The 72,089-nt window shown below is 36.5% G+C and overlaps 3 protein-coding genes and 3 pseudogenes across 5 annotated transcripts; 2 read left to right on the forward strand and 4 right to left on the reverse strand.

Annotated features, from left to right (window-relative positions):
- Window positions 1-7,620: 7,620 nt before the first annotated feature.
- Window positions 7,621-8,586, reverse strand: LOC122424400 (olfactory receptor 5M10-like). The gene has a single exon (XM_043442142.1). It carries the CDS (start codon window positions 8,584-8,586, stop codon window positions 7,621-7,623), a length of 966 nt encoding a protein of 321 aa, XP_043298077.1.
- A 10,728-nt stretch (window positions 8,587-19,314) lies between these two features.
- Window positions 19,315-21,544, reverse strand: LOC122424915 (olfactory receptor 1030-like). 3 transcript variants are annotated; one of them, XM_043443177.1, is made up of 2 exons: window positions 21,533-21,544; window positions 19,315-20,241 (listed from the first exon to the last, which is right to left on the reverse strand). In XM_043443177.1, the coding sequence occupies exons 1-2, from the start codon at window positions 21,542-21,544 to the stop codon at window positions 19,315-19,317; spliced, it is 939 nt and encodes a 312-aa protein (XP_043299112.1). The 3 variants fall into 3 exon arrangements, with proteins under 3 accessions (XP_043299112.1, XP_043299110.1, XP_043299111.1); XM_043443175.1 differs by lacking the exon at window positions 21,533-21,544 and adding an exon at window positions 21,137-21,151; XM_043443176.1 differs by lacking the exon at window positions 21,533-21,544 and having other exon boundaries at window positions 19,315-20,253.
- A 10,624-nt stretch (window positions 21,545-32,168) lies between these two features.
- Window positions 32,169-33,108, reverse strand: LOC122424970 (annotated as a pseudogene).
- A 12,965-nt stretch (window positions 33,109-46,073) lies between these two features.
- On the forward strand, window positions 46,074-48,295 carry LOC122424401 (annotated as a pseudogene).
- Window positions 48,296-53,907: 5,612 nt separating this feature from the next.
- LOC122424823 (olfactory receptor 5M10-like) lies at window positions 53,908-54,912 on the reverse strand. The gene has a single exon (XM_043443033.1). It carries the CDS (start codon window positions 54,857-54,859, stop codon window positions 53,924-53,926), a length of 936 nt encoding a protein of 311 aa, XP_043298968.1. The 5' UTR covers window positions 54,860-54,912; the 3' UTR covers window positions 53,908-53,923.
- Window positions 54,913-71,254: 16,342 nt separating this feature from the next.
- Window positions 71,255-72,089, forward strand: part of LOC122424996 — a 988-nt pseudogene continuing 153 nt past the window's right edge.

Genomic DNA, 72,089 nt, shown 5'->3' on the forward strand with positions numbered 1-72,089 from the left:
TGTTCAATAGCAGGAAATAACCAGGTATGTCATTGTGATAATGACTCTTATTAAAAGCTACAATACAGGGATGGATACAGATCACGTTTAAAGCACTTTGTAAATGAAGAACCACCCCTGCTTTCTCGCCCGTTTACACTACTTCCTTATCCTGCTGAGATATTTGAATTTATTGACCAGGGTGGTAAAATGCAAGTGAAAGTGAAAGTCACTCAGTCATGTCCAACTCTTTGTGACCCAATGAACTATACAGTCCATGGAATTCTCCTGGCCAGAGTTCTGGAGAAGGTAGCTTTTCCCTTCTCCAGGGGATCATTCCCAACCCAGGGATCAAACCCAGGTCTCCCACATTGCAGGCAGATTATTTACCAGTTGAGCCACAAGGGAAGCCCATGCTGAAGTCATTTAAATCAATGAGATCACAATCATTTGGTTTCCTTTTATAAGCTCCTAGGCTTATTGTCATAACAAGCAAACATTATTTTGTTTCTGGATTGTTTCTTTAATCTCAATATTTATTAAATCATCAATCAAGACCCCCAAATAATTAACATCTCCATTCCATTTTTACTGTGTGGAAATGAGGCAATGCAAGCAGTCAATGTGTTAGATCATTTACCTGAATTCTTCATGGTTATGACATTTCTTCACAAAAACAGAGAACCACATCCTACATGATGGGGCAAGGAAAACTCAGAGAGAAGTGGGCAGAAATGGCTCTGGAGTCTAACAAGCTTTGATCTCTGGACAATCACCCTCATGCTGAGACTCTGTCATGTGGTCTTTGATCTATTTTTTTTCCTATTATTTCACTCCAAGGTACATTTATAAATATTTGTACTATGAGAATAATAGAAGAGTTTAAACCTGCTTATTTTTTTCATCTGTATGTTAATGAAGGTGGTAATTTTCACTTAATGAGGTCTCACACTTACCTTTCTGAGGTAAGTGTCCAAAACAATTAGTCCAATACTTAGAAATGACTCCTGAATCTGAGAGTCACATTTTAGCATTTGTCAAGCTGAACTGTATCTTACATTTAATGTGTGCTCATGGCATCCTCTTTTGTGGGGCAAACATAGCATATCACTTGCATCAGGTGAAAGTTGGTGGCAATTAGAGGGGGCAATATGGGAGAAAGTGGACTTCACTGGTCGCCCAGACAGTTAAGAAATGCCTGCCATGCAGGAGACATGGGTTCAGTCCCTGGTTCGGGAAGACTCCTGAGTAGGGAATGGCTACCCACTCCAGGATTCTTACCTCGGGAAGTCCATGGACAGCGGAGCCTGGTGAGCTATGGTCCATGCAAAGATTTGCACACGACTGAGTGACAAGCACATTCACTCTTTTTTTCACTTTCATAGTAGAAAGTACTCAATAACAGTACTTACTTAGCTGATGGTCTAGGTAGCACTAATACTTTTTTACCCACATTACAGAGAAAGAGAAGAAAACCAACTTTAAAAAAAACTTTGCCTAAATTATAACATAATAATGATTTTCATACAACTTTCAATGAAGAATGTTTCTCACATTGTACTCATTCTAAATATGTACTGTTATTTTTTATGCAAACTCAGATTCTTTTATTGACTGACTTTAGAATTGTTTATAAAAGCATTTGCTAATTTATAAGAATAGATTTCAGGCCATAATTTTATTTTTATTGATTAAAGTATCTGTTTCTAATTTCCAAAATATATTTTAACAATACCAAGTCCTACCTGTGAGAGGAGAGTGATTTCCTAGGGACATCACTGATGTGAAGAACCTGAGAAGTTTATACCAGAATGTCACAGATGGACCAGCTCCTTAAGGTTCAATTATTTTTCATAGAAAACCATTTAGGCTACAAACAAACATGAGCGTTTTACTTTTTTAAAAATCTTAAGTTCATCGAAGACGTGACTTCTTGCCACACCCCAAGATCATCAGGGAATCAAATCTCCTGAAATGGTAAAGCAATGGGACTCATTGTTTGTTTTAACTTAAGCCTAAATGTCTTGATATTTTGAGCTGATTGGGGGATATATTAAGTTCTCCATATTTTGTAGATATTAAGTTATACTAAATTAGATACGCATACTGGTCCAATAAACATTGACTTTATATTATTAGATTATGTCAAGCAATAAGCAAGTTTTATTCCTAACATCATTTCTAGTTTCTATCCCATCCCTAATACTTAAAATCTAAAAGTTGTTTCTGACATTCACAGATCTTCAGCAGTTTATTTTATTGTGTTTAAATTTTCAACATGCGAGATAGAAGAGTGCATGATGTAGGAAAACCACTGGACAATCAGTCAACTTTAGTTAGTTGGGCTACTTATATCCTGATTCTAAACCTTGTTCTTTGTATTATAAAATAATAAATATTTAGCAAAGAGAATATGGTGGCTATACCGATAACTTAAATGCATGGTGATTCTTCTTTTGTCAGCCTAGCCCATCTAGACCTAATGTCTTTTTTCTCTACATTTTTTTTGCCCACCTGAAGTTTAATCATTAGATTCCATCATTAGAGCTCCTTTGGTTTCGAATTTCTGAGTTTGGCCAGTAGGAGAAACCAGGAGCATAACAGAGGTGAGAGTATAATCAAAAAGTATCCAAATTTCTTTCTCATTTCCCCCCAGTTTCACAATGAAGTGCTAAGGTGGCTGCATTCTTCCGAGGAAAATTCCTGCTGAGGTGTGTGTTGAGATGCGGCCTGGGATGTTCTTCCTGGATCTAGTTTCACCGGATTCCTGACAGTGGCCTTTGTGTTGGCTGCTTCAGGTCTGGGATTTATTTACCTTCTGAACTTAGCCTCGAGGTGTTTCAGCTACTTAGACTGATTTCTTTAACCCTGCCTGTGTTCTCTTTATTAAGTTAAATTCTTTCCATTAAATTCTCTTCTGTTAATGAGTATAATTTTGTTTTGCCTCCACAGAGTTTGACCTCCATTCACCATGCTGTCTACCTCTCTGCTCTACCCTTGACTAACATACTCTGCTTTCAGTACTTACTTATATTTCTAGTGTCATTGCTAGAATTCAAATCTTTGTGAGCAGAGGTGTCATTTCCACAGCTAGCACAGTCCCTGGAGATAACAGTTATGAACCAATATGTCCTAAATACTTCAAGGAGTGTGCAATGTGTATTTATTGAGGACTGTAAACAGCTCTTAGTTTTCCCTCTCTCCGGTAAACCTGCATTTCATTGAATGCATAATCTTAGCCCTCAAACTGAAAGTCTACAGAGAGAGGATTTGGGATAATGACAAACTTGTTTAAAGGTCACAGGAAAGAAAACACGATGGGAGTAATTAGTTATAGATAACAGGCACTGAGGAATCAATATGTACCAGCCTTAGGGTTAACAGCTACACAAGCATTAGCTCAGTTAAACTTACAAATGGTGTAGGTTCTTAGTATGAGTACCTTCATTTTACAGATAAGAGACTGAAACAAGTAGAGGTTAATTAACTTTCCCTGGAACCTACAGTTAATACATTGTGAGGCTGGGATCAAACAGATTATTAGTCTATGATAACGTATTGCTTGGAAAAGAAATGTGGCACGTTCACACAATGCTGCACATTCTCTGGGTATAAAGGCATTCACTTATCGATTAATCCGTTCATTCATCCATCCACATAGTTGTCAAATATTCAGAGAAAATCTTCTGTTTGCCACTGTGTGGTCAATGGAGAAAGTGTAAGAAAAAGATAAAGGTGGTTTTTGTCTGTCAATTGCTTCTGTTTCATGGTAGGAGGCATGAGGCATAGAAACTCTACAGTCAGATTCTAAATAATTTAGATTGAATGAAAATTATGTTGGAAAGTGGAAGGGAGTAGATCTTTCACTACTCAAAGAACTATAATGCAAAGGTCATAGTGATTATTAACTCAAGTGATATTTATTCAGAATATCTCTATTCTGACTTTAAATTAGTGAGCAAAGCTAGACAAGGATCTAAGACCTTGCCCTCATAACCCTGAGAATACTGGGGATAATATAATCATGAGTCAGTCACAGTGATAATATTAAAAATGCAGTTTTAAAATTTCTATGAAGTAAAGTTATATGATATTGTGAGAATATATCCTAAGAGGATATGACTTTAAGAGATCAGCAAAGAGGCACTGAAAATACAAAAGCATAAATATAACTAAATCCCAACAAACACTGAAACTGAATATTAGAAAATGAAAAAGTATCTTACCCACAGAGAAATAACAAATAATATGGTAATATATTCATCTGCATAACCAAACAAGAAGAAGCCAGAATATAAGATATTTTAAATACTGAAAGCAAGTATCTGTTTTTCTACATTCACACCCAAATAAATTCTCCTTTGAGAATGGACAAGTGATATCAGATAAGTGGATAGAGAGGGACTCTCACTGAAAGAAGTGCTTAAGGATATATATCACACAGGAGAAAACTAAACCAGAAATGAAGAGTGGGTGCCATATAACAGTGAGAGAAAAATCGATAAGTGTCATGAAAATTAAAGGAACACAAACACTGAATCACCATTTAATATAATTATAACTGTAATCATATACAATATAGATAATATTTAAAGTTCATTAATATTTATTAATTTACTATTAATGATTTATTCTATATCTGCAAATGACAGTTTATAAGTTAGAAGCAGGATGAATTCATAATTAAAATATTGTATGTTCCTTTTATTATTTAATAGCAAAGTAGATGTACTGATTAATGAAGACTAAGTTAAGACAAGTATGCATACGCAATTTAAGGGAACTTATTAATAATAAAAAATAGAATATGTCATAGTCAAACAAGGATTAAAAAGGAAGGAAAGTTACAAAATATGATTTAATTCACAGTAAGTAAAGAGGAGAAAAAGCATAAAGAAGTTTGTGAAAAACACAAAGTTGTCAGAAATATTCAAAAGTGTCAATATCCACAATAAAATAAGAAATAGTGATCAAAAGGACTCCAAGCCTGAAAATAAAAAAGGCAAAATAAACATAGTAGAGATAACCAACTAAAAACAAACAAATAAAACAGCCAAGTAAATGTGAATATCAGACAAGTCACACTTTTAGACTTTATACATCATAGAAGGGATAGAAAGTATAAATGATAAAAGAATAATACTAGTTCAGTACTTGATAAGACCTAATAATATAGTCTCAATAGTTTTAAAAACTACAAAAGAAAATAAGCAAATTCACATCATCTTTCTCCATTTCCATGTATGAAGATGCAAACATCTGTAAGGACACTGAAGATCTGATAAAAGAAAAGTCACTAGACAGATTTGACAGGACCCTGCTCTGCTCAGTTCCCATCTCTTCTAAGCATGTTTCAGCGTCATGGTCTTTCCCCCAGATACGCCTCAGGAGGAGAGGCCAGAGATGAGCACCAGTGTCCATGACGTGCAGAGGTGCAGGATCTGAGTTTCTAAAACAGTGAAATAAAAGAACCTGCTCTTATAGCACAGGGAAGGCTGTTCAATATTCTATAATAATCTAAATGGGAAAACAATTTGAAAAATATAGATACATTATAGGTATGACTAAGTCACTTTTCTGTACACCTGAAACTAACACAATATTGTTAATCAACTACGCTCGAAGATAAAATAAACATTTCAAAAATGAAAAATGTGGCATTGTGTGTTATATTAATTGTTAGTTATCCTTACACTGGTAGCCTTTGTGTTGGCTTATATTTTGGATGTGTACTGAAAATAATTCATAGCAACAACAACAAAGTGAAACCTCAGAACTAGTTTTATAATAGGGATGTAAATAGCTTAAAACACTTAAAAGAAATAATAAAAATATTCTCTAGGATATTTGGGATTTACATCAACAATCTTATGAATGGGGATTCTATTGGACCAGTACTAATACCTAAAGATATATCTTGGAGCAATAACCTGAGATTCTTAAAGATCTTCATTTCTATATAATTTGAATAAAAAATACAAAATAAACAGCCCAACAAACAAGTTCACATGTTTGGTGACTATGTGTAATGTAGATAGAATACTCTGTCTTTTGCTAAGTTTATAGAGCATTGACACTGCTGTTTGGTCTTGTGTCTTAATATATGTGTGGTGCTATTTTAATATACTGACAAAACTAACAATTTGATAACATTCTTCTTTTTTTTTTGATAACATTCTTCTAAGTCTCATAGGTGATTTATAAAAGGAAAAGAATAGTCAATAGCCAAAATGATTTGTTAATTTAAAGTGCTCACTGATTGATCAGCGAATACAGATATGTTACATACCTGTGACCAAAATGTCTATGCTATTTGGCAAATAATTTATCTTGAACTGATCTTCTTACTGCTTTTTAAACATTTCCTCTGCCAGTAGATCTTCCCAATCCAGTTCTGAAACCTGTATTTTGTGAGTCGCCTGCACTGCAAGCAGATCCTTTACCATTGAGCCACTAGAGAAGCCTCTTTAACAGTTCTAAAAATTGTAAATCACTATGCTGAACACCAGGCTTCCCTAAAGAATCTACTCACAATGCAGGAGACCTGGGTTCGATCCCTGAGTTTGGAAGATCCCCTAGAAAGGGGCATGTGAACCACTTGAGTATTCTTGCCTGGAGAATCCCCATGGACAGAGGAACCTGGCAGGCTACAGTTCATGGGATCACAAAGAGTCAGACACGACTGAGTGACTTTCAAATGTTGTATACCTGAAACTTAAAATTACAAATCAGTTCTAAATCAGTTAAAAAAAAAAAAGAACAACTCGATTGACCTAACAGAACCAAGTTCTGCTCAACTCTCCTCTCTTCTGAAGAGTTTTCCAGCATCGTGAGCTTCCCCAACCTATATGTCCCAGGGGGAGACGCCAAAGGTTGAGCAGTCAGGCCTATGACATGGAGATTTGTGCAAATTTGAAACAAAGTGTCCTTGTGTGAAAACTTAATGATGATTAGGTATACTTTGAAAAGTGCTCTTTATATTACTCACTATTTTTGTCTGTGAGGTGTTAACAGTGCATACAAAAAAAAAAAAGTGAAAGCCAATATAAGTTAACGCCGGAGGTATACTGGTAAAAAAAAAAATCGAAAGAAATATTAAAAAAAAAAATCTAAAGGAAATTTGGCATTTCTGTCAAACATTTAATCAATGAGGATTCTGTTAGACCAGTACTAATATTTAAATATAGTTCTTAGAGTAATAATTTAAGATACCCAAAAATCTTCTTGGATATATAATGTGAACAAAGGAAAAAACCAACCAAATAAGCAAAAAACTTTCCTCCTTACACGATTGACAAGTTTTGGAAAATAATTTGGAAAACTTTAAACCCCTCAAATCAAACAAGTTGGCATTGTCTTAGCATCATTGGTAATTCTGTCTTTTATAACTTTCTACCTTTATGAATACTGTGCACAGAATTATCTGTCCTTTACTAATACAAAAAAAACAATGCTGTTTGTTCTTGTCATTGAATTTCCATGTGGTATACATTTTAATTACAGTGAAATGACACAAGCTAATGATCTGACAGATTCTTCCACATTTCATAAGTGAATTGCAAAGGGAAAAAAATAAGTCAATGACAAAAAGTGACTCATTAATTTAAAATTCTCTCTAATCGGTCAGAGAATACAAATATATTACAGACCTCTGGCCAAATGTGTACCTAATTTGACAGAAAATTTCTCTTGAATAACTCTCCTTACTGCGTTTTTAACATCTTTGTTCCGAAGGCTGTAGATCAAAGGGTTTAGCATAGGACTCAGAAAGAAATAAAAAGCAGCTGCAATTTTGCCCTGTTCTACAGATGCCTCAGAAGGTGGTCTCAGATACATCCAGAACAGTGTCCCATAAAACATAGCGACAACTGTCAGATGAGACCCACAGGTGGAGAAGGCCTTGTGCCTCCCTTCTGGAGAACGCACTTGTAGAATGGCTGTAAAGATGACAATGTAAGAGATGAGGATGATGGTGAGAGAAAAGATGAGGTTGGAACCAGCCACCACAAACATGGCAGTTTCATTGGCATAAGTATCTGAGCAGGCTAAGACTAAGAGCGGTGGGTCTGCACAGTAAAAGTGGTTGATTTCATTGGGTCCACAGAAGGTGAGGTGGAGCATCAGGATGGTCTGTGCAAGACCGTTTGCAAAGCCATAAATATAAGATGTAGCAACGAGAGAGAGGCAGACACCTCGGGACATTTTGGTGCCATATAACAAGGGTTTGCAGATGGCCATGTAGCGGTCATAAGCCATTGCTGTGAGCATATAGCTATCTGTGAGCCCCAAGGAAATGAAAAAGTCAAACTGTGTAAAGCAACCAAGGAAGGAAATGGTTTTTCTCTTGGATAGGAGATTGACCAGCATCTGAGGCGTGACATTGGTAGCATAACAGAGATCTACAAAGGAGAGGTGGCTGAGGAAGAAGTACATTGGAGTCTGAAGCTTTGAGTCAGTTCTGATTAATAAAATCATGCTCATATTGCCAATGACTGTGATCAGGTAGATGACTAGGAAGACCACAAAAAGGACAGGCTGCAAGTCAGCTCGATCTGTCAGTCCCAGGAGAATAAACTCAGTCACTTCCGTGTAGTTTGCCTTTAACATTGTGTTTGCTCAGCTTCCAATGAAGTCTAAAGTAAATGAAGTAAAAATGCATTTGTTTTTTATCATTTTCCATTAGCAACATCATTTCATAAATGCTTAGTTCTTTTAAACTTCTAAATACATGTGGCATAAAGAAGTTATATAGGGGACTTTCCAGGTGATCCAGTGGTTAAAACTTCATTTTGCAAGGCAGGGAACAAAGGTTTGACCCCCTTTTAGGGAGCTATGATTCCACATGTCTAGTGGCCAAACAAACAAACAAAACATAAAGCAGAAGCAATACTATAAGAAATTCAGTAGTCTTTAAAAATGTTCCTCATCAAATTTGTCTTTAAATATCCAGAAATAACCTAGTAATCATGTACTAGATGCTTCAGTATTTAATTTAAAATAGAGCACATTTACATAGTTTCAAATGTTTTTCTGCAAGTCTTTTCACAGTTGAGAAACTTAGATCTTTTCTACAAATCATTATCATGAATTGGTCACTTACACTCCCTTTAAATATTGCTTTTCTTTAAAACTATGATTCTTTTTTTCAGAATAATTTTGATGTAGTATCTAAAGTGTCAGCAATTGAAATTCATTGTTTTTCCCCCACAAGTGGATGATTTAGGGAAATGGAACAGATAGATCTTTATAGAACCAGTGTCTATCTACCTGCCACTCTAATCTGAAGGTTATTTTCTAGGTAGTCCCTCATCCTGTGTTGCATGTTCATTTTATCCACCCTTGCCTACCTCAGGTGACCCTCACGTGACCAAATCTTACTTCAGTAAGATATCCCAGGCTATCCTTAGCTTTGTATATTTCAGCCAATTATTTAGGGCAATAATTGGCTTATGGGACTCAAAATTAAACCAGTGTTTTTGTATAAATAACAGGGAAAAATACAGTACCTAAACAATATGTGATTATTTTTATATATATACACATTTATCAGTGGTATTAAATATTAAGAGAACGAATAAATTAGGTAAAATTATGTGTTAAAAATGTCCCTTTGAGGAGAAGACAGTCTTTTAAAAAGTGATTGACAGACCCTCCCCAAACCGTAATAATTTTGTTGTAACTTTACCTCATTTTAACTCTTTCAGAAAATAAGAATAAACTGTATGATAGGGGTTCAATTTGAGTTCTGTAAAGGTCACACTGTTAATAATAATCATATTATCTATAAAACTGAGACAGTATGTAAGAAATCATAAAGTGTTTTTCTCAACTTTCGTACATGATAAAGGAGACCATCGCCTTGGAAGAAAATCTATGACGATCCTAGACTGCATATTGAAAAACAGAGACATTACTTTGCTGACAAAGGTCTGTCTAGTCCAAGCTGTGGTTTTTCCAGTAGTCATGTGTGGATGTAAGAATTAGACCATAAAGAAAGCTGAGCACCTAAGAACTGATGCTTTTGAACTGTGGTGTTGGAGAAGACTCTTGAGAGTCCCTTGGACTGCAAGGAGATCCAACCAGTCCATCCTAAAGGAAATCAGTCATGAACATTCATTGGAAAGACTCATGCTGAAGCTGAAAATCCAATACGTTGGCCACCTGATGTGAATAACTGACTTAGCAAGGAAAACTTAGAGAGAAGTGGACGGAAGTGGCTCTGGGCACTATAAAGCTTGGTATTCTTGACAGACACTCTCAGCCTGAGGCTCTGTCTTGTGGCCTTTGATCTGTTTCTTTTTCCATTGTGAAACCACTCCATGGTATATTTTTAAATACTTGTACTGTGAGAAAAATAGAATTTAGCTCAGCTGGTAAAGAATATGCCTGCAATGCAGGAGACCCCATTCTGATTGCAGGGTCCAGAAGATCCCCTGGAGAAGGGATAGGCTACCCACTGCAGTATTCATGGGCTTCCCTGGTGGCTCAGATGGTAAAGAATCTGCCTACAATGCAGAAGACCTGGGTTTGATCCCTGGATTGGGAAGATCCTTGGGGGAGGCCATGGCAACCCACTCCAGTATTCCTGCCTGTAGAATCCCATGGTCAGAGAAGTCTGGCGAGCTACCGTTGATGGGGTTCCAAAAAGTCAAACATGACTGAGTGACTAAGCACACAGCCCAGCAAACTGTTCAATACCTAGTCCTACCTGTCAAAGAAGAGTGATTTCCCAGTGACAGCATGGATATGAAGCAGCTGAGGAATTTATACCAAAATTGTCACAGAGGGATCAGCACCCTAGGGTTCAATTATTTTTCACAGAAAGTCATCTAGACTATAAATCACCATGAGTGATTTACTCTTTTAAAATCTTAAGCCCATTGAGGACATGATTCTTGGCTCTCCCCAGTATCTTCAGGGAATCAAATCTGAAATGGTATACTAATGGGACCCATTGTTTTTTTTTTTTTTTTTTTTTTAACTTATGCCTAAATGTCTTGATATTTTGAGACTTAACTTGGGGAAGTTAAGTTTTCATGCAGATAGAAGACTGAATGATATAGGAAAACCATCAGATGGTCAGATAACTTTTGCTGCATTTGAACTACTTATTTACTGATTCTGAACATTGCTCTTTATATTTTAAATTGTTGTAGTAATAAATACCTAGCAAAGGGAACACCATGGATATACAGATAATATAAATGTGCTGATGCTTCCTTTGTCAGTCTAGACCATCTATACAGCTTGTCTTTTTCTTTTCTTTTTTTTTTTTTTTTTGCCTACCTGGAGCTTAATCCTTAAATTCCATCAATAGAGCTCTTCAAGTGTCTAGTTTCCATATGAGTTAGGCCAGCGAGAGAAACCAGGAGCATAACAGAGATGAGAGGAAGAGAAAAGTATCCAAATTTCATTTTCATTTTCTCCCAGTTTCACAATGAAGTGTTAAGGCGGCTGCATCTTTTCAAGGAAAATCCCTGCTGAGGTGTGTGCTGAAAAGGTGGCCTGGCACGTTCTTCCTGGATCTAGTGACACTAGAACCCTGACAGAGGCCCTTGTGTTGACTACTTCAGGACTTGTATGAAAATCGCCTTATGAACTTAGCCTCCAGATGCTTCACATTCTTGGACTGATTTATTTAACTCTGCCAGTATTCTCCTCATTAAATTAAATTCTTTCCATTAAATTCTCTTCAGTTAAAACATGTGAGTAGGATTTTGTTTGACATCCCTGAGCTCAGACCAGAGTGTTACACAATAATTTCTCAATAAATGTTGTGACTAAAGTGAAATTTCTGGCTTTAACCATTGCTGGATACTAAAGGGGCCATTGAATCACCATCCTTCTGGGTCATGGATCACTTGCAGACTCCACACAGGAGTCAGAGATTAAAATTACTAGCATTGTGCTGTGCTTATTCACTCAACAGATCTGACTCTTTGTGACATCATGGACTGTAGCCTGCCAGGCGCCTCTGTCTATGGGGATTCTCCAGGCAAGAATGCTGGAGTGGGTTGCCATGGCCTCCTTCAGGGGATCTTACCAACCCAGGGATTGTACCCAGGCCTTTGCATTGCAGGTAGAGTCTTTACTGTCTGAGTCACCAGGGAAGCCCGAGAACACTGGAGTGGGTAGCCTATCACTTCCGCAGGGGAACTTCCTGACCCAGGAATTGAACCAGGGTCCCCTGCATTGCAGGTGGATTCTTTACAAGCTAAAACACCAGCATTGTTGCAGATAAAACTGGATATGAGAATGCAGCTTAGACATGCTTCTCTTCCCCTTTTTCGAGAATTAGAGTCACCCAGGCACAGCAGAATAGTCAGAGAACTGTTGCCCCCTCCTCCCCTTTGCCATGACCAAGTAGCACGTCTGATTGAGATGGACATGGGTATCAACCACACGGAGCAGAAAAGGACATTTCTATCGATGATGAGGCACCTGCAGTGATCTTTTTCATCATGTCATGTATTTCCATTCACCAACCAGTGTAGGCAAGTGGGAATCTATAGAGAGGATCTGAAGTGTCCTTCAAAATCAGCACTGCTTTTACACTTGCCTCTGGATATCTTTGAAATAAAGATCCTGCTCAGTAGACTACCAAAAGCACAATCACTTTAGAGGATGCACACACATAACGCACACCAGTCACGAGAACTAACATGTGATTCGACATGTGAACAACACATTCACATCTTTGAAAATGCACAGCTTGAAGGTTCATATGTAAAGGACTTATTGTATATGAATACAGTTTTGCTGTTTGTGATGACATGGATTCACTTGGAGGGCATTAAACTACTGAAATAATGCAGAAAGAGAAAACACACAAATGTTGTATGATATCACATGTATGTGGAATATCAAATACATAACAAACTTGTGAATTAAGCAAAAAAGAAGCAAACTCAAAGATATAGAAACCAAGCTATGGCTGCCAGTGGAGAGAGGGAAATGGGGAAAGGCAGTATAGGGTTGGGGAAAATCGAGTTATTATGAGAATATGTAAAATCATGTGTATGAAACTCTTAAAAATTTTAAAGCACTGCAGAATTTAAAAAATCTTTCACTAAATAAAAAAGTGTAATATAAAACACATAAAATGTATATATATATATATATATATATATGTATGTATGTGTGTATGTGATGCAAAGACACCATATCACCATATATGATCTTACTTTGGAAACTGTAGGCATGTGTGTGTGCACACAGTTAACACAGAGCACTGCAGAAAACCATGTGTGAGTTGCTCCCTCAAACACAAAGGTTTTACTTCATTGAGGCTGTGACTCATTTCTGTCTATGAGTTTCCAGTCAAGATGCCACAACCTTTGCTGGAAAATAGGAGTTAGCACCGAGTTACAGGTGTTCTGAAAGGAGTGTGTAGGAGAAAATGCTCTGAAACAGCATATTCATTTGTATGACAGCATCAAGATGGCTTAGGAAATTTTTCATGATCTTTAACACACAAGAAACTCAGGAGAGAAAATAAGTGGTGATTACTAAAACAGAGAAAAATGGAAGGAACATGATCAAGACTTGGGAATTTCAAATGTATAAAGATGTGGCAGGAAACTGAACTAGAGAAGATCATTTGAAGAAGGATTTATTTATTACATATCACTTGATGTTTGCCTGTGGGACCAAAAGTGGTCTTGACTCATAAGCTCAATGACTTATGTGAGATCCAGACGTAACACCTACTGAAGTAGAATAGAGCTACTGATAAATGGAAAGACAAAAAAGAAAAAAAGTCCATTGAGAGAATTTGGGTACACAGAAAATAACAGTTGACCTGGCTGCCTGGTAAGGCTGGAGGGAAGATGAGAATCTTCTGAACAAGGTACTTATAGGTTAACTGGTTCATAGCCAAGAAGAGCCTCTATCTGTTGGAAAAAGTATATACAAAAGGATTAGCTCAAGGACAGTTCAGTTCAGTTCAGTCGCTCAGTCATGTCTGACTCTTTGCAACCCCATGAATTGCAGCACACCAGGCCTCCCTGTCCATCACCAACTCCTGGAGTTTACTCAAACTCATTTCCAATGAGATGGTGATGCCATCCAGCCATTTCATCCTCTGTTGTCCCCTTCTCCTCCTGGCCCCAATCCCTCTCAGCATCAGGGTCTTTTCCAATGAGTCAACTCTTCGCATGAGGTGGCCAAAGTACTGGGGTTTCAGCCTCAGCATCAGTCCTTCCAATGAACACCCAGGACTGATCTCCTTTAGGATGGACTGGTTGGATCTCCTTGCAGTCCAAGGGACTCTCAAGAGTCTTCTCCAACACCACAGATCAAAAGCATCAATTTTTCAGCACTCAGCCTTCTTCACAGTCCAACTCTCACTTCCATACATGATCACTGGAAAAACCATAGCCTTGACCAGATGGACCTTTGTTGGCAAAGTAATATCTCTGCTTTTTAATATGCTATCTAGGTTGGTCGTAACTTTCCTTCCAAGGAGTAAGCGTCTTTTAATTTCATGGCTGCAGTCACCATCTGCAGTGATTTTGGAGCCCAGAAAAATGAAGTATGACACTATTTCCACTGTTTCCCCATCTATTTGCCATGAAGTGATGGGACCAGATGCCATGATCTTAGTTTTCTGAATGTTGAGCTTTAAGCCAACTTTTTCACTCTCCTCTTTCACTTTCATCAAGAGTCTCTTTAGTTCCTCTTCACTTTTGTCATAAGGGTGGTGTCATCTGCATGTCTGAGGTTATTGATATTTCTCCTGGCAATCTTAATTCCAGCTTGTGCTTCTTCCAGCCCAGCGTTTCTCATGCTGTACTCTGCATATGAGTTAAATAAGCAGGGTGACAATATACAGCCTTGACGTACTCCTTTTCACCTATTTGGAACCAGTCTGTTGCTTCCTGACCTGCATATAGGTTTCACAAGAGGCAGGTCAGGTGGTCTGGTATGCCCATCTCTTTCAGAATTTTCCACAGTTTATTGTGATCCACACGGTCAAAATCTTTGGCATAGTCAATAAAGCAGAAATAGTTGTTTTTCTGGAACTCTCTTGCTTTTTTGATGATCAAGGACAGTAGAAAGCTACAAATTGTTAAACCTGAAAGTAGGACTTTGTACACTACAGATAAGATCCAGTACAATAGCAAATATACTGTATCCTTGTCAGAAATGATCAAACATTGCAAGACAATGAGATGAGAGCATTGCATCTAATATAAGGGTTTCTGAGACCAGAACACTGTTAACATATTAGTTGTATGTACACAAACATGCCATTCCTGCAAGACAGAGGACAATCTACTTGTATAGATGAATTTTGTAGGATATTTAATTACAAGTCAATGAGAAAATATTTTGTTTCAGAAAAAAGCAGTAAAGGTAAAATTTTAGCATGAATTCACTGTAAGATGGTTTTCACATCCTCTGTTTTATTTGTTTGCTTTGCTTAATATCTCATGAAAACCTTCAAAAGGCTATTAAAATCATGGATCCTCAATGAAAATAAGGCACCCCCACACAATCTTAACAAGAAATAAAAAAATCAATATGCAAGTGGTTCTTAGGTGTCCACCTCTAATGATAAGATCTCTTGTACTATGATCAGGTCCATCATATGCCTGAGGACAAGTCCTTATATTAGTGTGTGGGGAGCAGAATGTTTGCCTTTCTTGGTTCTTCTGCACCACTGACGGCTCTGTAAAATATTATTCAGAAAGAACAATAGAAATTTCAATAACTTTGTTGCCCAGGAAATTAGTTGAATTTCAAACTGACACTGAAGACAAAAAGGAATGTCTGTACATAACTTGATAAAACAGTGTGTAAATTGTAGGCATTAGATTGAGACTTTACTAAAGTTTCTTTTGACTAAAAAGAGAAAGTGGAAGCACAGAGACTTACTTCTGGTTTGGATGTGCACTTGTTTTCTCTAACTCTGATTAAGATAGTTCATTGATCCTCTCTAAGCCGAGAAATGTAACCACATTTCTAGCAGGATATGGGAGGTAGGGACCCACTTTTAAAGCAAATCTCAGAAGAACTTAGTGGTAGCCAGGAGTGTGACATTGGGAATCAGCCCCCCTCAAAATTCATTGGAACACCTGGGATCAGAGAGAAAATCACATGTCTTAGTTTTATTCTCCATAATTTCAAATCACTGTTTGCCTTAAAAACTATATGTGGGAACACAAAAAATATCAAATTGAAAGTTTGATGGCTGCTTGTTTTATGTTTTCCCTTTCTTTTATAATGAAGCGACGTCCTCTCCAAAATTCAGAGCTCTTATCAATATCCTTCATGATGAACGTGGATGTCTTGAACAGGTCAGGCATTAACAGGAGTTTGAAACTGGCAAAGTGATTGGCAGACATCATTTATATAGGTAGGCTGACTCCTCAAAACAATCCAAAGAGGCAGTTGACTCACACTTGAAGTTTCATCTAAACAGATAGAGGTTCTTTTAATGGAAAATTGAGTCACTAACTGACCTTGTGCTACATGGCTAGTATGTGTTAGGGTAGGGTTTGAGCTCCTGCCTTCACAAACCCAGTTGCCTACAGTTTCAGTCACAGGTAGTTTCCCACCTCAACCTGAAGACCAGTTTCCACAGTTAGCGCAACACTAAAACAGAAAAGAAGAAAACTAAGGATGATAATATTTTACCCACAGAGAAAAACAATCCGAGAGTGCATCTATCTCTATAATCAAACTAAAAGAAGCCGGAAAATAAAATATTTTTTAAATACTGAAAACAAGTATTTGTCTTGGTATATTCATATCCAAATAAATGCTCCATTCCAAATGGACAAGCGATATTCTTAGATAAGTGGATTGAAGGGAGTCTTACTAACAGAACTAATTAAGGGTTTATAACACTCAGAAGAAAACTAAGCTATAAATGAAGAGTGACAGCAAAGTGAATTGTTACAGAAACATGGATAAATGTCACTAAAGTTAAAGGAACATGGATATGGAATCAATATTTAATATAAATATACTTGAAATCATATGCTACATAGGTAATGTGTAAACTTTATTATTAAATAATTTATTATTAGTGATGAATTCTATGCCTGTAATGAAAGTTTGTTAGTTAGAAGCAGGGTATATTTGTAATTAAAATATTCTAAACCCCTTTTATTATTTAACAGTAAAGTAGATGTACTGATTAATGACTAAGTTAAGACAAGTATGAATATAAAATTTAAGGAAATTTATTGAAAATAGATGATAGAATGTGTCATAGTCAAACAAGGAGTAAAAAGAAAAGAAATTTAGAAAATATGATTTAATTCACAGTGGGTAAAATCAAAAAGCTTTGACCAATCTAGACAGCATATTAAAAAGCATAGATATTACTTTGCCAACAAAGGGCCTTCTAGTCAAAGCTATGGTTTTTCCAGTAGTATGGATGTGAGAGTTGGACTATAATGAAAGCTGAGCGCTGAAGAATTGATGCTTTTGAACTGTGGTGTTGAAGAAGATTCTCGAGAGTCCCTTGGACTGCAAGGAGATCCAACCAGTCCATCCTCAAGGAGGTCAGTCCTGGGTGTTCATTGGAAGGACTGATGCTGAAGCTGAAACTCCAATACTTTGGCCACCTGATGTGAAGAACTGACTCACTGGAAAAGACCCTGATGCTGGGAAAGATTGAAGATGGGAGGAGAAGGGGACGACAGAGGATGAGATGGTTGGATGGCATCACTGATTCAATGGACACAAGTTTGAGCAAGCTCTAGGAGTTGGTAATGAACAGGGAAGCCTGGCATGCTGCAGTCCATGGGGTCGCAGAGAGTCGGACATGACTTGAGCGACTGAACTGAACTGAACTGACTGAACTGGAAACAATAAACATACTGCTAAAGAGCTATGATTATCAGAAACAACTTCTAGTTTTTAAGTATCAGAGATGGGATATAAACTATATATGATATGAGGAATAATACTAACTTATTACTTGACATAATTTAATAATATAAACTCCATGTTTAGAGAACTATGAAAAGAAAAAAATCCACAAACATCTCTCTCATGTCTTATGTGTGAAACAATAAAACTTGTGTGAAGATACTGAAGATCTGAAAAAAGCAGAGAAGTCAACTAACTTGGCCGAATAGAGCCGTATTCTGTTCAACTGCCATCTCTTCTGAGAGTTTTCCAGAACCCATAAGATTCCCCCACTTGTATGCCTCAGGAGGAGATGCCAAAGGTTGAGCAGTAATGTCCATGACATGGAGATGTGTGAAAATCCTAAACAAAAGTGTCATTGTGTGAATACTTAGTGATGATTTCTTATGCCTTGACAAGTGCTCTTTATATTATTTTGTGTTTATGGTTGTGAGCTGGTAAAAGACCATAATAAAAAATAATGAATGAAAGTAAAATATCAGTTTTAAAAGCAGAACACATATTGATAAAACAAATCAAAAGATTTTTTTTTTCAAAATCTAAAGGCAATTTGGATTTTCTGCCAAATGATTTAATAATGAGGATTACGATGGACCAGTACTAACATCTAAACAAGTTTCTTAGAGTAATAACTTAAGATACCCAACGATCTTCACTGACACACAAGGTAAACAAAGGAAAAAAAATCAAGCAAACAAAGAAAAAAACCTTTCTTCCTGATATGGCTGACAAGTTTTTGAAAATATTTCAGAAACTATAAACCCTCCAAATCAAACAAATTTTATTGTCTTAGCACCACTTGGTAAATCTGTCTTCTATAACTTTGAGTACTGTGAATAGAATTTTCCGTCCTTAGTAATTTCACAGAGCAATAACAATGCTGTCTGGTCTTGTCATTAAATTCCTATGTGACATTTACTTTAAATACACTAAAATAAAATGATCTGACACATTCCTCCAAGTCTCATAAGCGAATACAAAAGAAAATAAAGGCCAATAGGAAGAGTGATTTATTAATTGAAAATTATCTCTGATTAGTTAGAGAATATCAATATATTATATACCTCTGGTGAAATGTGTATCTGATTTGACAAACAATTTCTCTTGAAACACTTGCTTATTGCTCTTTTTACATCTTTGGAAGGCTGTAGGTTTGTATATTAAGACTTATATTAAAACTCTGTACACTTATGAGTAAAGTGGATTGAATAAACTGTCCTTTATTAACTTTATACAGCAATAACAATGCTGTCTGGTCTTGTGTTTTAATTTATATGCAGCATTTTTTTTAATACACTGAGTCACACTAATAATAGGCTAACATTCCTCCAAGTTTTATAGGTGAATTAAAAAAAAAATTCATAGTCAAAATGATTTTTTAATTTAAATAACTCACTAACTGATCAGACAATATGGATATGTTACATACCTGTGATCAAAATGCGCACTCTATTTGGCAAAAAATTTCCTTTGTATCATTCTCCTTACTGAGTTTTTAACATCTTTGTTCCGAAGGCTGTAGATCAAAGGATTTAGCATAGGACTCACAAAGATATAAAAAACAGCTACAATTTTGCCCTGTTCTACAGATGTCTCAGAAGGGGGCCTCAGGTACATGCAGAACAGTGTCCCATAAAAGACAGTGACAGCTGTCAGATGGGACCCACAGGTAGAGAAGGCCTTTCGTCTCCCTTCTGCAGAGCGGATACGCAGAATGGCCGTAAAGATGAAAATGTAGGAGATGAGGATGATGGTGAGAGAACATGTGAGGTTGAAACCAGCCCCCACAAACATGGCAGTCTCATTGAAATTAGTATCTGAGCAAGCCAGGACTAAGAGAGGTGGGTCCGCACAGTAAAAGTGGTTGATTTCATTGGGTCCACAGAAGGTGAGACGGAGCATCAGGATGGTCTGGGTAAGACCATTTGCAAAACCATAAATGTAAGGAGCAGCAACAAGAGAGATGCAGACACCTCGGGACATTTTGCTGGCATATAACAAGGGTTTGCATATGGCCATGTAGCGATCATAAGCCATCACTGTGAGCATATAATAATCTGCAATCACCAGGGCAATGAAAAAGTGGAACTGTATAAAGCAGCCAAGGAAGGAAATGGTTTTTCTCTTGGATAAGAAGTGAACCAGCATCTGAGGAGTGACATTGGTGGCATAACAGAGATCTACAAAGGAGAGGTGGCTGAGGAAGAAGTACATTGGAGTCTGAAGATTTGTGTCAGTTCTGATTAACAAAATCATGCCCACATTTCCAATGACTGTGATCAGGTAGATGACTAGGAAGACCACAAAGAGGACAGGCTGCAAGTCAGCTCGATCTGTCAGTCCCAGGAGAATAAACTCAGTCACTTCTGTGTAGTTCTCCTTTAACATTGTGTTTGCTTAGCTTCCAATGAAGTCTAAATTAAAGGAAATAAAAATGAATTTATCCTTTGTCTTTTTTCCATTACCCACATCATCACCTTATGCCTACTCCTCTCAAACTTGTAAACACATGTGGCACAAAGTAGTAACCTAGGGGATTTCCCTGGAGACCCAGAGGTTAAAACTTCACCTTCCAGTACAGTGGGCAAGGATTTAATCCCCAGTTAGGGAGCTAAAATCCAACATGCCTCGTGGTCAAAATACCAAAACATAAAACAGAAGAAATATTGTAAGAAATTCAGTAAAGACTTCAAAGATGGTAATTTGCGAGGGAGAGATTTGGGGAAATAATGTATGTCAGACTTTATTTTTGGGGGCTCCAAAATCACTGCAGATGGTCACTGAAGCAATGAAACTAAAAGATGCTTACTCCTTGGAAGGAAAGTTATGACCAACCTAGATAGCATATTAAAAAGCAGAGACATTACTTTGCCAACAAAGGTCCATCTGGTCAAGGCTATGGTTCTTCCAGTAGTCATGTATGGATGTGAGATCTGGACTGTGAAGAAAGCTGAGCACTGAAAAATCAATGCTTTTGAACTGTGGTGTTGGAGAAGACTCTTGAGAGTGAGTTCCTTGGACTGCAAGGAGATCCAACCAGTCCATCCTAAAGGAGATCAGTCCTGTGTGTTCATTGGAAGGACTGATGCTGAAGCTGAAACTCCAGTGCTTTGGCCACCTCATGCGAAGAGTTGACTCATTGGAAAAGACCCTGATGCTGAGAGGGATTGGGGCCAGGAGGAGAAGGGGACGACAGAGGATGAGATGGCTGGATGGCATCACCGACTCGATGGACATGAGTCTGAGTAAACTCTGGGAGCTGGTGATGGACAGGGAGGCCTTGCATGCTGCGATTCATGGGGTCGCAAAGAGTCGGACAGGACTGAGTGACTGAACTGAACTGAACTGAATGTATTAAAAATTTCCTCTTGGGGAGGAGACAGTTTTTTCAGAATGATTGACAGAATCATCCCCAAATCATTATGACTTTCTTGTAACTCTAGTTCATTTTCACTCTTGCAGAAAGTAATATAAATCTGTGATAGGAATTCAATTTAAGTTCTTTAAAACATTTAAAAGGTCCCATTGATAATAGTAATCATATTACCTGTAAAACTGAAACAGCATACAAGAAATGATAAAGTGCATTTCTCAACTTTTGTGCATTATAAGGAGACTATGAAGGTGATGCTGGAAAAATCTACAGTTTCCTTTAGTAGCACATAACTAGGTATGTCATTGTCATAATGACTCTTATTAATAGCTACAAGGCCAGGGATGGATATGGATCATATTTAAAACACTTTGTAAATGAAGCACTCCTGCTTTATTGCCCATTTGCACTATTTCATTGCTCTTGATATATCTGAACTATTTGACCAGGATGATAAAATACAAGTTGTTATCTAAATCAATGAAATAGCAACCATTTGGTATTTCTTCTATAATTTCCTAAGATTATGGTTATTCTCATAATAAGGAAACATTCTTTTGGTTCTGATTGTGTCTTCAAAGTGTGTATTTAATAGATCATCCCCCAAATAATTAGCATGTCCATTCCATTTTTACTGTGAGGAAATAAGACAGTAAAAGCAATGAATAATCCAGATCATTTACCTGAATACTTTATGGTAATAATCTTCTTTTAACAGAGACAAATCACAACATCATACACGATTGGGCAAGGAAAACTCAGAGAGAAGTGGGCAGAAATGACTCTTGAGGCCAACAAGCTTTGTCCTCTCGACAATCACCCTCAACCTGAGGGTCTGTCCTCTGGCCTTTGACCCATTTCTTTTTCCATTTTGATACTACTCAACAGTATATTTATAAATATTTGTACTATGAGAGAAATAGCACAGTTTAAACCTGTTCAGTTTCTTCACCTAATGTTAATGAGGGTAGCAATTTTCACCAAATGAGAACATGCACTAACCTCCCCATGAGGTATGTGTCCAAAACAACTAGTCTACTACTTAGAAATGACTCTTGAATCTGAGAGTCACATTTTTCATACTGAATTGTGTTTTATATTTGATGTGTGTGTTTATGACATCGTTTTGGGGGGAAATATTATATCAGCTTCATCAGGTGAAAGCTGGTGACAGTTAGAAGGTCAATATAGCAGAAAGCCAGCTTTGCTGGTGCCTCAGACTGTTAAGAAACACCCACAATGCAGGAGACATAGATTCAATGCCTGGGTCGAAGATCTTCTGGAGAAGGAAGTGACTACCACTCTAGTATTCTTGTTTTGGAAAATCCCGTGGACAGAGGAGCCTGGTGGGTTACAGTCCATGGGGTAGCAAGTAGTTGTATATGACTGAGTGACTTTCACTTTCATTGCAGAAAGTACTCAATAAGCTAACTACTTAGCTGATGATTTAGATAATACTGCTATTCTTTTACCCCAGTATAGAGAAAAATAAGAAAAAGAGCTTTTTAAAAAGAACTTTGCCCAATTTATAAAATAAAATGATTTCATGAAACTTTTAATGAAGACTACTTCTCTCATTGTATTTATTCTAAATATGTACTGTTCTTTTCTATGTAAACTCAGAAATTTTATTAAAACTTATTTAAAAGGTGTTAAAAGAAGACATTTGCTAATTTATGAGAATAGCTTTCAAGCCAAATATTTTTATTTTTATTGATTAAAATATGTATTTCTAGATTTCAAAATATATGTTAACAATGCCTAGTCCTACCTGTGAAAGAAGAGTGATTCCCCAGTGACAGCATGGTTGTGAAGATCCAGAGGGGTTTATACCAGAATCATCAAGGAGGGGCCACTCCCCAGGGCTCAATTATTGCTCACAGAAAGTTTTTTAGCCTGTAACTAACCACGAGTGTTTTACTCTTTCTAAAATATTAAGACTATTGAGGACATGGCTTCTTGCCACTCTCCAATATCATCAGGGAATCAAATCTCCTGAAATTATAAAGCAATGGGACTCATTCTTTGTTTTAACTTATGCCTAAATGTCTTGATATTTTAAGACTTTACTTGGAGGACATAAAAGTTCTCCTGATTACAACATGCAATATAGAAGAGTGTGTGATATATGAAAGCCATTGGAAGATCAGACAACCTTGTTGCATTTGGGATACTTATTTCCTGATTAGGAGCATTGTTCTTTACATTTTAAATAGTTATAATAATACTTAGAAAAGTCAATACTGTGGGTATACAGATAATATAAATGTGCCAGTGATTCTTCACTTGTCAGCCTACCCCATCTAGACCTATTGTCTTTTTTCTCTACATTTTTGTCCCATGGAGTTTAACCCTTAGATTCCATCGATAGAGCTCCTCTAGTGTCTTGTTTCCATCTGAGTTTGGCCAATGGGAAAAACCAGGAACATAACAGAGGTGAGAGGAAAAGTGTCCACATTTCTCTTTCAATTTCTCCCAGTTTCACAATGAAGTGCTAAGGTGGCTGCATCCTTCCAAGGAAATTGCTTTTGCTGAGATGTGTGTTGAGCAGGTGGCCTGGCATGCCCATCCTAGTTCTCGTTTCACTGGACTACCCAGCAGTCCTTGTGTTGGCTGCTTCAGGTCGGTATGAAAACTGCCTTCTGAACATAGCTTCCAGTTGCTTCAACTTCTTGGGTTGATTTCTTTAATATTGCCAGTGTTCTCTTCATTATTTGAATTCTTCCCATTAAATTCTCTTCAGTTAAACCATCTGAATAGAAAGGTGCTTTGTCTCATGTCCCTGACTCTGACCAGAGTTCACACAATATTTACTCAATAAATGTTGCAATGGAAGATATATTTTAGTTGCACCATTGTTGGGTGCTAAAAGGGCCTTTGAATCACCATCCTTCTGGGTCATGGATCACTCGACGGCTACACACAGGAGCCAGAGATTAACATTACTAGCATTATTGAAGATAAAACTGAATTTGATATGTGACTTAGATATGCTATTCTTCCCCTTTCTTGAGAACTGGAATGACTCAGACACAACAGAGCAATGAGATAACCAGTGCATCCTCCTCCCCTTTCCAGAGCCATAATCAAGCAGCCTATCTGATTGAGATGGGACATTGGTATCAATTACAAAAAGAAAAGGATGTTTTCTATTGATGATGAGGTACCTGTAATGATCTTTAAAGTCATGTATGCCATCAGGGTAAGTACATAGCAGTATATGGAAAGGATCTGAACTGTCCCTCAAAATCACCACTGCTACACTTACTTCAAGACATCTTTGGCGTGAGGTAAAGATATTGCACCACCGCACTCTATACAGTACTGTACAGGGGAGTACAAAAAAGTGCAACCAGTTGTTAGAGGATTCACGCACATAATATATGCCAGGTGTGAACTAACTTACGTGATTTGCCATAGGAACACACATTCACATCTTTGAAAGTTTTCAACTTGATTGTTCATTTTTAAAGGACTTACTGTACGTGAATGCAGTTTTGCTGTTTGCAGGAACATAAATGGATTTGGAGGATGTTATGCTACTGAAATAAGGTAGATAGAGGGAAAAAAAGACAAATATTGCATCACATACATGTAGAATATATTTTAAAAAAGTAAAACAAACTCGTGAATTAAAAAAAAAAGAAGCAAACTCACAGATATAGAGACCAAACCAGTGGTTACCAGCAGGGACAAGAAAGCAGGGGAAGGCTATATACATTAGAGGAAATAGTAGTTATTATGGGAATATATAAAATCATGTGTATCAATCTTTTGCAAATGTTGAAGCTCCACTGAATTTAAGGAATCTTTCACAATATAAAATTTAATATAAAACATGCCTTCATAATAAGTCGCTTCAGTTGTGTTTGACTCTTTGTGACAGTGCCAGGCCCCACTGTCCATGGGGATTATGCAGGCAAGAATACTGGAGTGAGTTGACATTCCCTTCTCCAAGGAGAGATAAATATGTGTATATGGTGCAAAGACACCATATGTGATCTTCCTATGGAACTTGTAGGCACGTGTGTGTAAAGAAAGTAGTGCTAAGTGAAGAAACAAAAATTCAAAAAAAGAATCTAAGAATGGAATTTTTGTTTCACAAAGAAAGAAAATCACAGGTGAACTTGCTGTCTGGTCAGGCCAGAGTGAAGATGCATCTCTTCTGAACAAAGTACTTTTGTACTTATGGGTACAGCAAAGAAGAGCCTGTGTCTGGGGGAGGAAGAATATACCAAAGGAGGAATGCAAGGACAGCAGAAAGTTACAAATTCTTAAACTTGGAATCAGGACATTGTATACTATACACAGCATCCAGCACAAGAGATAACGCACTCTATCATTGTTCAAAAGCTATCAAACAGTGAGAGCAGAACTGATTTAAAGGGCTTCTGAGAACAGAACCGTGCTAACTGCACACGTTGTATGTTCCTGAAGCCTGCAATTCACAACACAGATGTCAGCAGAGCTGGCAACGGGGGTAGGGAGCGAAATGAAATCTTCTTAAATCCTACGAAAGAAAATGGAAAAGAGGAAGGAAAAACCAGTCCCAAAGCAAGGGTTAAGCCGTGTGCAGTGTGCAGTGTGTATGCTCAGTCGCTCAAGTGTGTTCAACTCTGCAACCCCATAGACTGTAGCCCACCAGGCTCTTCTGCCCATGGGAATTTTCCTGGCAAGAACACTGGAGGAGCTTGCCATTTCCTCCTCCAGGTAATTGCTTATGAGATTGCCCTAAAGGTGAATCCACCTGTCTAATGAATTTTGTAGGACTTTCATTTACAAGTGAATGAGAAAATGTTTTGTTACAGAAAGAAAGGAGTAAAGGTAAACTTTTAGCAAGGATTCACTATAAGAATGGTACTCAAGCTTCCTATCTTTTTTTGTTTTGTATCTCATGGAAATATTTGAAAGACTAATAATAACATGGATCCTCAATAAAAATAATACACTCACACAAATCTTAAATAACTATCAACAAATCCATATGCAAGTGGTTCTCAGAATGCTTGGCTCTAATGATAATATCTCTTGTATATGGGTCAGCTTCATTCTACACCTGAGACGTGTCCTTGTATTTGTGTGTGAGGAGTAGAATGCTTGCTTTTCTTGGTTCTTCTGTACCAGTTATAGCTCCATCAGATATTGTTCAGAAGATCAAAGAAATTTTAATAACTCTGTTGTCCAGGAAATTAGTTGAATTTGAAACCAACATTGAAAACAGAAAAGATTGCATGTACATATTTTGAGCAAAGTACAAATTGTCAGCATCAGATTCAGACTTTACTAAAATTTACTCTTGACTAAAAATAAAAAAAAAGCTATGACAAACCTAGACAGCATATTAAAAAGCAGAGACATTGCTTTGCCAACAAAGGTCCGTCTAGTCAAAGCTATGGTTTTTCCAGTAGGGATGTATGGATGTAAGAATGGACTATAAAAAAAGCTGAGCACCAAAGAATTAATGCTTTTGAACTGTGGTGTTGCAGAAGACTCTTGAGAGTCCCTTGGACTACAAAGAGATCCAACCAGTCCATCCTAAAGGAAAGCAGCCCTGAGTGTTCATTGAAAGGACTGATGCTGAAGCTGAAGCTCCAATACTTTGGCCACCTGATGCAAAGAACTGACTCATTGGAAAAGACCCTGATGCTGGGAAAGACTGAAAGTAGGAGCAAAAGAGTATGATGGAGGTTGAGATGGTAGGATGGCATCACCTACTCAATGAACATGAGTTTGAGCAAGCTTCAGGAGTTGGTGATGGACAGGGAAGCCTGGCATGCTGCCGTCCATGGGGTCGCAAAGAGGCAGACATGACTGAGTGACTGAACTGAACTGAACTGAAAAATAAAGAAAGTAGAATCACAGAGGCATCCTTCTGGTTTGAGTATGCCTCTGTATTCTCTACCTCTGATTAAGAAATTTCATTGCTTCTCTCTAAGCTGAGAAAGATAAACACATTTCTAGCAGAATATGAAAAGCAGAGACCTGCTTTTAAAGCAAATCTCAGAAGGACTTAGGAGCAGTAGTCATGAATGTGACATTGGGAGTCAGACCTCTCGAGATTCACTGGAACACCTGGGATCAAAGCAAATCATATGTCTCAGTCTTATTCTCCATAATTTCAAACCTCTATTTGTCCTAAAACTTTAAGAAGACACACAAAAAATTTCAACTTGAAAATTTGATGAGAGATTGAGTTTATGTTTTCCTTTTCTTTTGTACTGAAACTGTCTCCTCTCCAAAATCCAGAGCTCTTCTCAGTGTCCTTCTCGATTAATGTAGATATCTTGGGCAGTTCAGCTGTGAACAAGATTCTGAAACTGAAAAGTGATTGCAAACATCTTTTGTGCAGGTAATTTAATTGAGTCCTAAAAAAAAAAAAAAAAAAAGAATCAGCGACTAGCTCTTGAAGTTTCAGCTAGAGATAGAGGTTCCTCTAAAGGAACAGTGAATCTTGTCTTTTGCCATTTGGCTAATATGCCTCAGGGTAGGGTTTGAATTCCTGCCTTCACAAACCCTGTTGACTGCTGTTTCAGTTGTAAATAGCTGCTATTCCTCAAACTGAAGACACAGCTTGTCTTTCCCTCCTTCACTATTTTGTTAAACATTCTCTTAGCTTTCCCTGAGTCAGTGCTTTCCCTGTTCTCATCAGATTTTGGTTAGTCATGGAGCTAATTGAAAGTGGAAATAGAAAAATTTACAAAGACACTTTCTGTGCCTCCACGGTTTGACCTCCATCCTCCATGCTGTCTTACCTCTCTGCCCCATCCTTGGCTGACACACTCTACTTTTATTACTTACTAACATCGTTATTGTGACAAGATTTCAAACCCTTGTGAGCAGAGGTGTGATTTCCACAGCTAGCAGAGTCCCTGGAGATGAGAGCTGAGAATAAATGTATGCTACATAATTTAAGGAGTGTGTAATGTGTATTTAATTCAGTGACTGTACAACAAATCTTAGTTTTCCTCAGCATTTCATTGAACACATAATCTCATCCTTCAAAACTGGAAGTCTACAGGGAGAGGATATGGAATGAGTGACTAACTTGTTTAAAAACCACAGGAAAGAAAACAGAATGAGAGTCATTATTTACAGGAAATAGCATTGAGTACTTAATATGTGCCAGCATTAGGCTTAGCCTTCGACAAGCATTAACTCTGTTAATCCTCACAAACTCTGTGGGTTCTTAGTATTAATACCTTCATTTTGCAAATGGGAAACAGAACAAGTAGAGATTAAATAACTTTTCCTGGTTCCTATAGTTTATAAACTGTGGGGCTGGGATCAAACAGATTACTAGACAGTACTGCTTAGGAAAGAAATGTGAAGTCCACACATTGCTGCCTATTCTCTTCATATAATGATATTCATGCATGCATTAATCCATTCATTCCTCCACCCATATAGTTATCAAATATTCATAGAAAATCTTTTTGCCACCTTATGGTCAGTGGAGAAAGTGTAAGAAAAAGATAAAAGATGTTTTTGTCCTTCAAATATTTCTGTTTCTTGGTGAGAAGAATGAGGCTTAGAAGTTGTAAAATCAGATTTTAAATAATTTAAAATGAATGAAAATGATGTTGAAAACTGGAAGGGAGTAGAGCTTTCACTACTCAGAAAACTATAATACAAAGGACACAGTGGTAGTTTATGAACTGAACAGATATTTATAGAGAACGTCTATATTCCAGGTTTTTGGATACATTCTGACATTAAATTAGTGAACCAAGTCACATATGGACTATAGACCTGGCCCTCATGACATTGAGAATGGGGATAATATAATCATGAGTCAATAACAGTGATAATATTAAAATGACGGTTGCAAAATTTCTATGAACTAAAGTTATATGATATTATGAGAACATATGCTAAGAGGATGTGACTTTAAGAGATCAGTCATGGAGGCGCTGAAAATGCAAAAGGATATATATAACTAAATCCTAAAATACTCTGAGACTGAAAAGTACCAGATTAAAACAGATTTTATCTTATCCACAGAGAAATAACAAATAATTTGGTAGAGCATCCATCTGTACTAACAAACTAAAAGAAGCCAGACAATAAAATATTTTAAGTGCTGAAAGCAAGTGTCTGTCTTTCTACATTCATACTCAAATGAGTTTTTCTTTGAGAATGGACAAGTGATATTCTCAGATAACTGGAAAGAGAGGTAGAACTGATGAAGGGTTTATATCATGCAGAAGAAAACTGAACCATAAATGAAGAGTGGGAGCAAAGAGAATTGTGAGAGAAACATTGATAAACCTCACTATAGTTAAAAGAATATGGATATGAAATCATGGTTAATATAATTATAATTATAATCACACATGATATAGATAATATTTAAACTTCATTATTAAAAATTTATTGTTAATGATGCTTTCTCTACCTGTAAATGACAGCTTATAATTTAGAAGCAGAATGTATTCATAATTAATATATCCTAAGTTCCTTTAATTATTTAATAGCAAAATAGATACATTGATTAACAAAGACTAAGTTAAGACAAGAATGCATATATGATGTAAGTGAATTTATTAAATATAGATAATAGAATGTGCCATAATCAGATAAGGAGTAAAAAGAAAAGAAACATAAAATATGCTTTAATTCACACTAGATGGGGAAAAAAAAACACACAAAGAAAATTTGTGAAAAGCACAAACTAAGTTGTTAGAAAATATTCAAAAGTGTCAATATCCACAATAAAATAAAGAGCACAGTGATTAAAAGGGCTCAGGACCTGAAAATGAAATAGTTGAAATATACATAATAAGCATAACAAAATAAAAACAATAAAATACTGCTGAATATGTGTGAATATCAGACAAATTAGACTTTTAGACTTTATACATGATAGAAGGGATAGAAACTATAAATGATAAAAGGAATAATACTAGCTCAGTACTTGACATGATCTGGCAACCCACTCCAGTATTCTTGCCTGGAAATCCCATGGACTGAGGATCATGGTAGGCTATACAGTCCATGGGGTCGTGAAGAGTCGGACACGACTGAGTGACTTCACTTCAGTAATAAAACCTCAATATTTTAAAATATAGAAAAAATAGGCAAATCCACATTATGTTTCTCCATTTTTATATATGAAAATTCAAACAATTGTAAGGATACTGAAGATCTGGGGAAATAATTCACTATGTGGATATAATAGAACTCTATTCTGCTCAATTTTTATCTCTTATTATCACTTTTCAGCATCACAGGTGTTCCCCCAGGTATGCCTCAGGAGGAGATGCCAAAAATGTGCTGTAGAGTCCATGATATGGACAGGTGCAGTATCTGAGTTTCTAAAACATAAGAAACAAAGCTAAGATCATGACATCCAGTCCCATTACTTCATAGCAAATAGATGGGGAAATAATGGAAACAGTGACACTCTTTATTTTCTTGGGCTCCAAAATCACTGCAAATGTTGACTGCAGCCATGAAATTAAAAGACACTTGTTCCTTAGAGGAAAAGCTATGATAAACCTAGACAGCATATTAAAAAGCAGAGACATTACTTTGCTGACAAAGGTCCATCTAGTCAAATCTATGGTTTTTCCAGTAGTCGTGTACAGATGTGAGAGTTAGACCATAAAGAAAGCGGAGCATCAAAGAAATGGTGCTTTTGAACTGTGGTGTTGGAGAAGACTTCTGAGAGTCACTTGGACTGCAAGGAGATCCAACCAATCAATCCTAAAGAAAATCAGTCCGGAATATTCATTGAAAGAACTGATGCTGAAGCTCCAATACTTTGGCCACCTGACGCAAAGAACTGACTCATTGGAAAAGACCCTGATGCTGGGAAAGATGGAAGGCAGGAGGAGAAGGGGATGACAGAGGATGAGATGGTTGGATGGCAACACTGACTCGATGAATTTGAGTTTGAGCAAGCTCCAAAAGTTGGTGATAGACAGGGAAGCCTGGTGGACTGCAGTCCATGGGGTCACAAAGAGTCGGACATGACAGAGTGACTGAACTGACTGACTGACTGATAAAACCAAATGACCTGTTCTTTTAGCACAGGGAGGGCTGTTAATATTCTAAAATAACTTAAATGGGAAAGCAATTTGAAAAATATAGATACATGGGTTTGTATAACTGAGTCACTTTGCTGTGAAACTAACACAACATTGTTAATCAACTATGCTCCAATATAAACTTATAATTAAAAAGATGAAAATCATGGCATTGTATGAAGATATTTCTTGTTAGTTATACTGACACTGGTGGCTTTTACATTAATTTATATTTTGACTGTGCATTTGAAATGGTTCATAACAAAAAAAGTGAAACCACAAGACTAGTTTTATGTTAGGGATATAAATTGGTTTAAAACATAAAATGAACAATAAAATATTCAATAGGATATATGATATTTACATCAAAAGTCTTATGAGTGAGGAGTATATTAGATCAGTATTATCATGTAAAGATATGACTTAGAGTAATAACCTAAGATTCCCCAACATATTCATTCTTATATAATTTGAATAAAAGAAAGCAAAAGAAACAAGCCAATAGATAAATACATGCATAGTTGACAAGTTCCTGGAAAAAAAGATTGGAAAACATTAAGCTCTGGAAATCTAACAAATTGCCATTGCCTTAGCATCATTTTGTAACTCCATCTGTTAAAACTCTGTACTCTTATGAGAAATGTGGATAGAATATTCTGTCCCTAATTAATTTTATAGAACAAAGCCAATGCTTTTTGATCTTCTGTTTTACTTAATATGTGGTATTATTTTAGTACACTGATTCATAGCTAACAATTTAAAAAAAAATTCTTCCAAGTCTCACAGGTGAATTACAAAAGAAAGAGAATAAGTCCATAGACAAAGTGATTTGTTAATTTAAAGTGCTAACTAATTGATCAGAGAATACAGATATACTACATACCTGTGACCAAATGTCTACTCTATTTGGCAAATAGATTCTCTTGAATCACTCTCCTCATTGCTTTTTTAACATCTTTGTTCCGAAGGCTGTAGATCAAAGGGTTTAGCATAGGACTCACAAAGATATAAAACACAGCAAGAATTTTACTCTCTTCAACAGATGTATCAGAAGGGGGCCTCAGGTACATGCAGAACAGTGTCCCATGAAAGACACTGACAGCTTGTCAGATGGGACCCATGGGTAGAGAAGGCCTTTCGTTTCCCTTCTGCAGAGCGAATACGAAGAATGGCTGGGAAGATGAAAATGTAGGAGATGAGGATGATGGTGAGAGAACACGTGAGGTTGGAACCAGCCCCCACGAACATGGCAGTCTCTTTGACATAAGTATCAGAGCAGGTCAGGACTGAGAGAGGTGGGTCTGCACAGTAAAAGTGGTTGATTTCATTGGGTCCACAGAAGGTAAGATGGAGCATCAGGATGGTTTGGGCAAGACCATTTGCAAAACCATAAATGTAAGGAGCAGCAACAAGAGAGATGCAGACACCTCGGGACATTTTGCTGCCATATAACAAGGGTTTGCATATGGCCACATAGCGATCATAAGCCATCACTGTGAGCATATAATAATCTGCAATCACCAGGGCAATGAAAAAGTGGAACTGTATAAAGCAGCCAGGGAAGGAAATGGTTTTTCTCTTGGATAAGAAATGAATCAGCATCTGAGGAGTGACATTGGTGGCATAACAGAAATCTACAAAGGAGAGGTGGCTGAGGAAGAAGTACATTGGAGTGTGAAGATTTGTGTCAGTTCTGATTAACAAAATCATGCCTGTATTACCGATGACTGTGATCAGGTAGATGACTAGGAAGGCCACAAAAAGGACAGGCTGCAAATCAGCTCGATCTGTCAGTCCCAGGAGGATAAACTCAGTCACCTCTGTGTAGTTTTCTTTTAACATTGTGTTTGCTCAGCTTCCAACATGTTCTAAAGTAAATGAAATAAAACTCATTTGTCATTTTTCCATTACTCACATCATATCATCTGATGCCCACTCCTCTCATAATGTAAATGCATGTGAAATAAATAGCCTAGTAAGCATGAAATTAATACTTTGAATATCTAAGTTAATACAGAGCTTCTTTACATAAAGACAATCATACATTCAAATGCTTTTCTCCAAGTCTTTTAATAGTTGAAAAATCTTTATCTTTTCTGAAAATTGTATTCATGAATTACTTACAATTCTTTAAGCATTGCTTTTCATTGAAATTATGACACTTTGTTTTTCAATATAACTTATGATGTGGTATCTAAAGCATCAGTCATCAAAACTCATGTGTTTTCACAACTTAGTGGACTTAAGTTCATGGAATTGATAGGTCTTTATAGAACCCAGATTCTGTCTACCTGCCCCTTCAAACTCAAGATCACTTTCAGACTGGTCCCTCACTCTTCAATGCATATCCTCCTTCCCCACTCTTGTCTATCTCAGGGGGTCCTAAAATAATCAAATACTACTCAAATTTTAAGACAGCTTAAAATATCTTTTCTTTGTATTTTATAGCCAATTATTGGGGGCACAATTGCTTCGTGAGATACAAAATTAAATCCCAATTTTTAGGATAATGACAGAGAAGCATATAGTACATATATAATGTGTATGTTTGTGTTGGTGGATGGGTGTATATATATTGTATATCAGTGTTATTAAATATTCAAGTATAGAGTGATTGGGGAACAGAGATATTGCATTAAAATCTTCCTGGTGTGAGATATGTGGAATCTAGATAAGTGATACTAATGAACCTATTTGCAGGGCAGAAATAGAAATGCAGACATAGAGAACTGGCTTCAGACACAGCAGAGGAAGGAGACGGTGGGATGAATTGAGAGAGCAGTACTGAAACATATACATAAGCATATGTAAAACAGAGAGCTAATGGAGAGTTGTCGTACAACACACCTGGGGCTCTGGGACAACTGAGAAGGGGGCTGATGTGCAAGGTAGGAGGGGGTTCAGGAGGGTGCGTATGTATATGTACGGCTGATTCACATTGTCCTATGGCAGAAGCCAACACAATTTTGTAAAACAAATTATCCTCATATTAAATATAAATTTAAAATGCAATCAAAAAAGGTTGTCAACAATATCCTTGGATCATAATGATTTTGTTATAACTTTACCACATTTTACCTCTTGCAAAGAGTAAGTATAAATTCTAAAACTGGAATTTTCAATATAAAGTTCATTAAAGCATGCAAAAAATCATACTGAAAATAATCATATGATCCATATAACTGAGACAGTATGTAAGAAATCATAAAGTGCATCTCCAAACTTTTGTGCATGATGAAGGTGACCATGAAGATTATGATGGAAAAATCTACACTTTACTTTCATAGCACATAAGGGCATGTCATTGTTATAACGATTCATTAATAGCTACCATTTCAGTGATGGACAGAGGTCACCTTGTAATGTACTTAGTAAATGAAACACTCCTGCTTTCTTGCCCATGTGCATTATTTCATTATGCACCTGAGAAATTTAGACTTATTTATCAGCATAATAAAATACAAGTCTTCTAAATCAATGAAATCATAATCATTCTGTATTTGTCATAATAAAGCATTTTTGGTTCTGGGATTGTATTTTAGTGTCTCTATTTATTAAATTATTAATCAAAAGCCAAAATAACTAATACAGTAAACCCCCTACATACAGATATTCAAGTTGCAAACTTTCAAAATGTGAACATAGGTGTCAGCTCCTGTTTGCCAGCCACTGCACAGTACTAGTGAACTTTTAAAGGTACTGTACTTAAGATTGAAAGTGTTGTCTTTATTTTTGTGTTTGTTCTTTATGTGTGTATTATTTGTTTGTACTATAAACATATTACTGCACTTGTTATGAACGTATATTGCCAATTGTGTTAATTGGGTACTTAGGTTAACTTAGTTGGACTTACAAATTGTGATTAAAAGTGCACTCTCAGGAACTGCATCGAAACATGTATATTATCAAGGGTGAAACAGATCGCCAGTCCAGGTTGGATGCATGAGACAAGTGCTCAGGGCTGGTGCACTGGGAAGACCCAGAGGGATGGGATGGGGAGGGAGATGGGAGGGGGGTTCAGGATGGGGAACACATGTAAATCCATGGCTGATTCATGTCAATGTATGGCAAAAACAAACAAACAAAATATAATAATAAAATAAAATTTAAAAAAAGAAAGAAAAAATTTTTAAAAAATGCACTCTCAGAACTGAGCTCATTCATATGTAAAGGACTTTTTGTCTTTCCATTTATTTTTACTATGGGGTAATGAGGGATTGCAAGCAATGAGCATTCCAAATCATTTGAGTATTTGATGGCAATGACCTTCTTTTACAAAAATAGAATATACCATCTTATGCGATAGGGCAAAGAAAACTCAGGAAGAAGTATTTGCAAGTGGACAGAATTGTCTTTGGAGACTAACAAATTTGTACTCTTGACAGTCACTTGAGTTTCTGTCATTGGTCTAGTTCTTTTTCTACTATGATAGCACTCCACTGTACAGTTATAAATATTTGTACTCTAACAAAAATAGCAATTTAAATCAAGACATTTGCTAATTCATCAAAATATGCTTCAGGCCATCACTTTTTTTTTTTTTTTGCTGTACCTTATCCTACCTGTGAAAGAAGAGTGACTTCCCAGTGATAGCATGGATGTGAGAACCTGAGGAGTTTATATCAGAATTGTCACAGAGGGACCAACTCCCTAGGGTTCCATTATTTCTCACAGATAGTCATTCAGACTATTAATAACCACTAAGGTTTCTTTTATTTTTAAAATCTTATGCTCATGAGGACACGGCAATTTGCCACTTCTTAATATCATCAGGGAATCAAATCTCCTGAAATGACGAAGCAATGAGATTCACTGTTTATTTTCAGTATGTATGCTGGTTGGTCTACATAATTCGAGACTTGACTTGGGGAGTGGGGTAACAGTAAGTTTCATTGTTTTCATCATGCAAGATAGAATAGTGCCTGGTATTTGGAGTTTTAGAGTCTAGGAAACCATTGGAAGATCAATTAAATTTTGTTAAATTTGAACTAGTTATTTCCTGATTCTGAGCCTTTTCATTTTTTAAAAAATACATATAAAAACACAATAGCTAAGAGAATTTCATTGTTGTTCAGTCACTCAGTGGTGTCTGACTCTTTGTGACCCCATGGACTACAGCATGCCAGGCTTCCCTGTCCATTACCATCTCCTGGAGTTTGCCCAAACTCATGTCCACTGAGTTGGTGATGTCATCCAACCATCTCATCCTCTGCATCCCCTTCTCCTCCTGCCTTTTATCTTTCACAGCATCAGGGTCTCTTCCAAAGAGTGGGCTCTTCTCATCAGGTGGCCAAGGTATTGGAACTTCAGCTTCAGCATCAGTCCTTCCAATGAATATTCAGGACTAATTTCCCTTAGAATTCACTTGTTTGATCTTGTAGTCCAGGGGACTCTCAAGAGTCTTCTCCAACACCACAGTTCAAAAGCATCAATTCTTTGGTGCTCAGCTTTCTTTATGGTCCAACACATACATACACACATTTACTACTGGAAAAACCATAGCTTTGACTATATGGACCTTTATTGACAAAGTAATGTCTCTGCTTTTTAATATGCTGTTCTAGGTTTGTCATAACTTTTATTCCAAGGAGCAAGTGTCTTTTAATTTCATGGCTGCAGTTGCCCTCCACAGTGATTTTAGAGCCCAAGAAAATAAGTCTGTCACTGTTTCCATTGTTTTCCCATCTATTTGCCATGAAATGATTGGGAACAAGGGTATATTGTAAATATCCAGATAATGTAAATTGCTGGCAATTCTTCCTTTGTCAGCCTGTCCCACCCAGAACTGTTGTCTTTTTCCATCTGAGATTGCTTTCTCCATCTGAGGCTGAATTCTTAGATTCCATCAATAGAACTACTTTAGTGTCTGGTTTCCATCTGGTTTTTCCAGTGAGAGAAACCAGGAACACAACAGAGGTGGCAGGAAGAGAGAGGTATCCCAATTTCATTTTTATATTCTCTTAATTTCATAATGAAATGGTAGGGTGGCTACAGTCCTTCCAAGGAAAATTCTGCCTGAGGAGTGTGTTGAGTATGTGGCCTGGGACACTCTTCTTTGTTCTAGTTTCACTGGACTCCTGACACTAGTCCTTGTGTTGGCCACTTCAGTACTGGAATGGAAATTGCCTTCTGCAATTCCTCCAGGAACTTCATATTCTTTGTTGTCTTTAACATTTCCGTGTTCTCTTTATTAAGTTAAATTTGTTTTACTAAATTCTCTTCAGTTAAACCATCTGAGTAGACTTTGGTTTTGTCTCAGGTCTCTGACTCAGACCAGAAGTTGTGCAATAGTTACTCAATAAATGTTGCAGTGGAAGAGAGATTTCTGTCTTCACCACTGAATCCTCGCTTGGAGAAAGTTGAGCATTACTTTGCTAGTGTGTGAAATGAGTGCAATTGTGTGATAGTTTGAACATTCTTTGGCATTGCCTTTCTTTGGGACTGGAATGAAAACTGACCTTTCCAGTCCTGTTGCCACTGCTGCATTTTCCAAATTTGCTGGCATATTGAGTGCAACTTCATATTTTAGAATATGAAATAGCTCAACTGTAATTACATCACCGTCACTAGCTTTGTTCATAGTGATGCTTCCTAAGGCCCACTTGACTTCACACTCCAGGATGTCTGGCTCTAGATGAGTGATCACACCATCATGGTTATCTGGGTCATTAAGATCTTTCTTGTGTAGTTCTTCTGTGTATTCTTCTCACCTCTTCTTAATATTTTCTGCTTCTGTTAGGTTCATACCATTTCTGTCCTTTATTGTGTCCATCGTTGCATGGAATGTTCTCTTGGTATCTCTAATTTTCTTGAAGCAATCTCTAACTTATTCTTATTCAACTTATTTCCCATTCTATTGTTTTCCTCTCTTTCTTTTCACTGATCATGTAGAAAGGTTTTCTTATCTATCCTTGGAGAAGATTCCTGAGAGTCCCTTGGAATGCAAGTTCAAACCAGTCAGTCCTAAAGGAATTCAGTCCTGAATATTCATTGGAAGGGCTAATGCTGAAGCTGAATCTCCAATATTTTGACCACCTTATGTGAAGAACTGACTCATTGGAAAAGACCCTGATGTTGGGAAAGATTGAAGGAAGGAGGAGAAGGGGATGACAGAGAATGAGATGATTGGATGGCATCACTGACTTGATGGGCATGAGTTTGAGCAAGCTCTGAGAGTTGGTGATGGACAGGAAAGCCTGGCATGCTACAGTCCATGGAGTCAAAAAGAGTTGGACATGACTGAAATGAACTGAACTGTATATATATATATATAAACACACATGTATATATGCATATATATATATATAGGAGAAATGTATATATATATATATTTCCAATATTCAGGATCTTCATCTATTAAAAAGAAATCATAATTTCTATCACAGGGATATTGTAAGTGTTAAAGAAACTGTTACTCCTTACTAAAGGACATGTGTGTTCATTTTGAAATGCTTAGCACAGAAATGTCTCGTATCTAATAAGTACTTAGAAGGTGATATTAGCTGTCTTACTAAAAAAGTTGTAAATATATGAGCTCTACAACCTGGTAATGTAAATAAATTCTGAAAATACAGCTATTTAAATTATCCATAACTGCCTCGATCTACCATATATGTCCCATTCAACTGAACAGGAATATAGGAAAAATAATATTTTGAAATATGTTTTATACCGAATTTAATATAAAGCCAACAATTCTATTTGTTCAACCTGAAGTTAGGAAAATCTCAAAATATTTGCAACTATTAAAAAGATGTAGTCACAGTTTGTAAGGTTGAAGTCAATTGGAAAAACATTTGCAAGCTCATTGCAACTTATCAAGCATTATAAGGTTAGTCAGCAAATTCAAATTTCTACAATGAAGCCTATGGATCACCTTAATGAAGAAACAATTTTTTAACTCCACATTAAAATATAATGTCTCCCAACCAAAATATTTAATATAATAACAGGCATATAAGTTAAGTGATATAAAATATGAGGTAATTATCAATATAATTTTATAGGTGAGCTTTTACCCATATCCACAAACCAACTGGACTGAAGAGCATTTTCAGAATGACATAATAGTTTATATGGATTTTGTTTTTCTACAAAGCAGGGTCTTTGTCCACTTCACAAAAACAGTGCATTATTTATTCTTTGCATGTTTATGATAACTGATATACAAATATTTTGCATATTTCTCTCATCTTTTGAGATAAGTATCTTAATGACCCAACATCTTTAATTATTGTATTACCTGGGTTCTAACATCAACATATAATTATATAAAAGGACTTGTGAAGTATGCCTTTCTTTGAAAGAGTAGTTTTGGACTTAGGAGAGTCTATTGTTTAAATAAACTCTTTTTGTTGATTTTTCTCTTTAGGCAAATGCCTAGCCCTTCATATTTTAGTCCTTTTTTCCCACATATGACTTAAGAGAACTTCCAGCCCTGGAAAGGGAGTCTGTAATCTGCTTGTTATCTTTGTGCTTCTTTCTGATCTTTCTTGGCCTCTAATCTGCAAGGTTGATGTTTGTTCTGCTGTTGTCCACCAGGATGTGGGCATCTTGTGGGCATTACTCTCTCCTGATTGGACGCAGCCTGCTAATCTTACCTGCTGACCCAGCTGCATCTTGACTTTTAGGGGAATTGCAGACTTAAATCTGTTCTTTATATTTCCTTGGACCTCTCCTGGAAAGTTTGCTGTGTGGGAATCAACTTCACTGGCTACACTTCCCAGACTTCAAATGGTAGCTATCTTCATATTCCTCTATTTGGAAGATACTAGAAATTTGGAAATCTGGCTACTGTTCATGTCTCATAGAGACTGAAATAACTGTGGGAGTATTAAGTCAAGTCCAAGTGTAAACTGTTTAAGTAAGCTGGGCACAAACTTCAGCTTGCTTTGGCTGACCAACAAATTGACTCAGTACTGAAGCCTCTAGCAAGGAAACTGGGACAACCGGTCTCAGAGAGATCTGCTAAGGCTTTGAATCATCTTTTGCTTTTTCTATCAATTACTAGTATTTCTTTCCCCAGAGGTATTATTCAGGGGTATTTATTTTTCCCTATCATAGTCCCTGCTTTTTAATGTGAAACATGAATGGAAGATAGAGATTGGAGAGGAAGATTGGCTTAGTCATATGCAAGATATAAAACTACTATATTATTTTTGTTTTTCATAAGAGTATTATAAGGAAACTGGGTCAGAAATACTAGGAGTTGACTCTGCTTTCAAATATTAATGTAGATATGATCTTAAAGATTGAATATTATATGTTATCAGGAATCATAAATTAAACACATCTGTGCTGATGTCTAATTTCATTGAAATTATCTCCAATTAGATCTGAATGTCTAAAAATAGATTCCTTGCAAATTGCATTTTAATCCATAAGATGAAATTATCTTCAATTACTAGTGAAAATGAGGTAAAGTACAGTTTACATGAAATGCCAGTAATTCAAACCCTCTCTCTAGCATCATTGTTCAGTTATTTATTCAATGTTAGTGTTAGTTTCTCAATCATGTCTGACTCTTTGTGACCCCATGGTCTTAGCCAACCAGGTTTCTCTTTCCATGGAATTCTCCAGGCACAAATACTGGAGTGAATTGCTGTCTCCTTTTTTCATGGATCTTCCTGACCCAGGGATCAAAACCTGTTCTCCTCTATTACTGGCAGATTCTTTACCACCTTAGCCACCAGGGAAGCCCATGGTGGTTTACAGCCTTACAAAAAAAAAAAAAAAAAAAGGTGTTTATTCAATATCTCTTTATTAAACATTAACTATACACTCAAAATGTTTATAGACTGCTACAGATTGCTACTCATGATATTAGGGCTTCCAAGGTGATTCAGTGGTAAAGAATCCTCCTGCCAATACAGGAGATGGAGACCTGGGTTTGATCCTTGGGTCAAGAAGATACCCTGGAGAAGGAAATAGCAACCTACTCCAGTATTCTTGAGGGAAATCCCATGGAAAGAGGAGCCTGGTGGGCCTACAGCCCATGGGATTACAAAAAAAGAGTAGTATACAACTTAGTGAATAAACAATAAAGGGAGCTCAGGATATGGAATTGACATTAATTTTGTCCTCAGACACTTATATCCTTAAATAGAATAGTTATGAAAGGAGGCATGTACCACAGAGGAGGCAGGGAAACAACAATGTGAATTCAGAAGAAGGAAACACTATTCTAGCTGAAGATAAACAGATACCATTCATCATTAAAAAAAATTATCTGCTTGAGAACTATTCCTAGTATTAAAATCAGTACTATGTGTTTTTGTACTTACTAAAAGACAATTTGCGCATCTAATGATTAACCCATAAATAAAGATCCTGTTAATTAAGAAGTGACTTTTGCTGATGCCTCCAGAGGGAGCACTGATAATGTCCCTTAGGTGATTTTGTGATGAAATCTTCTGGCAGGAATCTCCCAAAGTTAGCCTTTCTTGTATAAATCCTCCTATTTAAGGGACCTTCGTGGAGCTAAGAAATCACAGTCCCTTCATAGGTAAGTCTAACAGTTCTGAAAATCAAGAACTCTTTAGAAATATTGTTTGATATTTCTTCTTTGGAGCATAAAACAGAGTTAGTAGTGAGTGTTAAGAATTGCCACATGAAGACCAAACAGTAGGCAGATCAACCCCAGTATTTTGGATGAAGGCAATAAGTGACTTGTGATGTACTGGGAGGTCAAGCAAGTCTTGCAACCATCCTTGACCTTAGTTACAGACCCATTTCACAATCTATGTGAATTTCTAAATCCAATTTCTAAATCACAGGTAGGATTTAGAGTAGGCTTACCTGTGGAGCTTTAGCAAATTCTAGGTATTCAAGAAGTTCATACATCATACTTCCCTTATAACTTTTTTTTTCCTTCAAGCTTAGAGCCTTAGAATTTGGCACAAGAAAATATACTCCCAATTTATATGATAATTTTGTACATTATTTTTAAGGGATGAATTTAAAGGAATTTGGGTACATGAGTGTAAGATTAAAGGTGAGAGGGAAAAACAATGTGAACACGTTTCCTTTTTCACCTGCAAGGTCTTGCATTAGGTTTTCTGCATTGAAATGTGGTAGCTTTGGTGTATCCAGGACTACCAAAGCAGGTGCACATTGCTTTACTCAAGAAGAATATGCTTCGCTCTGCTGTGCTTGTGTCCCTTTCAAACACTGCTGTGGGTTTTATTGAACTTCCAGCTGAATCATCCCATTTGGCCAACATTCTTAGAAAAAAATTATGCAGGATTTATGGTTTTTGGATTTCATCCCCCTGCGTTGTGTATAGACCTTTAATTCATACCTACCCTAAGCATAAGCATGGTTGTTTTCAGTACTTCTACTCTCTGAACTGTAATGATGTTATACCTTTAACTGTTATCTTTTGGAAGAATATTCTTATTCCTCCCATTTTCTCACTCACCTTCCTCTTTGAATGAAGAAGAAGATCTCAATAATTAACACAAGCATTCTGTACAGGCATTTTCACTACCCTGAATACTTTGTGCTAAGTCACTTCAGTCATGTCCGACTCTGTACTCCATGGACTGTAGCCCGCCAGGCCCCTCTGTCCATGGAATTCTCCAGGCAGGAATACTGGAGTGGGTTGTCATGCTCTCCTCCAGGGGATCTTCTAGACCTGGAGATCAGACACACATCTCTATGTCTCCTCCATGGCAAGCGGGTTCTTTACCACTCAGCCAATACTTTAGTGAGAATGATAAAAATGAATCCTTCTCCTTCACTCACTCACTTCTGCTAGTAACTTGGAAAGTAACTATACTAACTCTACTTTTACGATGGGTGTTTCCCATGTGAATCCCAGAAACTAAGCCCCGAATTGCATGTAATGAATAATAGAATGGTGTGATCCTTAATAAATTTTTCTCTTCTTTTCTTTCCATTTCTTGAGTGCAAGACAAAATTGTGGAGTCTCTCAGAAACATATTTTCTTTACAAGCTTTGTGAAACCAACAGAATATTATACAGACTGAAGTCAGAGGCTGGAATTTTGCTTTAATCAGAATAATAGAAAAAGAACTTTGTGTACTGTTGATGACAGCAATTTCCATAATTAGGAGGAGTTTGTGGCAATATCTCAGAAATCACCGAATGGGGAAAGTGTAAGTTTTCAGAGGGTAAATCTATGTGTTAAAAACTTACTTAATTCAAGCATATCATTTCAGTTGTCCCATTCAGCACTTCAGCCCTGGCCATGCATTAAAACCCTGTAGAAAGCTTGTTAAATATGCCAATGTGTGTTCTGACCTCAGCTGAGCTAATGCTCAAGGATTGGTGCTATTAGAAACTCCACATCTGATTCCAGTATGAAGCCAGAGTTGATAACCCCTCCTCTGAGTATTATATTTATGAAAAAATGAATTTAATAAAGCAATAGAGTTGTCTTTTAAAAAATGTGACCATTCTATGTCCTTCTGGACTTGTAAAGTTTACTGTAGTGATTAAAGATAACTCATTTTTCAATCAGCTTTTACCTGTTTCCAAGGATTCAACCAACAAGTTTTAGCTGTTAATTATTGAGATTTAAAACATGTACAACTATCACTAGATTGTGTTATTAAAATCACCTCTTATTTGTGCTCCCTCTAGAGAATTTTGTAGTAACTCAGTCTCCATTGGCAACATCTGGGAGGCAAGAAATATACATATCATGGAAAATCAGCTGATGTGATTGGCAAAATTACCTTTCCAGTTTATCATTTCTACAACTAATGGATACTGTTTCCTTGACCATGATTCAGGCATTCACCCAAATTCTGGGGATATAGCACAAATAAAGTCCATTCCCTCCTGTGACTAGTATTCCAAGGGTGGAAGGGGTTGTAAAAAATAATACTTTTAGAAGTGATGAATGATATAAGAAAAATAGATCATGATGCTTGATTAGAGAGCTATTTGGTATTGACTAATTTAGAGGAGAGGCCTAGGTAAACTTTCCAGAGTAGGTGTCATGAGAAGAGAGATCTAAATGAAGTGATGAAGTGAATCATTTAACGATCTGAGAGAAGAACATTCTAGGCAGCTAGAACAGTATGTGCAAAGGCCCTCAGGTGGTAACATATTAGTCGAGTTTAAGACAGTCAATGTGGCAGGAAAAAAGGGCCAAAGAGAAACTGATGGAAGAATTTGGAGAAATGTATGAGAAGACATCACACAACCCCTTGCAGACCCTGATAAGAAGTTAAATTTTAAGCCCAAGTGTGATGGAAAGTGTAGTGCCATTTTACCCGGTCACCAACATGATGTGATTTGTGTTTATAAAAGATCAGTGGCAATCTTATATTCCTGGATATGTTCCAGTGTCTTCTCATTTATACTTTATGGAAACTTGAATAGAATTTGTATACCACTCTTATGTTAAAATTGTACAAATCTTAATTACATTGAATTGGTTCACAGTGCTTTTCAGTCTAATATATCCTTCTACTTCTTTGTATATTCATTCAATTAATTTTTGAGAGTTTGATATGAAAATACCAACTAAAGATCTTAATTTACCTATTTAAAAATTCCAATATATAGTGGAAATATATATAACTTTGATATGTATTTTCCAAGGATCCTGCAAGTGTGTTAGCATCTTTTCATAATTTAAAAATTAAAAGAAAAAGTAAATATGCAAAAAAAATAAAAGATAATTGGCTTATGTTGGAGGATAGAAGATTTCAAATGTGGAAGAAGGAAAATCATTATAGTAGCTTAGACATTAGAGTAGCTTAGATTTGACTGGTAGCAGAGAAAATGCTGACAAGCTGCTGAAATATTCAATAAGTAATGTGTTAAAGGTAAAGCAGACAAGACTTTCAGATAGTTGAGATATAAGGTATGAAGTCAAAGGTATGAGATTAATTGAAATGTGAATCTGAAATACACACACACACACACACACACATACACATATATATGTAATATAAAATAAACTGAGATGTGTGAATTAATAAGAAATTAGTGAGGGGCTTCCCTGGCAGTCCAGGGGTGAAAACTTCTCTTTCCAGTGCAAGGATACCAGTCCAACCCCTGGATGGGGAGCCAAGATCCCATGCCTTGTGGCCAGAAAACCAAAGCATAGAACAGAAACAGTATCGCAGCAAACAGTGAAGATGCTAAACACAGTGTACATCAAGATAAAGAGTGAGAGATCAGTGAGATCATAGTGCGGACCAGACAAAGAAATAATCCTGTACTATCTACTGTTGATTTGAAACAAAGGAAATGGGAGGGACAGAATATCGAGGAACCGGGAGAAGTTTATTGCTGCTGGGAAGTAAGTAAGAAATAAGGAAGAAACTGAATCTGAATAAATGTACACAGGCTCTCAAGAAGAGTATACTACTCTGATTATGGAATGTTCACCTTTACTGACAAAAATAGAACCAATGTACAGAAAACCAACCATTTTCTCCATTCCTTGATCCAGCATTATGTCATGATCAAACAAAGGCAGTAGTTTGTTTGAGCGTCAGTGCTTCCTAGTCCATAGACTAATGAGGGACACCAAAGAGTTAAGTCAGATTCTATACATTTTAGTAGAGATAAGTGGAGATTGCGGAGCAGCCTGCATTGATGCTGCATGGACTTCAAAACTTGCTCATGAAATAGAGTATCCAGTTTACTCAGCATCTGAGGCATCTAGTGGAATTCTTCCATCTCTCAGGGTAGTAACAACTTAGATCTCTCTTTTGAAAACCAGTTTGTCTTAGTGCTGATTTATTTTGTCTATTTTTGAATTTCATACAACCTATTTCTTTTTATATCTGAAAACATTTCTTCTCTTATTAGAGAATATGAAAATGGATACATTTCCCTCACACAATGGCACAGAGGCAACTGAGTTTATTCTGCTGGGACTTACCAGTCAACAAGAGCTGCAGCCCATCCTTTTTACGGTGTTTCTCCTGATTTATCTCATCACCCTGACTGGGAACACTGGGATGATTTTATTAATCAGATTCACTCCCCAGTGCAAACCCCCATGTACTTTTTCCTCACCCATTTAGCATGTGCAGACATTTTTTACTCTACAAATGTCTCTCCTCAGATGCTCGTTAACTTCTTATCAGAGGAAAAAATCCATTTCCTAGGTGGGGTGCCTAGCACAATGTTTTGTTTTTGTGACTGCTTCTTACTGAGCATTACATGCTTGGCGTTATGGCCTATGACAAGTACATAGCAATCTGCAACCCCCTGCATTACAGCGGAAGGATGTCCAGGTCACTGTGCATCTGCCTGGTCACTTTCCCCCACCTCTGGGGGTCTATGGTGGGCACAATGCAGGTAATATTGACTTCCTGCTTGTCCTTTTGAGGATCCAACACCATCAACCATTTCTACTGTGCTGACCCGCCCCTCTTAATGTTGACATGTTCTGACACATAAAACAAACTGCCTTGTTTGTGTGCACAGGGATTCACCTCACAGGATCCCTACTCATTATCCTCATCTCCTGCATTTTCATTTTTGTCACCATTATGAGGATCCATTCCAGTGAAGGGCAGTGCAAAGCCTTCTCCACCTGTGGCTCCCACTTGACAGCTGTCACTGTGTTCTACGGGTCCCTGACTTGCATGTATCTGAGACCCGCAAACAAGCAATTTGTGGAACAAGGGAAAATTGTGTCAGTGATTTGCATTTTTGTGAATCCCATGCTGAATCCATTTATCTATAGCCTCAGGAACAATGATGTAAAACAGGCTTTAAGAAGAATATTTATGAGAAACCTTGGTACAATGAAGAAGAGTTCTCTTTTGACAGTTTCCCAGTTTAAAAAGAAAGGAAGGAAGGAAGGAAGGAGGGAGGGAGGGAGGGAGGGAAGGAAGGAAGGAAGGAAGGAAGGAAGAAGGAGAGAGAGAAAGAAAGAAAGAGAGAGAGAGAGAGAGAGAAAGAAAGAGAAAGAAAGAAAGAAGTGTCTCAAAAGCAACCCTAGAATATACATCTTGCCTGGAGAATCCATTCCACTCCAGTATTCTTGCCTGGAGAATCCATGGACAGTGGAGCCTGGAAGACTACAGTCCATGGAGTCGCAAAGAATCAGACCTGACTCAGCACACATGCACACTCACATACATATTTGCAGAGCTTGGGATCGAGTCTAATGGAAACAAAGAATGGAAGTGTAGTTTGGAAGAAAATGCAACAACAGAAGTCAGTTTCTTATGATTAAGCAGGTTTAAGCTTTTAGTCTCACTCAAGGACTCATTTTCACTTGCTTGGCATATATTTCTTCCTTTTTCTTCCTAAGTCTTCAATATTGAGCAACACTGAGGTACTCTTACCAGCAAAGCAATGTGTATTACAGTATATTTCCTCAATAAGAAGCTAATTTACTTCCCTGTGATATATGACATATTCCCTTAATGAAAGCTGATTATCCTCTCAAAAATCTCATTTCTCTAATCTTCAATGTGTGTTCTGAATAAACCTTTGATGAATGCTTGTCTATATCATTTGAATGTAAAACATATATGTTTTATCATTGTTGTTCACTCAATCATGTGAACTCTTTGTGACCCCATGGACTACAGAACACCAGACTTCCCTGTCCTTCACTATCTCCCAGTTATTATTTGAAACAAAGCCCTGATATTGTAATTTTAATAATCTAATAATTTATTTCATTAGCTTCCTTTAATCAAAGCAGACACCCTTATGAATGGAAGTTACACTTTCCTGACTTGGAGTTTTCATTTCTTATATAAGAGATTTATATCACTTTTTCCTACAATGTTAAAAATTATTGTGCCATAATTTTACATATTACCTTTCAGTTCTTGTCTATCCACAAACAATTTTAAAATAACAGCTATTCTAATATGCATGGAAACTTGGTTTTAGTGTTTTGAAACTAAGCTGTATTTTCCAGACTGCTTGATAATCTTTGGAATTGATCTTTATTTAAAAGCATAATGTAAATTAACATTGATATGGCACACATATTTCACCACTTCCTTTTAACGAGTTTTTGTTTTTTCTAACTTTAGGAAAACATGCATATAAGTTATGGCTTCTAGTGTAACTATTACATTATGGTAGACTTCCACCATTTGATTCTTAGTTACCTTTATATTATTATTTTCTTTCTGGATTTAGTCATGTATGACATCAACCCCAGCAAATGAGTACCATAATTTTCTCACACCCTTAATAACACTGGGAATATCATTTTATTGTGTGAAGATAGTAGACACAAATGCAACAAAGAAAACATCCATGTATCAAAAACAACTTATTGGAATTCAACTTTTATTTATTTTGCTATTTCTCAATTTTATAGTATAGTATCATAGCTACTGTGATATTTAATCTCAAGAAGAAAAAATCCTTTACTTGGATGAATTTTCCCTCGAGAAGTAAAATAAAAAAAAAATGGTTCCAGATTAAAAAATAATAGAAATATTGATACTTGTCTTTGTCACTCACTCTTAACAAACAAATAAAGACGGCTTGTTTACCCTTGAACATCTCAACCTATTCACAAGCACCATATTTTTAAAAGGAAAAGGGAGCTTGAATTACAAGGACCTTGGATCACCAACCAGCTGAATACTTTTAGAGAACAGATTTTGAACCCCTGCTTTTTTCTCTTTTCATATTCCAATATTACTTTTAATAAATAAAGATCCTTTAATTTTATATTTTGGGGTTGGATGAGTTTGGAAATTTTCATTTTTCATTTTCTTGTTTATTTAAATACAATAATTGATTATCATGGAAAATTGGTACACAGAAAGAACTAATTTTAATTTTCCTTAAGCCTAGTATTTTACAAAGTTATCATCATGTACATACCTTATCCTTCATAAAGTAACATAAAATACTTTGACCTTTTCTTAATTGGAAACTTCTTTAATGTCTGTGTAACATTCTAATGCAAAATCTGTCACGTGATAGTCAAATTCCTCTTTAAGATCACAACCAACACATCCTTCCGGGTGTTCTAGTTACGCACGTACAGCCTCTGGTCTGTCTGGTGTCTGCCTGCGCCTAACCCAGTACTGAATGCAGGTAGTCCTCACTTTGCCCAGTGCCAAGGTCGCTTAAATCCACATGAAGTGAGGACACATTTCCAGGTTCTATGGTTTCAGTTAGGTGAGATCATGCAATATGAGGGCTGTTTGTTTTAATATATCACTTTTTTCCTTTCTCTCAAATATGAAACAAATATTATAATGAAAATCTTCACTTAGTTTTCTCATTATGCTTCTGCACATGCTTAAAATTGGACTTACTGAAAGTGTACATTTTTAAGACTCTTGAAACATGTTAAATAAATTTCTAGAAAAAATGTGTATTATTATTTTTCTTGACATAATCAGTGTATAAAAGCGCTGGTCTTTTTAAACTCTCTTAAATACAGATACACAAAGCAGTATCTTAATTCATATTTTTATTAACAATAATTTTATTCACTAATTTTAACATTTGTTAATTTTTATCAATTCAATATGCATAGCCTTCAATATGTCATTTTTCATATCATTTCTATGAAATTAATAACATCATATTTTTGTACTATTTTCACTTTTTCTCATTTGCAATAAAATCTTTTGTCAACTTGGGTGGTGCTCAGTTTTAAATTATTTTATGATAAAATCCAAGAGACTCACAGACTTAGAGAACAAACCAATGGTTGCCAAGGGGGAAGGCTGGGGCAGAGAGAGAGACTGGGAGTTTGGGATTGACATGTGCACATTGTTATATTTAAAATAGGTAAACAACAAGGATCCTGTGTGTTAGCCCAGAGAACTCTGACACATGTACATATATAACTGGAAAAAATATTATATAGCTAAAAGCATCTGATTTATATTCTTCTGGGATAAATTTGAAAGTGAAAAATATTGAAGATGAATTTTCTCTGTGCCTGCATCCTCAGTGGCTTCAGTCATGTCTGACTGTTTGCATGACCCTGTGGACTGTAGCCACCAGGCTCCTCTGTCCGTGGGATTCTCTAGGCATGAATTCTGGAGTGAGTTGCCATTTTCTCCTCCAGGGGATTTTCCCCACCCAGGAGTCTCTTGTGGTCCCCACAATGCAGGTGGGTTCTTTACCACTGAGCTACAAGGGAAACCCAGATTTTCTCTATAAGAAATTAAAACACCAATCTATAGCAAGTTTAGGAATTTTGCTTAAAATGCAAAATATACAATATAATATATTGGCTTAATCAACATATTGGTTAAAGAAGAAATAACAATGAATGTATTTAGTGTACAATGAAGATAACATCACAAATTAGTGAGAGATAAAAGCTTGATAAATTGTAGGAAGAAATAGATAAAAATGTGAGAGAAAAGTTATATGCAATATTACAACGTACAATAAAATTGTATCTAGAATGAAAGTGGAAGTGAGAGTGTTACTTGCTTAGTTGTGTCCCACTCTTTGCGACCCCATGGACTGCTGCCCACCAGCCTCCCTGCCCATGGAATTCTCCAGGCCAGAATACTGGAGATGGTTGCCATTTCCTTTTCCAGAGGGTCTTCTCAACCCAGGATCAAATCTGGATCTCCTGAATTGCAGGCAGATTATGTACCATCTGAGCCACCAAGGAAGCCATATATAGAATAATTCGAGATATCTCTATAAAATATGGCAATGAAAAATAAAGAACATAATATAATAACTTGTTTTACTACAGAAATTGTGTATAGTGGAGAAAAGTCATAGAACTAAAAACAGAAAAAAAAGCTATATATATATATATATATATATTCTCAGGGGAGGAATCATCAGAAATAAGATTGATAGCAAAATCAACCAACATAATGTATATCATTTATTTGTTAAACATTTCTTCTTTTGTTTTAATTAAAACATATTCCTTCCCTAAGAACTTCAGTTGAGAAAACAAGGAAATAAATCATTTTAACTGATATTTTCTAATGTTTTTAAGGTACATTTATATGATTACTCTCAAATATTAATTAATAGTCATAAGTATAAATGTTCAATGCTTTCTGGAGAAAAATTTACCTGTATAAAAACTTAGGCAGGTCTTTTAAAAAATTCAAAATCTTTAATTCAAAAATTATACATTTTGAATATCCTCAAGAAACAGAGGGATATGTACATACAAATGTGAGTCAATTATCAATATAAAAAAATGGGATATATTGATATAATGAAATAATGGTTTGCAATATAAACTAAATGAAAATATACATATGCCAAATGCTCAGAGCACTTTTCTTTAACAGGAGATTACAAGTAAATTGTGCTTTCATTCCAAAATTGAAATTTAATTTTATCTAGAATATTTCAGGGATTCCCTGATAGCTCAGTTGGTAAAGAATCTGTCAAGATTTCGGTATTTTTCAATTTATGTATCTTTAAATGAATTGCAATATTTTTGTAATTAAGTTCAATTCTTTAATTCTGTGTATTATACGACATTAAAAACAATGTTCACTAAAAATACATAGTCCGTAGAAAGTTACAAGCACAATACTATCAAGTAAAAATTAATCTTCAAACTTATACATGGAAAGTGCTTTGAATTTTGTCATATTAATTGTAAGAATAACTAAATGTTTTAACTTATTGAGAAAATAGAACAACTAAATACAGAAGCTATTCTTTGATTTGGGACATACTACTGATGAATGTTACTCCCTCATTTCTGTCTGCTTTTTTATTTATTTATAAATAATGTTTTTGATAGAATTAGCCTCAATCAACTGAGACTTAAGAATGAAGTCCTGGTTTCTAAAACTTCAGGTTATTTGGATGATTTTCTGGAAAGTGATTTGAACACATTACAGTAAATATAGCAGTTCCTTTCATATGACCACTTATTATTGTGGTCTTAGTTAAAATTGGAATGCACAATATTGGAATACTTATGTATGTACAGAATGTGAGAGTTGGACTATATAGAAAGCTGAGTGCAGAAGAATCGATGCTTTTGAACTGTGGTGTTGGGGAAGACTCTTGAGAGTCCCTTGGACTACAAGGAGATACAACCAGTCCATCTTAAAGGAGATCAGTCCTGGGTGTTCATTGGAGGGACTGATGCTGAAACTGAAACTCCAGTGCTTTGGCCACCTAATGTGAAGAACTGCCTCATTTGAAAAGACCCTGATGCTGGAAAAGATTGAAGGAAGGAGGAGAAGGGGACGACAGAGGATGAGATGGTTGGATGGCATCACTGACTCAGTGGACATGAGTTTGAGTGAACTCCAGGAGTTGGCGATGGACAGGGAGGCCTGGCATGCTGCGGTCCATGGGGTTACAAAGAGTCGGACATGACTGAGCAACTGAACTGAACTGAACTGAAGCATTCAAGGCCATTTAAAATTCAATATATGTTTCAATATAGAACAATATAGCTCACTAATAATGCAAGGATCAGTGTGGATGAATTATGTATCTTTTTATATAACTTTCTTTGCTACTAATTTTCTCAAAAGACAGCTTCCCGTGTATCTCAACTGGAAAAGAATCTGACTGCAATGCAGGAGACCACAGTTCCATTTCTGGGTTGGGAAGATCCACTGGGGAAGGGATATACTATCCACTCCAGTATTCTTAGGATTCCCTGGTGGCCCAGCTGGTAAAGAATCAGCCTGCACTGCGGGAGGTCTGGTTTGGATCCCTGGGTTCGGAAGATCTCCAGGAGAAGGGAAAGGCTACCCACTCCAGTATTCTGGCCAGGAGAATTTCATGGACTGTATAATCCATGGGGTCCCAAAGAGTTGGACACGACTAAAGGGACTTTCACTTTTCAAAAGATATTTTGGAAACTATTGGAACATACTTGCCTAGAAAATAATGAGCAATCACTTTTGTATTTTTTTTTTAATTGTTAGAAAATTGCTTTACAGTGTTGAGCTGATTTCTGCCATAGTTATGAACCAAATAAAACATCACTGTTCACTTTCAGAAAGATATCTACACACCTCTTCATTTGTATATTGTTTTAGGGCATTCTTGTGTCTACAGAAGCCAATTGCTAGGCTATGTTTACTCAATAAATTTATTATAATTTAGAGCAAAAACATGAAAAAAATATATCTAGACTGCCATTATACTATAATAATGACTGAATTGGATCCCTATTCCTGGAAGCTCATAAGCAGGTGTTGAGACTTCATTTTCAAAATTGCAAACCGCAACCAATATTTATAATTGGGTAAAAAGTTTCTCAGGATATCTATAATATTGGTTGGGGTGAAATTTATAAAAATTTTAAAGCTATGGGTGATCCATGTACTTCAAATTTCCCTGAAGTGATTCCAGTGACTAGTGAGGCACTGGAGTGATTGCTCTATATCACACATTGAAGAAGAAACTTTTTTATAAAATTTTAAAAGAAGCTAAAAAGCAATCATCCTATTTTGAGCCTCACTATGGCTCTGTAGACCATTTAATTCAAAGAAGATGGATTGGCAATGTTCACATCAGAGTGAATTAATATTAATATATTACTTATCCCCAAGTGAATAAATTTAGTAAAATATTAAATGAGCTTATTGAAAACATTTGTCTTTAAAGTATAAATTTTGAGGAGAAATTATGCAATATCAGTGAGAACTCATGAAGATAAACTAATCATGACGATAGACTAATAGGTTTTTCCTTTGAAGGAACCTCTGTGTTATTACAGACACCTTAAACATGAATAAGCACCCAAACTGTAATTCTATGAAAAAAAAGTTACCTTAATCATATGCCTCATGGCATGGATCACATGCTTGTTCCTTACACTGTAGATCAATGGGTTCAACATTGGGCTCAAAAATGTATAAAAGACTGCAATTATTTTGGACTCCTCTACAGAGTTCTTAGATGGAGGCCTTAAGTACATGCAGAAGAGGGTTCCATAAAATAGAGTGACTGTTGTCAGGTGGGAACCACAAGTAGAAAAGGCTTTGTACCTGCCTTTTGCAGAATGCATCCTCAAGACGGCTGCAATGATGAAAACGTAGGACAGAAGAATGATGAAGAGAGAGCTTGAGAGAGTGAAACCAGCAACCACAAACATCGCCATCTTTTTGACATAGATGTCAGAGCAGGCCAACATTATCAGAGGAGGATCAGCACAGTAGAAATGGTTGATCTCAAGGGAGTCACAGAAGGACAAATGAAAGGTCAGCAGGGCCTGAGAGAGGCCATTGAGGAGACCACAAGTATAAGGGACTGTGACTAGAAAGATGCAAACGTCCTTGGACATCCTGGTGCTGTAATGTAGAGGGCTGCAGATGGCTGCATAGCGATCCAAGGCCATTGAAGCAAGGAGATAAAGTTCAGTGATCACCAGGGCAATGAAGAGAAGACACTGTGTGAAGCATCCAGCATAGGAGATGGTCTTCTGGTCTGAGAGGAAATTGTGCAGCATATTTGGAGTAATATTGGAGGAATAGCAAAGGTCTACAAAGGAGAGGTGGCTGAGAAAGAAATACATGGGGGTCTGGAGGTGGGGATTGGCCCTGATGAGCACGACCATGCTCAGATTTCCCACCAGTGTGATTAGGTAGATCACCAGGAACACCCCAAACAGGGCCTTCTGTAGTGCCGGGTCATCTGTGAGTCCCAGGAGAATGAATTCAGTCACTATTGTGTGATTTGGGGAAAACATATTCTTATTCCTTGAGAATTGAAAGTGACAAAGAAAGTGAAGAATTCTGTGTGATACAGGCTCTGCATTCATTCCATACCTTTAACATTTACTCATTGATCAATTCATCTATGAAGAAATTTCTATTTGGTTTTTCAACAAATTCATCAGGATTTCTGCACAAATATTTAATCCTGTATCTCAGTACTATTCTGGCTTTTCTCACTATATCTCAAGCTCTCCCTTGTTTGTATATATACATATATCATTAATCAAATATTAGTATATAATATTATATATTACATACCACAATTTTATATCAATTATTTGTTAATATATTAATTATATATTATAATATTATTTAATATTATATATCAATTATTATAATTTATATGTGATTATATATTAAATTTTATACATAATATATTAATTATAATATTAATTATTCTATGTTGATTATTAACAATATATATTAATAAATGCTATGATCTTGCATATTATATATATGCATACATTTATATCTTTTAAGGGGACTATACTTTGATTTTTTTTTCAAACTTTGTGGGAACAAAAAGCCAAAGATATGAAAATCAGGTATGAAAAGCAACAAGGCATCATCAACATCAAATAAACAAATGAAGAAAACTGTATTTCAAGAGCCCCATCATTTCTTACAGCCTATTGTTTCAGATCCCTCCAAGCAGCATTGGACTATAAAGTGAGAACTGTGCTATGAAGAAAGCTCAGTGCCAAAGAATTAATGCTTTTGAATTGTGGTGTTGGAGAAGACTCTTGAGAGTCCCTTGGACTGCAAGGAGATCAAACCAGTCAATCCTAAAGGAAATCAGTCCTGAATATTCATTAGAAGGACTGATTCTGAAGCTGAAACTCTAGTGCTTTGTCCACCTGATGCAAAGAACTGACTCATTGGAAAAGCCCCTAATGCTGGGATAGATTGAAGGCAGGAGGAGAAGGGGATGACAGAGGATGAGACGGTTGGATGGCATCACCAACCTGATGGACATGGGTTTGATCAAGCTCCCAGAGTTGCTGATGAACAGGCAAATCTGGTGTGCTGCAGTCCACGGGATCACAAAAAGTTGGACACGACTGAGCAACTAAACTGCATTGAACTGATTATTTCAGAAATAGAATATAAATGTTCAGTACTGCATTTTCAACTGAAACCCATAGTTGTATGACTTTATTTCATTCAAAGGACATTAAATTAGTGAAATTTATCTCGATATGATTAAGAATAAACAGAATGAAGAATTCATACATGCACTCGTTTATTCTTTTACACTGTAAATGTTGATTTTTTCCCCGTTCTAGGTTCTAGTGCTACAACAATGAAAAAAATCTCCAGCCTCACGAAGTATATATTGTAGGAGAAGGAATAAGTACTAAACCCAGAGATAAAGGTGTATCCTGTACTGTTTGGAAACCACAGCAGTACTTGTCTCCTCTGAATTGGAGTCATCTTGTGGGGCAGCTGTCTTTGACTTGTTAAACTCTGATTTATCCTTTGAGGCAGCACAGTGGTTTTTACAAGTACAGAAGTGGTCCTTGTATTTAACTGTGCTGCCTGGAACACACTTCTCATCTGTTTTCTGTAGTTTACATAAAGCATTAGTTCATTTCCAGGAGTTGGAAAATTTGAATTTTAAAAGGTTAAATTCACATACACACACACATACACCCCCCCGACACACACACACACACACACACACACACACACACACACACACACACACGGAAGCCCATCGGCATTAGAATTCCTATTTTAGGCAATGCGTGTCCTTTTGTATTGTGAGCATGATGGCTCTCTCTGCACTGTCTGGCTGCAGAGCCATCATGCTGGCACTTCTTGCCCCTGTATACTTTCCATCTCCTTCCTGATGTGATCCCAGGACTAAGAATGAAGACATCTGGAGCTTATGATTAAGCCAAATATTTGAACCTAGGAATTCTGTGTATCATTTTCTTTCCTGGTCCCTTTACAATTTCTAGACTTGCTGAAATCTTTACCATTAAAAAAGACTTATTTGGTCGGGGGAAGATATATGACATAATCTCAGTTAGAAGCAAGTACTGTGAAGAAAAATGAATGTGGGATGCTTTTAAATGCATTTTTTTCTTTTTTTGCCTATGGTGAATACTAATCTCCACAAAAAAAGAGCAAAACTTATACTTAGTGAACAAGTATATCAAATGACCTACCTGTAAAACTGAAATTAAGACATTTTGAAAAAAATAAGAGGGGGCGATTTATAATATATTTCTTAGGTATAGTCCCTAGAGTATAAAAAAAAAAAAAAAAAAAAACCTAAAAGCCAATTAAAATTGCCTTTGTTTCTCAAAAGTGTAACATTAATTTGATGCTTTGGGAACTATAGTCTCCTCTGAGGCTGATGTTGCTACATAGCATTATATACAGGATTGATACTGTGTGTGAAATCTTTAACAGAGAGACATTAGCCATCACTTTTAATACCATGGAAGTAGGGAATAGGTTAGATCAATTTAGTACTTACATTACAGTAAGGAAGAATGAATATCAATTATTTTTTTAAACGTCATTTTCTCTATAAACGCTAAGGTGAGGCCACATACTGATAGTGAGAAATAGGAAAAAAGTGAACTAAGGGAGAGTTTTGAGGAGTACAAAGACTAGGAAAGCCACAGACTAGGAAAAATATTCATACTGAGTAATGTTGGCAAGGATTTCTACTCAGAATGCATACAGATCCTCCACTAGTCACTGATCAAAATACAACCAGACAATTTTTAAAAAATCTAATCTTAATACATTTCATTTACAAAAATATATGAATTGTCAAAAACCATACGAAAAGAATTTCAATATGCATAATTGTTAAGGAAATATGAATTGTAAATCCCTTGAGATACCACTGCACATCCTCATTAATAACAAGAATTGGGAGAGTGGTGTTGAGATATATACACTGTTGATATAAAATAAGTAACTAAACTGTCCCAGGTGGCACTAGTTGTAAGAACCCACCTGCCAATGAAGGAGGCATAAAACATGCAGGTTCGATCCCTGGGTTGGGAAGATCCCCTGACGGAGGAAATGTCAAACCCACTCCAGCATTCTTGCCTGGAAAATCCCAAGGACTGAGGAGTCTGGCAGGGTACAGTCCATGAGGTTGCAAAGAGTAGGACAGGTTGAGCAGCTGAGCATGCGTGCAATGAGAACACCCTGTATAGCACAGAGAGCTCTCTTTAAGGCACTGTGGTGATGTAATGAGAAGGAAGTCCAAAAAGGCGGGGATATACTTACTATGTAAGGCTGACTCATTTTGAAATACAGTAGAACCTAACACAACGTTGTATAGCAACTATACTCCAATAAAAAATGATTAAAAAAAAGATTGACAGAAAAAGATGGATAAAGATGATGCGAATCAACTGTAACTCTCATATCACGTGAAGAAGTGTAAAATGATTCAGCAACTTTGGAAAACTAGTTTTTTCTTCTGAAATGCCTTATGATGTCTTAATTTTCCTATAAAACTATGGCTCAGTAAGTATTAATATTTTATCCAAGAATATAAGAAGGCATACACCCACAAAGAAATTCAAACATATAGAGGCAGATACGTAGATAAACAAATTGTGATATATCCACATAATGGGACACTACATAGAAATAAAAACTGAATGAAGTACTAATAAAACCTAAATGAATCTCCAAAACATTGTAACAGAGGTATATCAACTTCTGAATGGCAGAGTAATGGAGTCTTCAAACCTACTTCTCCACAAAAGCAACAGAAACAGGGCAAAGTGGTCAAAATTGCTCTTTCAGAATTCTGCATATTAACGAAGGCTTGCAACAATCCCACGAGTGTTTTCATTCAAGTAAAAATGTCAGAATATTTCTTTTTAAAAATTTCTTTTAAAATTAATTTTTTTTTTACTTTAAAATATTGTATTGGTTTTGCCATACATTTACATGAATCCGCCATGGGTGTACATGTGTTCCCCATCCTGAACACCCCTCCCACCTCCCTCCCCATCCCATCCCTCAGGGTCATCCCAGTGCACCAGCCCCAAGCACCCTGTATCATGCATCAAACCTGGACTGGAGATTCATTTCACATGTGATAATTTACATGTTTCAATGCCATTCTCCCATATCATCCCACCCTCACCCTCTCGCACAGAGTCCAAAAGACTGTTGTATACATATGTGTCTCTTTTTCTGTCTTGCATATAGGGTCATCATTATCATCTTTCTAAATTCTATATATATATGTGTCAGTATACTGTATTAGTGTTTTTCTTTCTGGCTTACTTCACTCTGTATAATAGGCTCCAGTTTCATCCACCTCATTAAAACTGATTCAAATGTATTCTTTTTAATTGTTGAGTAATATTCCATTGTGTATATGTACCACAGCTTTCTTATCCATTCGTCTGCTGATGGACATCTAGGTTGCTTCCGTGTCCTGGCTATTATAAACAGTGCTGTGATGAACACTGGGGTACATGTGTCTCTTTCAGTTCTGGTTTCCTCAGCATGTATGTCCAGCAGTGAGATTGCTGGGTCATATGGCAGCTCTATTTCCATTTTTTAAAGGAATCTCCACACTGTTCTCCATAGTGGCTGTACTAGTCTGCATTCCCACCAACAGTGTAAGAGGGTTCCCTTTTCTCCACACCCTCTCCAGCATTTATTGCTTGTAGACTTTTGGGTAGCAGCCATTCTGACTGGCGTGAAATGCTACCCCATTGTGGTTTTGATTTGCATTTTTCTGATGATGAGTGATTTTGAGCATCTTTTCATGTGTTTGTTAGCCATCTGTATGTCTTCTTTGGAGAAATGTCTATTGAGTTCTTTGGCCCACTTTTTGATTGGGTCGTTTATTTTTCTGGAATTGAGCTGCAGAAGTTGCTTGTATATTTTTGAAATTAATTCTTTGTCTGTTGCTTCATTTGCTATTATTTTCTCCCATTCTGAAGGCTGTCTTTTCAGCTTGCTTATATTTTCCTTCGTTGTGCAAAAGCTTTTAATTTTAATTAGGTCACATTTGTTTATTTTTGCTTTTATTTCCATCACTCAGGGAGGTGGGTCATGGAGGATCCTGGCTGTGGTTTATGTCGGAGAGTGTTTTGCCTATGTTTTCCTCAAGGAGTTTTATGGTTTCTGGTCTTACATTTAGATCTTTAATCCATTTTGAGTTTGTTTTTGTGTATGGTGTTAGAAAGTGATCTACATTCATTTTTATACAAGTGGTTGATCAGTTTTCCCAACACCACTTGTTAAGGAGATTGTCTTTTCTCCATTGTATATTCTTGCCTCCTTTGTCAAAGATAAGATGTCCATAGGTGCGTGGATTTATCTCTGGGCTTTCTATTCTGTTCCATTGATCTATAATCCTGTCTTTGTGCCAGTACCATTCTGTCTTGATGACTGTGGCTTTGTAGTAGAGCCTGAAGACAGGCAGGTTGATTCCTCCAGTTCCATTCTTCATTCTCAAGATTACTTTGGCTATTAGAGGTTTTTTGTATTTCCATAGAAAGTGTGAAATTATTTATTCTAGTTCTGTGAAAAATACCATTGGTAGCTTGATAGGGATTGCATTGAATCTATAGATTGCTTTGGGTAGTATACTCATTTTCACTATATCAATTCTTCTGATCCATGAACACGGTATCTTTCTCCATCTATTTGTGTCCTCTTTGATTTCTTTCATCAGTGTTTTATAGTTTTCTATATATAGGTCTTTTGTTTCTCTAGGTAGATGTATTCCTAAGTATTTCATTCTTTTTGTTGCAATGGTGAATGGAATATTGTCCTTAATTTATTTTCCTGTTTTCTCATTGTTAGTGTATAGGAATGCAAGGAATTTCTGTGTGTTGATTTTATATCCTGCAACTTTACTATAGTCATTGATTAGCTCTAGTAATTTTCTGGTAGAGTCTTTAGGATTTTCTATGTAGAGGATCATGTCATCTGCAAACAGTGAGAGTTTTACTTCTTCTTTTCCTATCTGGATTCTTTTTACTTCTTTTTCTGCTCTGATTGCTGTGGCCAAAACTTCCAATACTATGTTGAATAGTAGTGGTGAGAGTGGGCACCCTTGTCTTGTTCCTGACTTTAAGGGAAATGCTTTCAATTTTTCACCATTGAGGATAATGTTTGCTGTGGGTTTGTCATATATAGCTTTTATTATGTTGATTTACATTCCTTCTATTCCTGCTTTCTGGAGGGTTTTTATCATAAATGGATGTTGAATTTTGTCACAGGCTTTCTCTGCATCTATTGAGATAATCATATGACTTTTATTTTTCTATTTGTTAATGTGGTGTATTACATTGATTGATTTGTAGATATTGAAGAATCAATACATCCCTGGGATAAAGCCCACTTGGTCATGATGTATGATCTTTTTAATATGTTGTTGGATTCTGTTTGCTAGAATTTTGTTAATGTTTTTTATGTCTATGTTCATCAGTAATATTGGCCTGTAGTTTTCTTTTTTTGTGGTATCTTTGTCAGGTTTTGGTATTCGGGTGATGGTGGCCTCATAGAATGAGTTTGGAGGTTTACCTTCCTCTGCAATTTTCTGGAAGAGTTTGAGTAAGATAGATGTTAGCTCTTCTCTAAATTTTTGATAGAATTCAGCTGTGAAGCCATCTGGTCCTGGGCTTTTGTTTGCTTGAAGATTTCTGATTATCATTTTGATTTCTGTGCTTGTGATGGGTCTGTTGAGATTTTCTATTTCTTCCTGGTTTGGTTTTTGAAAGTCATACTTTTCTAAGAATATGTCCATTTTTTCCCCAAGTTGTCCATTTTGTTGGCATATAGTTGCTGATAGTAATCTCTTATGATCCTTTGTATTTCTGTGTTGTCTGTTGTGATTTATCCATTTTCATTTATAATTTTGTTGATTTGATTCTTCTCCCTTTTTTTCTTGATGAGTCTGGCTAATAGTTTGTCTATCTTATTTATCCTCTTGAAGAACCAGCTTTTAGTTTTGTTGACTTTTGCTATTGTCTCTTTTGTTTCTTTTGCATTTATTTCTGCCCTAATTTTTGTGATTTCTTTCCTTCTACTAACCCTGGGGTTATTAATTTCCTCCTTTTCTAGTTGCTTTAGGTGTAGAGTTAGGTTATTTATTTGATTTCTCTCCTGCTTATTGAGGTAAGCTTGTATTGCTATGAGCCTTCCCCTTACACTGCTTTTACTGAATCCCATAGGTTTTGTGTTGTTGTGTTTCCATTTTCATTCATTTCTATGCATATTTTGATTTCATTTTTATTTATTCTGTGATTTGTTGGTTATTCAGAAGTGTGTTGTTTAGCCTCCATATGTTTGTATTTTTATAGTTTTCCTTTTTACCAGAATTTGTCCCTTGATGATTGGCTTTCAGTGGTGAGAATCTGAACCTGAGTTGGTAACAGAAATAGGTATTCTGTACCTAGTCTTTTATTTTTATTTCCTCCCCCTCATTGAAAAGTTAATTGAGTTAGTTTATACAGTTTCATTACCTGGAGCAGAAAACAGGATGGCAAATAATGGAACACCATCCTGAAGGAGAAGTGGAAGCTATCTGAGCACCCCACAGGCATAGATACCTATCTGTATATAATATTCAAATGCACATAGTGGATATATTTGCTATATATATTTTTGGATTCAGCAAAAATCAATAAAGAGGTAACAGAAAATTATGGTTGAATATGTCTGTCCCTGGGGAATCACAGTCTCTAAACAAAACCTTTCTGGGTCTTATTTAATAAGACTGGCCTGACTTAGTCAATGCATAGTTATGATTAACTACCTAGTTTGCCTTTCCCCCAAGCTACAAAACCAGGAAGAATTCCCCTGGGATCCGCTGTTATCAATGATTCTGGATTCTGTATAAGGTCACACTACAGATGTTTGTATGTTGTGTGATGCAGACTTACTCCTGGCATAGAAATACTGCTTAATTTCCACAACAACTCAGTAACCATTTATGTTCTGTTACAATGGGAACTATAAACCAGTATTTCTTATACCTCATCATTGTCCTATGGCAGTCTCTGAAACTGCTGAGAGTAAAAGTGGGAGACATGACTTTCCCTACTATTTGTGGTGACAAAGGGCAATTTATATTAAAGGAAGGAAAGGAAAATAAAATGATATAATTGACACAAAAATGCAACAATAACAAAAAAGCAATTGAGAATCGTTTACACTGGGATAAACTTGTAGCTACTCCAAGAGCCCTAGGGGACAGAAGAGTAAAAAAAGCTATCTATACCCAGGCTCAAAATAAATCACAAAATGTTTATTTTTTTAAATTTGTCTTTGTCCCAAGGAATAGAAGGACAAAATTTACATTTTAAAAGAATGTTAGAAAATAGCTGCTCATTCCTCTCACGTTGTCATAACCTCTGGATTAGATTGCCAGAAAAGAATTATTTTTTAAAGTAAAATCTTTAACCCATGACAAGGTTTAAGCTTAAAGGGAAACACAGTGGAAATGTGTGTACTATTTTGTTTGTGTGTGTCTTTATGTTGAAAATTTGAGCATTTTCAATTGAGAAGATCCACAGAGCTATCAGTGACCCCCCAAAAGTCCATAATTGGAGCATGAGATAGAGAAATGCAGTCAACAGAAGATGGGATGAGGCACCACCATAGGCGATTTTGACTCATCAAAAGAGCTCTGGGGTAAAGGAGAATATGCTTGTCTAGCCGAGGAAAAGGGCAAAGGTACAAAAGGGCTGTATCACCACCAATTTTAGTAGCTTTGCTCTTTTGCATAATAATAATTCTACCACTTAAGAATTATATGACATTAATAATCAACATAACATCAAATAATTAATGTCATATTATTATTAGATGCCAAACATTCTTATCACTTCAAATACATTGTCTCTATTAACTTTCCCCCCAGTTGTAAGAAATGCATTATTACAGATGAAAAGTGCATTAAATTACAGGTCAGTATATCACCTCAGATTCTCCAAAATAAAGTTAACACACTGTTTCCTTAATTGCCATTTAGAGACTTTCAAAGCTATGAATCCATGAAGTACTTAACAAGTCAGATACACTGGAGACCTTGAGCAAGTATAATTTATCTGGACCTACGGTATGGTCCTGTGTTGGCTGTGACTCTGAGAGCTACAGGTAAGTGTCATGATCCTGAGTGAGGTGAGTGGAATATCTCTATACTCATAATCAGTATTGGCTGCCTGTGAAGAGACACAGGACTCTTCCAGAAGATGACTTGGGAGCTACTTGGAAGCATTCATGTGATACCAACTCTATGAAGTACTCACCTGGATAGCCTCTGAATCTCTCAGCATTATTCTATTGTATTTGAGTTAAGGTCTTATAACTAAAAAAGAGGGACCCATGGAATGCATAAGCAGCTGTTAACCTAGTATCAGGTATTAAAGGAAGTGGTTTAGTAGTTAAGTACCAGCTCTCTAGAGAAAGACAGCATGATTATTTACTAGCTCTGAAATTACTAGATACTTATGAAACCTTGACCTGGTCATCTATAAAATCACTGCTATTAATCTTTAAACATACCTATGATAGATGTTATGAGAATAAATAGAACAATTCATGTGAAACACTTAGCATAGCACTTGAGTCAAAGTAAAGTATCCAAAATACTTATCTAATATTTTTATATAAGACAAACTTCTGGAATAATATGAGAATAATAGAACATAGAGAAACCACATCTAGTTTTCATGAATCCACATTTTTTTCAAAGATTTTGCCCAGCCACCAAATGTTCTCAGTATATGTTTTTTTGTGTTCATTTAGAACAAACAACACAAAAAACTTCATAGTAAACCTAGATGGTAATGATAGCTGTATATGCAAGACAGGAAAAGAGACACATATGTATAGAAAAGACTTTTGGACTCTGTGGGAGAAGGTGAGGGTGGGTGATCTGAGAGAATAGCATTGAAACATGTATATTATCAATTGTGAAAAAGATTGCCAGTCCAGGTTTGATGCATGAGACAAGTGCTCAGGGCTGGTGCACTGGGATGACCCAGAGGGATGGGCTGGGAAGGTGGTGGGAGGGGGGTTCAGGATGGGAACACATGTAAATCCATGTCTGATTCATGTCAATGTATGGCAAAAACCACTACAATATTGTAAAGTAATTATCCTCCAACTAATATAAATAAATGAAAAAAAAAGAAAATAAAAGTTGAACTTATATACATTTTCCATCAAAAGCAAATGTGAAATATTATATTTATTAATAATAAAAGGAAAAGAGGATAAATTAAACTAGTGGGATATATGTAATGTTAGGAAATAAGCAATTCTAGTGATAATCATACAGAAGAAAAGGGATATAAGAATATTAGGGAGCAGAATGAGTACAGTGATCAGGGAACCCTTGAAAAGGGGTGATCTTAGTGACAATCAAAACCTGAAAAAAGACAGGGAAATATCTTCTCTGTAAAGATATTGAGGCAGGGCATTTTAACCATAGGAATGAATAACTACCAAGGCTCTGAGTGAATCCAGTTTATTTGGGAACTGAAAGGAGGGTGGCAGAGCTGGGCTGGAGTGAACAGTTAAAGGGAGAACAGCAGAGCCAGAGCAGAAACGGCATAAGCTTTGCACAACTTCGTAAGGATTTGGGCCTTTACTTTGGAAAAGTTCTGAAGTTATTGGATTGTTTGAAGATGAGGAGTAACATGAGTTAACTAGCACCATAACAGTATCACTCTGGCTTCCTTGCTGAGACACTCAAATGAGGTAAGGATGGAAGTAGAGAGGAAGTAGGGAGGCCATTAGGAAATTGCAATAATACAAAAGTGAAATTAGTGTGGGTTAGTGTAGGGTGGAATCACTGAAACTGGGAGCAGTGGGTTAAGTTCTGGATATACTTTGAAGGTAGAATGAAGATGTTGCCAATTAGCTACAGTTTAAAAGACAAAAAGAAGTAAAAGATGTCTGATAATTTCCCCTAAATTAAGATAATGCCTTCACTGCAGCGAAGAAGATTGAGAGAAAAGCAGGCTTAGGAAGGATTGTTAGGAAGACAGTTTTTCCTAAACTTCCCAATAGACATCCTATAAGAGATGTTAAGTAGGCATTTGTATCCATGAATCTGAACTTCAGGGAAGAAAAATGGTCAGGAGATAATAGGTAGGTAGATAGATAGACACATAGATAAGACTACAGAGAGTATTTGCAGTCATTAGACTGTATGGTCCACCAGGGAGTGATTGTGGATGGAAAAGAGAAGAAATTTGAGGGTTGATTCTGGGGTTCTCCAAAATTCCAACCTGGGGGCAATACACTGAGATCATACAGCTTTAGAAGTAGAAGAAAATCCATGCAAGTGTGATGACCTGGAAATCTGACGAAGAGACTGTTTCAAGCAAGAAGGACTGATAAACTGTTTCAAATGCTACTTATACATTAGGGGTTTCCTTGGTAGCTCAGCTGGTAAGGAATTCACCTGCAATGCAGGAGACCCCAATTCAATTCCTGGGTCTAGAAGATTCCCTGGAGAAGGGATAGGCTACCCACTGCAATATTCTTGGGCTTCCCTGGTGGCTCAGATGGTAAAGAATCCACCTGCAATGTGGGAGACCTGAGTTCCATCCCTGGGTTGGGAAGACTCCCTGAAGGAGGGTTTTGGAGGCATGGCAACCCACTCCAGTATTCTTGCCTGGAGAATCCCCATAGATAGAGGAGCCTGGCAGTCTACAGTCCATGGAGCTGCAGAGAGTCAGACATGACTGAGCAAAACTAAGAACAGCACAGTCCAAGAGATAACTTTTCAGAGGGCTCTGAGAAAATTCTCCAGGAGGAAAGGGAAGCAGCTAGGATATGTAGTGATTTTTGCAACAAAGGGCAGGTAGTCTGAACATTTAAAAAAAAAAAATTGTAAATGAAATCAAACCAGATATCTCAAGTTAAAGAATTGAGCACTTTTCTGTGCATGGGAAGATGCAAGTATCTGGGGTCTCCGAAGTCTTGCCTTTGATATGTGCCTCAGCTATCTGGGGCCAGTATCATGTGTTTTCACATCCTAAGTTTCTTCAGAGTTCACCATAGGGAGTGACTGCAGTCTGATGGCTGCTAGATGTCAGGTATTCTTTTCTTTCCTGAGTTCCCTCAGGGCTCAATAGTTAAGCATCCTGGTGGCTGCAATTGCTAGTGACTGTGACATCCTTTATTTACTGAGATGACAGGAAATATTCTATTTTTTCACCTCTAAATAAATTGACAAACTTTTTGGTTAATTGCCTTTTGAAAAGGCAATTAACCAAAAAGTTTGTAAGTCCTGAAGTACTTCAGGAATCATATGCACAGGGAAACCTGAGCCAGTATAAGTTATCTGGATCCACTGTATGGTCTTTTGTTGGCTGTGACTGTGAGTTATAGGTAAGTGACCTGGACGTGGGTGAGGTGAGTATAATGTTTCTGTCCTCACAGTCAAGGTTTGCTGAAAGTATAAGAGACATAGAATGCTGCAGAAATGATTTGGACACCACTTAGAAGCATTTATCTGAAACTGCATCATGAGGTACTCCTGCTGACAGCATCTGATTCTCTCAGCATCATATTATTGGTGTTGAGTTCAGGTGTTATAACCAGAAGAACAGGGACCCATAAAGCTCACAAGGAACTCTCAGCCTAACATCAGATATTAAAGGAGGTGACTCAGTGGTTAAGTACCAGGTCTCTGGAGTAAGATAATACTCTTTACTAATTGTGTAATTATTTTCTACTTATTAAAACTCAGTTTGGTCTTCTGTAAAATTCTAATTTTCAATGCTTTTGTTCTTTAAACATGCGTATAATTGATGTTACAGAAATAAATTTCAAAATGCTGTGAAACAAGCACAGTGCTTGATTCACAGTAAAGCATTCAAAATTAACTATCACTTTACAAATAATAAAATTGTAATATAATCTTGAGAACCAGAGAATAAAAAGAGAATATTAAATTTAAGATTGAGTTCAGGTATTTTCCCCAAAGAAATAAGGACCACTTTTATTATCCATGTATCCATGCTTTCAAAGATTTTCCCCAGCCACAATATAGTTCTAAATTTCTACTGTGGTTCATGTAAAATAAGCAACCCATAAAACCTCTTAACAAGCTTATGAATTAAGATGAGATAAACATGGAACTGATATGTGTTTTCCATTAAAAGCATACAGGAAATAATATATTCTAATGATGGAAAAACAGAAAAAGTTAAAATAATGAGATTATCTGTGTGTGTTAGTTGCTCAATTGTATCTGACTCTGAGACCCCATGGATTGTAGCCCACCAGGTCATCTGTTCAAGAGAATTTCCAGGCAAGAATATTGGAGTGGGTTGCCATTCCTTTCTCCAGGGGATCTTCCTGACCCAGGGATCAAACCAAGGTCTCCAATGTTGCAGGCAGATTAGTTACCATCTGAGACACCAGGGAAGCCCCAGTGATATGTATATAATAATAGATAATAAGCAGCTCTAAGGAGAATAATAAAGTTTAAAAAAGACATAAGACATGTCAAGGAAGTGTATTATAGTACTTTGATCCAGAAACACCTGAAAAGGAGTGATATTGCTAGTAATTGACACCTGTAAAAAGGGTGGGTGTTTGTTACAAAGATATCTGAGTAAGGATGTTCTAACTATAGGAGGGAGCACTCCATGGTTCTTTAGCAAACTGTTTATTCCAGGAACTGAAAGGAGGGTGACAGGGATGGAGTGGAGTGAACAGTGAAAGGGAGGACAGAAGGAGCCAGAAGCAGGAGGGGAATACGCTTGTGCAACTTTATAAAGATTTGGGCTTTACTTTGAATAAATTCTGAAGTCACTGGAGTGTTTGAAGGTAAAAAGTAACATAATCTGTCTGGTATTTTAACAGGATAACTCTGGCTGCCTTATTGAAAGACTCAAGTGAGGTAGGGATGGAAGTGGAGAGGATGCAGGAAGACCATTAGGAAGCTGTGCAATAAGGCAAACGTGAGATGAGAGTGGTCAGTGTAGGGGGGAATCACTGGAGCTGGGAACAACTAGTCAGGTTCTAAATGTATTTTGTAGATAAAATAAAGATGTGCTGATTAGTCACCTACAGGATAAAAGACAAAAAGGAATTCAAAACCATTTTAAATGGATATAATGTATTTATTGCAGTGAATGTCTGAGACAAAAGTAAGCTTAGGGAAGATATTAGAAACAGTCTTTCCTAATGTTAAGTAGGCATTTAGATTCACAAGTCTGAAGTTCAGAGAAATTGTCAAGAGATGATATAGGTAGATAGGGAGATAGGGTCTCAAATATAGAGATAGCTCAAAGTCATTAAACTGTATGGTCCACCAAGAGGTAACCATGGGTGGAAAAGAGAAGGGATTCAAGGGTTGTTTCTGGGACTTGCCAAAATTCAAAACGGCAGTTTTTGGGAGGGGGTGGATAGCACTGAGTATATGCAGCTTTAGAAATAGAAGAAAATCAAATCAAGTCTGATGACCTGCAAACAAAGTGAAGAGAATGTTTGCAGCAAGAAGGCCTGATAAACTATTTCAAATGCTGTTTAAAGATCAAATCAGGTGAGGATTAGAACGGTCATTGGATTTAGGTTTTCTTGGTGTTTCAGCCTCAATGAAGAAACCTTTAGAGTGTATGAGTGACAAAAAGCTAGGAGGAACAATCTTATACATTTTGATATTTTACTCAGAAGTAAGTTTCATTAATATATTAATAGTCTAGTGCAAACGGAATGTTTTTTATAAGTTCTAAGACAAAGGAGAAACAACGTTCTATTCACCAGAATTTTTGTTTATTTAGATGTATAGTGACAGGTTGGTGGGAAGTTAATGTGACTGGAGCTGTCTCTTAAGTGTAATACAAATGCACAATAGCTAGATATATTCCTGCCTATCCATTTCAATAGAACACCTATAATCTATGTTCAGGGAATCTTGAAAAGAGTGGCAAATATCTATATCATCAGATGGAACACATTCTCACAAATATATTCTAAGATATGTAGCTTTGCCTAATGGTTCCTGAGGGGGAAAAATCCTTAATAATAAAAAATTATAAAGCAGCAAAAATTTAATTAATGCATGTTTCTAGTACTACATTAATTATGCAGTTTGTATAAATTCCATGTAAACTGTGTCTTTAGATTATTGCTAATATATTTTTTACTGTTAGAATATGTAGAAAATAGTTAACCCTGTATATTTTATAATCTTGTCATTTTATATCATCCTTCAGTATATATTTCCCCCCAAATTTTGTAAATATTCCCTTTTTAAAATCTGGATACTTTCTTATCCACATAGATATTATTACATCATATGAATTTGATTTGGTGAACAGTGTTCCAGTATACAAAAGCACTGAAAGAAAAAATAGTTATTCTTTTGAAAATATAATGAAAATACATGGAATTCAGCATTTCAGACGCAAAAAAAGTGACAATTTAAGCTAAAAAGTCAAGCACTTAGCAAAAAGCAAATTGACATTATAAAGAATGCTAAATTACAGTAAATAGAAATGATGAGTTCATCCATCTTTTAATTTAATGGTCATCTTAAGAGGTAAAATAAATTAACCAACTTCAGAAATTTGGAATCAAATATAAAGCCATTAAACAAGGAAGCCAAAACAGCAAAGTGTGTCTCATTTATACCTTGATAACCACTGTAAACAAATCAGGCACTAAACCACAGTCAGTCCACTTGATCCCACAGAATGAAGTTGAGGACAACAATCAGAAACAGTCAGCCAGGGTTTCTGCTTATTCTTGGTTTCCAAAATAAGCAACCAATTAATCTAGAGCCAGCCAAATGACTTCCTCATTCTGCTCTGTATTTTCTCTGTAAAAACATCTCTACGTCCTATCCATGGAGTGCTCTTAACTACTTTGGCAGTTACCTGATTCAAAGATATATTTCATCAAATAAACTATTGAAAAATTTAATGTACTTAAGTGTATGGAAAGAGTAACATGGAAACTTACATTACCATATGTAAAATAGATAGCCAACTGGGATTTGCTACATGGCTCAAGAAACTCAAACAGGGGGTCTGTATCAACCTAGAGGGGTGGGATGGGAGGGAGATGGGAGGGAGGTTCAAAAGGGAGGGGATATATGTATACCAATGGCTGATTCATGTCGAGGTTTGACAGAAAACAACAAAATTCTGTATAGCAATTATTCTTCAATAAAAATAAAATTAATTTAAAAAAAAGAAAGAGAAAAATATATATAACTGTAAACAGCGGTTTGTTACAAAATGATAATTCTTACCAAAGTGGACATTTTTGGATTATAGATTTCTAGGTATGACACTGATATAATAGTCTTTATTTCACACTTTTCATATGTATTCAGCACAGTGAAGCAAGCTGAACTTATTTTTTCTCTTCTCCCTGTAGCCATGGAGAGAAGCAATTACACAGTGAAGGACTTCATCCTGGTGGGCTTCACGACAGACCCCAGGATGCAGCTGGTCCTGTTTGTGGTGTTGCTTGGTGTCTGCTATATGACTGTGCTAGCAAACACCGCCCTTATAGGGCTGACCTGTAATGACTCCCGACTGCACACACCCATGTATTTTTTCACTGGGAATCTGTCTTTTCTGGATCTCTGGTATCCCTCTGTCTACACTCCAAAGATCCTACTGACCTGCATCTCTGAAGACAAGAGAATCTCGTTTGCTGGCTGTGTAGCCCATTTCTTCTTCTCTGGTGGGCTGGCATACAGTGAGTGCTACCTGCTGGCCACCATGGCTTATGACTGCTATATGGCCATCTATTTAAATAAATAAATTTAATAATAATTTAATAATTTAATTTAATAATAAATGTAATAATAAATTTAAATAAATAAAGCCACTTATTTATTCTCAGGCCATGCCCATAAAGCTATGTGCATTCTTGGTAGCTGCCTCACACCTTGGTGGCTTTATTAACTGTTCTGTCATCACCAAAAGAACGTTTACCATGAACTTCTGTAATGACAATGTCACTGATGACTTTTCTGTGATTTGCTTCCCCTGGTGGAGTTAGCTTGTGGCAAGAAGGATGGCTACCAGGCCCGCTGTATCTCCTCCTGGCCTCTAACGTCATTGCCCCTGCTGTGTTCATATTTGCTTCCTACCTCTTCATCATCGCCAGCATCTTGAGGATCTGCTCCACCCAGGGCCGCCTCAAAGCCTTCTCCACCAGCTCCTCCCACCTGATCTCTGTCACCTTGTACTATGGCTCCATTCT

This window comes from Cervus canadensis, chromosome 22, assembly GCF_019320065.1.
Source record: "Cervus canadensis isolate Bull #8, Minnesota chromosome 22, ASM1932006v1, whole genome shotgun sequence".
Classification (NCBI taxonomy): Eukaryota; Metazoa; Chordata; class Mammalia; order Artiodactyla; family Cervidae; genus Cervus; species Cervus canadensis.

Coding starts and splice junctions, on each gene's coding strand:
- LOC122424400 (XM_043442142.1), bottom strand. CDS start 8,586: ATGTTAAAGGCAAACTACACGGAAGTGACTGAGTTTATTCTCCTGGGA.
- LOC122424823 (XM_043443033.1), bottom strand. CDS start 54,859: ATGTTTTCCCCAAATCACACAATAGTGACTGAATTCATTCTCCTGGGA.